At 43.5% G+C, this 72,089-nt stretch overlaps 1 protein-coding gene across 1 annotated transcript; it reads right to left on the minus strand.

The window, feature by feature from the left end:
- Nucleotides 1-26,712: 26,712 nt before the first annotated feature.
- Nucleotides 26,713-43,845, minus strand: c8h1orf53 (chromosome 8 C1orf53 homolog). The gene is made up of 3 exons (XM_068037698.1): nucleotides 43,006-43,845; nucleotides 27,812-27,913; nucleotides 26,713-27,009 (listed from the first exon to the last, which is right to left on the minus strand). The coding sequence occupies exons 1-3, from the start codon at nucleotides 43,315-43,317 to the stop codon at nucleotides 26,938-26,940; spliced, it is 486 nt and encodes a 161-aa protein (XP_067893799.1). The 5' UTR covers nucleotides 43,318-43,845; the 3' UTR covers nucleotides 26,713-26,937.
- Between the last annotated feature and the right edge of the window lie 28,244 nt (nucleotides 43,846-72,089).

Genomic DNA, 72,089 nt, shown 5'->3' on the forward strand with positions numbered 1-72,089 from the left:
AACTGATAAGCAACTGGGATTTTGAGGATGTAATTGGTAAATCATCACTTCTCATGTTATGGAGTTGATTGTAAATATACAATTTTGTGCTTTAAATTTAACCAAGTTAGGGTTATAGCATTTCGGAAAAAGCACATCAGGTCAAATAAACATATGCATTTTGGAAGTTCTGCAGTTCAGAGGTTTTTTTTCTTATTACCTATTATAAGCATATAGCAAGACAGCTGATTGCTACTTAATGTTTCAACATCCACTTGACAACAAAAGCAGATTGTAAAACCTGTCTCCTTCTAATCAGTCACCCAGTAAATTGAAGAGGGAGAACAGACCATAGCACAGGATTCACTGGACTGGACTTTATAACTGACCGTGCTTATCAAATTATTGAACAACTGGAGAAGGCTCAGTCTCCTCAGTCCAAGTTTAATGATTTGTCCCTACCTATGGAAAACTAAGTCAGTACATCTAACCTCTTTGTTCTGTTGTAAATGTAGCCATTACAGACATTCACAGAAGGAGAAGGAATAATTATGGCCAGTCAATGGTATCAAAGCACCAGCTTCAGTTTCTCATGCAATTTGAAAAATTGGTTGAATCACCAAGGTGACACAGTAATTGGTTCAATGAAATATATATTTCAATATTTCAAAACAACTGACAGCTATAAAATAAACATTCACTACAAATGTCATATGATCAAGCCACCAATTGTCCAAGTTACAGAAATGGTTAAGATTAGAGCAATCCCCATTGGTTTTGACTACAGGCATTATAACAAACTTCTGGTCACTTGAAGTATTATTGTTTAGAATTCTAATGGTTATATGCAGTTAATGTGATACATATAAAACATTTTATTTAAAACCAGATAGCACCTCTACAATTGGGCTTATATCGTAAACAAACACTTACTTTGTAGACTCTAAAACTTGCTGTTCTATTGGCTACAGATGCTAGCATAATAATTATTCCGCTGTGTTCTGTTTTCTCAAAAGAACTATAGAAAAACAACAGCACAGAAGGAGGCCATTCAGCCCATCGTGTCTGCGCCAGCCGAAAAAACTAGCCGCCCAATCTAATTCCACCTTCCAGCACCTGGCCCATCGCCTTGCAGGTTACAGCACTGCAGGTGCATGTCCAGGTACCTTTTAAAATAATTTAGGGTTTCTGCCGCCACCACCATTTCTGGCAGTGAATTCCAGACACCTATCACCCTCTGATGAAAAAGTTTCTCCTCCTGTCCCCTCTAATCCTTCTACCAATCACCTTAAATCTGTAGTCCCTGGTAACTGACTTCTGCACTAGGGGAAACAGGTCCTTCCTGTCTACTCTATCTAGGCCCCTCATAATTTTGTACACCTCTATTAAGTCACCCCTCAGCCTCCTCTGTTCTAAGGAAAACAACCTGAACCTGTCCAATCTTTCCTCATGGCTGCAACTTTCAAGCCCTGGCAACGTTCTTGTAAGTCTCCTCCACACTCTCTCCAGAGCAACTATGTCCTTCCTGTAATGTGGCGACCAGAACTGTAAGCAATACTCCAACTGTGGCCTAACCAGTGTTTTATACAGTTCCAGCATTACATCCCTGCTTTCAATATATGGTAATAATAGACAATACCTCAGTAGTTTCTGAAATAATTGGATGCATTATAATATTCCTTTTTTCTTTGATTTTTGATGCAAAATATTTAATGTGTTGATTAGAACCACGCACAGTTTATTCACTCTAAATAATGCTGAACAGTTTGATAAAATCCTTAACCTCTGAGAAAAATAATTTCCCATAGGAGATATTCATCGTTTTCACAGCCTTCTTTATCCAGAAGACTAAATGATCCATTCTGTAAATTATGGCTACCAAGAACAAAATATCAACCAAAGATCTGACTGCAATGCAGCGAGACAGCCATGCCAGTAAATTCTTGTCCTCAAAATGGAATGTCCTGTGATTATGTGACACTTAAGCGAATGGGTTGGACCAGACCAATGCAACTCGTTGTGTCAGCTACCTTGGGAATCAGCCATTTCGTAACCTTTATGAATATGTCACACAAGTGAAGGTAATGAAGTTAAATATGAATATATTACACAGAAATCTTATTTTTATTGAACTAAGTAGTGGCATAAATGAAATGCAATGGCTTTTTAAAAATTTCTATTCATTCATGGGATGTGGGCGTCGCTGGCTAGGCCAGGATTTATTGCCCATCCCTAATTACCCTTGAGAAGGTGGTGGTGAGCTGCCTTCTTGAACCGCTGCAGTCCATTTGGGGTAGGTACACCCACAGTGCTGTTAGGAAGGGAGTTCCAGGATTTTGACCCAGCGACAGTGAAGGAACAGCGATATAGTTCCAAGCCAGGATGGTGTGTGACTTGCAGGGGAACTTGCAGGTGGTGGTGTTCCCATGCATTTGCTGCCCTTGTCCTTCTAGTTGTTAGAGGTCGCGGGTTTGGAAGGCGTGTCTAAGGAGCCTCAGTGTGTTGCTGCAGTGCATCAGTGGTGGAGGGAGTGAATGTTTGTAGATGGGGTTCCAATCAAGCGGGCTGCCTTGTCCTGGATGGTGTCAAGCTTCTTGAGTGTTGTTGGGGCTGCACCCATCCAGGAAAGTGGAAAGTATTCCATCACACTCCTGACTTGTGCCTTGTAAACAGTGGACAGGCTTTGGGGAGTCAGGAGATGAGTTACTCGCTGCAGGAATCCTAGCCTCTGACCTGCTCTTGTAGCCACAGTATTTATATGGCTACTCCAGTTCAGTTTCTGGTCAATGGTAGCCCCTAGGATGTTGCTAGTGCGGGATTCAGCGATGGTAAGGCCATTGAATGTCAAGGGGAGATGGTTAGATTCTTGTTGGAGATGGTCATTGCCTGGCACTTGTGTGGCACGAATGTTACTTGTCACTTATCAGCCCAAACCTGGATATTGTCCGGGTCTTGCTGCATTTCGACACGGACTGCTTCAGTATCTTAGGAGTTGCGAATGGTACTGAACATGGTGCAATCATCAGCGAACATCCCCACATCTGACCTTATGATTGAAGGAAGGTCATTGATGAAGCAGCTGAAGAAGATTGGGCCTAAGACAGTACCCTGAGGAACTCCTGCAGTGATGTCCTGGAGCTTAAATGATTGACCTCCAACAACCACAACCATCTTCCTTTGCACTAGGTACGATTCCAACCAGCAGAGAGTTTTCCTCCTGATTCACATTGACTTCAGTTTTGCTAGGGCTCCTTGATGCCATACTCGGTCAAATGCTGCCTTGATGTCAAGGGCAGTCACTCTCACCTCACCTCTTGAGTTCAGCTCTTTTCTTTATGTTTGAACCAAGGCTGTAATGAGGTCAGGAGCTGAGTGGCCATGGCAGAACCCAAACTGAGTTTTACTGAGCAAGTTATTGCTAAGCGAGTGCCGCTTGATGGCACTGTTGATGACACCTTCCATCACTTGAAGATTGAGAGTAGACTGATGGGTTGGTAATTGGCTAGGGGTGCGGCAAGTTCTGGAGCACAGGTCTTCAGTACTATTGCCAGAATATTGTCAGGGCCCATAGCCTTTGCAGTATCCAGTGCCTTCAGTCATTTCTTGATATCTCGTGGAGTGAATCGAATCGGCTGAAGTCTGGCATCTGCAATGCTGGGGACTTCAGGAGGAGACCGAGATGGATGATCAACAATATAATCCCTTGTTTGTTTGGGTTTATATTGACACTAATGGAGCCATCATCTCACCTCTACTTCAGTGCATACATTTCTTACCATGCAAGCAAGATGCTCAATTGCATGCCAAGATGCCAGTCACATGACGTTGTATCATTTTTGCAATATTTATTGGCAAAACACAGCTAATGCACACAAACACAGAGCTCTGGAACTGGTTTGTAAACAACTAATTTAATAGAAGGAGTTTAAGGCTGTCGCACAATATTATCAGATACACACGTTCATTCATCAACTTTTGGAAAGTGTTCTTATCTTGTCAAAATTGAGATACTCAAATTAAAAAGAATACACTTCATCTCTTCAAAACACTTTTTAAGTGACACTTTGTACGTGGCATAAAGTATTCAGGTCCACTTAAAATCAACAATCTTTTCTGCCCAAGACATTAACAATGCACTGCTAAAATAACTTTGTAATGCCCTTTAGTAAAATGATCTTTACATTATGCATTCATGGATGTCACAAATACTTACAGTTCTCATTCAATAATGTCATACAGCAGATTGTATACATCAAGGAACAATAAACCCACAGAGTTCACAAGGTATTGACACAGAGATTTGTAATCTGCCATGAAAGCATAATGACAGTTGATTACATAAAGTAATTCTGTTTTTGACTGTAGCCTTGATAATACAAATTTATAGCTCAGGTGATGTTTATATCCATTTGTTCAAGGCATCTGTTAGGGAATAGAATAGTTCTCTACTATTTGACATCAAGTGTCAGCACCAAATAGTTCCAGGTTAGGTAATGCATGGGCAAGATGCAGAGTGAATTTTCTTCTATTGGGAATTGGGTGAGAATACTGAAAGAAAAGAAGAGACAATTAAATTTATATAGTGCCTTTCATAACCTCAGATGTCCCAAAGCACGTTACAGCCAATGAAGTACTTTTGAAGTAAAAACAAGAAATGCTGGAAATACTCAGCAGGTCTGGCCGCATCTGTGGAGAGAGAAGCAGAGTTAACGTTTCAGGTCAGTGACCCATCATAGAACTTTTGAAGTGTAGTCACTGTTATAATGTTGGAAACACAGCAGCCAATTTGCGCATAGCAAAGTCCCACAAACAGTAATGAGCTATTGACCTGTTTTAAAGATGTTGGTTGAGGGATAAATATTGGACAAGGCACTAAGGAGAAATCAACTACTCTTCAAATAATGCCAGGGACACCTTAAAAGGCAGACAGGGCCTCAGTTTAATGTCTCATCCAAAAGATGGCACCTCCAACAGTTCATCATTCCCTCAGTACTCCACTGAGAATGTGATTTTTTCACCTCGATCAAAACTTCACTCAGAATGAGCAGATGAAGATCTTTTCTGAATTTGGGTAAATTCTTGGTGGACATGAATAAACAGCATAAACTACCAAAATTCAGTACAAGATGGCACTAAGTTACTAATGTAATTGGTGGATGTCATAAATTTGAAATTTCACATTGGTGCTTTTCTTGATTCTGATATGGCATATTGGAAGAGAATAGAAGAAAATTCACTCTGCATCTTGCCCATGCATTACCTAACCTGGAACTATTTGGTGCTGACACTTGATGTCAAATAGTAGAGAACTATTCTATTCCCTAACATTGCCATTCTTCACTTGAGCTTCACTGATTGATTTCTTTCATTCGAACCTGTCAGTTGCAGGATTACTTTGTTTCAATCTACTAGTTATTCATTCTTACACAAGGTAGCATACTGCAAAAGTGTCTCTTAAACACTGCCCTTTCCAATTATAAATGCTGTCAATGTGGTATTTTTGAGCATTCACAATTCTTGTTATTGTCCTCCTTCTACACATACAACTTGAAATATCACAATGTGGGATATCGATAGACAAAGAAAGGAAACAGTATGTCAGCAATATATTACGCTATAAATGACCGCATATGCATGACAACAAACTGTAGTTTAGTCTCTAGGTTTGCATGAATGATATTGATAAAGTGCAAAAACTTGGTTTGTATTCCCTTTAGTTTTGAAAGTTGAGGGGTGGTCTAATCAAGACATTTAAATGAATAAGGAATATGATAGCTTAAATACAGAGAAATAATTTTCTCTGGTGAGAGAATCCAAAACATAATCTTAAAATTAGAGCTAGGCTATTTAGGAATGAAATCAGGAAGCACTTTTTCAGACAAATGGTCGTGAAAGTCCAGATCTCTGTCCCCGAAAGGCTGTGGAGGCTAGGCCAGTTGAAATTTACAGGAATCTTGTTCGGTAAGGATATGAAGGGATATGGATCAAAAGCAGGTAAATGCAATTGAGGTAGAGATCGTCCTGATCTAACTGAATAGGCTCAAGGGGTTGACTGGCCTATGGCCCAAAGTTGATGGCTCATGGCTTTCATCATAACTTGCATTTATATAGCAGCTTTAATGTACAAAAACATCCCAAGGTGCTTTACGGAAACATAATCAGAATAAAGATTGACACTGACTCCAAGGAGATATCAGGATGGGTGACTAAAACCTTGGTCAACAAGGTAGGTTCAGAACATGAGAAATATAAGAAATAGGAGCAGGCATTGGCCATCTAAAGGAGGATCTTAAAGTACAAGATGGAAGTGGAGAGGCAGAAAGGTTTAGGGAAGGAATCCCAAAGTGCAAGGCCCAGACAGCTGAAGGCACAGCCACCAAAAGTGAGTAAAGGGAGTGGGGGATGTGAAAGAAGCCAATGCTGAAGGAATGCAAAGTCCTTAGAAGGCTGTAGGGCTAGAGTAAGTTACAGGGATGAGACCATGAAGTGAAACCCATGAAGCCTTGTAGGGAACTGCAGACAATTTAAATCAACAAGCACAGTGGTAATGTGAGATCAGATGTTGTTGTAAATTAGAATATGGCAGCAGAATTTTGGATGTATGTTAACATTTATGGAAGGTGATGGTGGGATGCCGATGAGGAGAGCAATGGATATAGTCGAAACTGGAGTGGCCAAATGACTAGATGAGAGTTTTGGAACTAGTTGGGTTGAGGCTGGAATGGAGATGTGTGGTGTTATGGAGATAGAAATAGAACATCTTTGTCCTGGAGAGCATATGGGGTCAGAAGCTCAACTGTGGGTCAAATAAAATGCATGGTCCATTTCAGTCTGAGGCAGTGGCTGGGGAAGGGAATAGAATTGGTGGCAAGTGAAACAGAGTTTGAAGAGGTTTTTTTGATTCATTCCTGGGATGTGGGCATTGCTGGCTAGGCCAGCATTTATTGCCCATCTCTAATTGCCCTTGAGAACATGGTGGTGAGCTGCCTTCTTGAACTGCTGCAGTCCATGTGGGGTAGATACAGCTACAGTGCTGTTAAGAAGGGAATTCCAGGATTTTGACCCAGCAACAGTGAAGGAACAGCGATATAGTTCCAAGTCAGGATGGTGTGTGGCTTGGAGGGGAATGTGAAGGTGGCGGTGTTCCCATGCATCTTCTGCCCTTGTACTTCTAGCTGGTAGAGGGTGCAGGTTTGGAAGGTGCTGTCTCAGGAGCCTTGATGCGTTGTTGCAGTGCATCTTGTAGATGGTACACACTGCTGACACTGTGCATTGGTGGTAGAGGGAGTGAATGTTTGTGGATGGGGTGTCAATCAAACAGGCTGCCTTGTCCTGGATGGTGTTGAGCTTCTTGATTGTTGTTGGAGCGGCACCCATCCAGGCAAGTGGAGAGTATTCCATCACACTCCTGGCTTGTGCCTTGTAGATGGTGGACAGGCTTTGGGGAGTCAGGAGGTGAGCTACTCGCTGCAGGATTCCTAGCCTCTGACCTGCTCTTGTAGCCACGGTATTTATATGGCTACTCCAGTTCAGTTTCTGGTCAATGGTAACCCCTAGGCTGCTAATAGTGGGGGATTCAGTGATCATAAATCCATTGAATGTCAAGGGGAGATGGTTAGATTCTCTCTTGTTGGAGATGATCATTGCCTGGCACTTGTGCAGCGCTAATGTTACTTGCCACTTATTAGCCCAAGCCTGGATATTATCCAGGTCTTGCTGCATTTCTACACGCACTGCTTCAGTATCTGAGGAGACGCGAAGGGTGCTGAACATTGTGCAATCATCAACGAACATCCCCACTTCTGACCTTATGATTGAAGGAAGGTCATTGATGAAGCAGCTGAAGATGGTTGGGCCAGGACACTACCCTGAGGAACTCCTGCAGTGATGTCCTGAAGCTAAGATGATTAACCTCCAACAACCACAACCATCTTCCTTTGCACTAGGTACGACTCCAACCAGCAGAGAGTTTTCCTCCTGATTCACATTGACCAGTTTTGCTAGGGCTCCTTGATGCCATACTCAGTCAAATGCTGCCTTGATGTCAAGAACAGTCACTCTCACCTCACCTCTTGAGTTCAGCTCTTTTGTCCATGTTTGAACCAAGGCTGTAATGAGGTCTGGAGCAGGGTGACCCTGGCGGAACCCAAACTGAGCATCAGTGAGCAGGTTATTGCTAAGCAAGTGCCGCTTGATAGCACTGTTGATGACACATTCCATCACTTTACTGATGATCGAGAGTAGACTGATGGGCGGTAATTGGTTGGGTTGGATTTGTCCTGCTTTTTGTGAACAAGACATACCTGGGCAATTTTTCACATTGCCGGGTAGATGCCAGTGTTGTAACTGTACTGGAATAGCTCGGCTAGGGGTGTGGCAAGTTCTGGAGCACAGGTCGTCAGTACTAATGCCGGTATGTTGTCAGGGCCCATGGTCTTTGCGGTATCCAGTGTCTTCAGTCGTTTCGTGATATTACACAGAGTGAATCGAATTGGCTGAAGACTGGCATCTGTGATGCTGGGGACTTCAGGAGGAGACTGAGATGGATCATCAACTCGGCACTTCTGGCTGAAGATTCTTACAAATGCTTCAGCCTTATCTTTTGCACTGATGTGCTGGGCTCCCCCATCATTGAAGATGGAGATATTTGGGGAGCCACCTCCTCCTGTTTGTTGTTTAATTGTCTATCACCATTCACGACTGGATGTGGCAGGACTGCAGAGCTTAGATCTGATCAGTTGGTTGTGGGCATCGCTTAGCTCTGTCTAGCGCATGTTGCTTACGCTTTTTGGCATGCAACAAGTCCAGGGTTATAGCTTCACCAGGTTGACACCTCATTTTGAGGTATGTCAGGAGCTGGTCCTGTCACGTCCTCCTGCACTCTTCATTGAACCAGGGTTGATCCCCCGCCTTGATGGTAAAGGTAGAGTGGGGGATATGCCAGGCCATGAGGTTACAGATTGTGGTTGAATACAATTCTGCTGCTGTGAATATTCAGATTGCAGATATGCATGCTGTTGAGTAGCTCTGTTGCTAAAATCCTTTAATATGCAGGTATGAAAGAAAATCAGAATTGCACGCATTAACAATCTGAAGTTTGCATGCACCTCCAGTCAACCTATTCCATTATAAATTCCGATGTGCACGCTTATCGTACAATTTGTCCATGTCAACTTGTCCTGATGTAATTACACCCTCCTGCCAGTGGAAGTACTGCAGCACCACCACTGGCGGAATGTTGTAATTACAGCATGACGTTTCTGTTGACAGTTGCCATCATGTGAATGTAGTCATTTATGTTTGAAATATGGACCAAATGTATGAGTTTAAAATGGGTTCTGAATTACGTCTATGCACTCCGGTTCAATTATCCTCTGCTCTCAAGCCCCTCATCAACTGAAGACTATATTTGATTTTGACTTCCTGTGTGTATTATCCTTGTGTATTTGTAAGTTAAATATATTCTCAGATTCGCAGCAAGAAAAATTTGAAATATTGGAGATTCAATATTTCTCAGACTTTACCTCACAGATACAACTTACCCTGAAATCATACAATACAGGATTCAGACATCTTCAAGTCTGTGTCATACACGTCTTCAGCAACAGAAATGTATCATCACCATTATTTATTCATTCATTCTTGGGATGCATGTGTCACTGGCAAGGCCAGCATTTATTGCCTATCGCTAGTTGCCTTTGAGAGGGAGGTGTTGCACCTACTTATTGAACCGTTGCAGTCCGTGTGGTGAAGGTACTCGCACCATGTTATTAGGTAAAGAGTTCCAGGATTTTGACCCAACAATAATGGAGAAATGGTGATATATGTCCAAGCTGACTGATAGGATGGGAATGGCCTGTAATCTACTGTAAGGAACATCTTGCAAATAGTGACTATAGTATGATTGAATTTGATACTAGATTTGAGAGGGAGAAGAAAGTCACAAACCAATGCTTTAAATTTAAGGAAGGCAAATTTTGAAAGGATGAGAAAAAATTTGACAACAGTAAACTGGAAAAGCTATAAATGGGTAAACTTGTGGAGAAAAACAGGAACGATTTGCTGTAAGATAAACCCAGCACCTGCCCCTAAAAGACAAAAGCTCCACTTGTGCCTTTAAGCAACCTTGGTCAACAAACAAGTTAAGAAACTGAATTAAGATAAAAGAAAAGGCTTCCGCAAACGCAAGGAAAAGTGGAAACCCAGCAGTCTGGGATAGCTATAAAAAAGGATTCCAGGAAAGAAAGAAAAGATTTGAAAAGGGAGTATTAACAAAAACTTGCAAGATACATCAAAACCAACAGTAAAAGTGTTTATAAATATAGACATAAAAAGAGAGTAATAAGGAAAAATGTGGGGCAATTAAGGACACATGCCAATGGCACAATAATGGATAATGAGGAAATGGAGATTTATTCAATGAATACTTGGAATCCGTGCTCGCAACACAGGAAGGTAACAAAAAACCAAGGAGCTAGAAAATACGCCAAGATAGGAACTTTTTTTTATTCATTCATGGGATGTGGGCATCGCTGGCCAGGCCAGCATTTATTGCCCATCCTTAATTGCCCTTGAGAAGGCAGTGGTGAGCTGCCTTATTGGATTCAATATAAATTAATAAATATTAATGGAGAAAATATTAGATTTGAGGTAGACAAATCTCCAAGACTGACGTTTTACCCCCTAGGGTATTAAAAGTAACAGGTGGGGAAATTGCAGGTGCATTTGTAATAATTTTCCAAATTTTGAGAATTTGCCCTTATATTGGAAAATTTCAAATGTCACCAGAGAAATCAGGAAACTATAGATCTGTCCATTTTATGATAATTGTGGCCAAGTTATTAAAATTTATCATGCGGGACCGTGTGACTGCATTTGAACAAGTGTGAACTGATCAATGAGAATCAGCATGGATTTATAAAAAAGTTCTGCCTAATCTAGTTTCATTTTCTCGAGGAGCTCACTAACAAGGTGGGCAGGGGAATGTCTATGGATGCTCTCTATGTGGGCTTCAGAAGGCATTTGATAAGGTTCTGAATAAGCGATTATCAGCACAAATGAGAGAGTGTGGAATTGGAGGCAACTTTGGGACACAGGTTGATAATTCTTTGCGGGTTAGGAGACAAAGAGGAGGGAATCAAGGGTGTGTACTTTGATTGGATGAATATGACAAGTGGTGTTCCCCAGGGATCTGTTTGGGGTATTAACTCTTCACCTTACATAACAATGACGTTGATGATGAAATATACATTTCAGATGTCACTAAGTTGGGAAGAGCAGTAAATTGTGTAGATGGAAGCAGGAAATTACAAAGGGACCTGGACAGATCCGGAAGCACTTTTTCCACGCAAAGATTAGTGGAAATGTGGAATTCGCTCCCCCAAAGGCTGTGGATGCTGGGTTAATTGAACTGTTCAAGACTCTGAGTGGCAGATTTTTATTATGCAAGACTATCAAGGGATATAGATCAAAGGCGGGTAAATGGTGTTAAGGTACAGATCAGCCAAGATCCAACTGAATGGTGAAATAGGGTTGAGGGGCTGAATTATCTAAGTTTTCAAGTATTTAGCCTGTGCTTTCCAAGGTTTTAACATATAAATCAGAAGTTCAAACATTATTTTAGTGGAATATATACCCTTAAGGCAAGTGTTTAACTTTTTCATACCCAAAATCCTGTTTTATCTGTTAAAATTGATATAAATACACATCATTGTCTGTTTTAATTTTTCTAAATTATCTAGTTTACACAAATATGGCCTCTTCTTAAAGCACCATTCAGGTATTTCAATGTCCATATACCTGGAACCTTCAGTAGCAAAAAACAAGGTTTAAATACTGGCATTTAAATAATTAAGAATATAAATAATAGACTACAGTGTTAACTCATTATTTTGTTCCTTTTCTGTCCATTTATGCCCTTGATTCTTCCTTTACCATAGCTTTAATTCCAATTCTCCCTTCTTCACTTGTTCCAATTCCTCCTTCATTGATGAATCCTCCCTCCTTATACAAACAATAATGGACAGGTAAAGACCCTCTGGTTCATCTAGCCTGTCACACACAATTGTGATACATTGTGATTTTTAAAAATCATTCATGGGATGTGGGTGTCGCTGGCTAGACCAGCATTTATTGCCCATCCCTAATTGCCCTTGAGAAGGTGGTGGTTAGTTGCCTTCTTCAACCGCTGCAGTCCATGGGAGGTAGGTATACCCACACTGCTATTAGGAAGGGAGTTCCAGGATTTTGACCCAGCGACAGTGATGGAATGGCAATATAGTTCCAAGTCAGGATGGTGTGTGACTTGGAGGGGAACTTGCAGGTGGTGGTGTTCCCATGCATTTGCTGCCCTTGGCCTTCTAGTTGGTAGAGGTCGTGGGTTTGGAAGGTGCTGTCTAAGGAGACTTGCATCACAATATACACACTGTTATGATCCCCGTGGAGACCAGCAACAAATCAAAATAATTGAATCCACCGACTGACCCCAATTTAGGATACAAAAACCAAACAGACAAGATTTCACTTTGCTAAATTTTACTTTACACTCAAACCAATACCAACATAAATTAAACATGAACAGTTAAATCACGATCGATGCATGCATATCTTAAAGGTTCCACGTTAATTAGCAGATGCAACAAAAATAGTCCTTACTAATCCTCTGAATCGGCTTTTGAGCAAGATGGTGCTGAACAGTTCCAAAGTACAACAAAATCAGGAACTTCCTCAAATGGGTTTCCAAGTCCTGTCCTCCAAGATGCATATACGGAAATAATGAGGTCATGTTGATAGCAAGTGATGCAATCTTCCCTTTAATGGTTCAGTCTTGTTGCCTCTTGAACCACCTCAGCCTCAACCACAACCGTTCTGATGGCATGGTTCTGCTGATAACTTTTAAAATCACCGAAGACAACTGCCATAAGTCATTCACCAATGGTCAGTCCTCAGTCCAGGCTCCTCTGCCCGCACTCAACACAACTATTCCAGCCTGCTGCCTTTTAGTCTGTTTCAATTTGAAGCAGCTTCTCTAGAAGCACAACAATCTGCAGCTCTCAGCTTGTCTCTTTAAACACTAAATGGCTGTTTTTCCTTCCTTCCCCTGCAGAGCTCTTCTAAAACCTGAAACCTGAGCTCCAGTCACATGTCTCTAGTTAAAAAAAAACGATTTTTATAACCTGGTTCTGACCTTCCAGAACATTGAAGCTTTTAGTTTCATTTTCAAATCAGGGTCTGTCTAAAAAAAAACACACTTTGAATCCAAAGTCATAACACTTAACAGTCCATTTACCAGGCCAGCTGTACAGAACACAGTCTGCATATGAGGACTCAATCACACACACTCTACCCCCCAAAAAGCTATGTGATCAGCTGGGAGAAGTGAAAAAACAGATAAAAACCGAGGCCAATTTGGGGCGGGGTGGGGGGGTGGTGGTTTGGGGGTGGGGACTGGGAAATTCCTCTCTGACCCCTGTAGGTGATTGAAATTCGTCCAGGAGATCATTCTAATGCTGAATTCCCTGAAGTACCTACCTTTCTAAAAGGTGATGTCCTCCCCAACCAGCAACAGGTCCAGTTCTTGCTTGAAGGAATTGCATGAATTGGCGATGGCAGCCAATTTCAGAGATCCACTATTCTCTGCCGAGGAGTATATGCATCCACTAGCATCAAGCTCTCTCAAAGTAGACAGAGGTTCACTGAATAAACTAAATAGAAGATATCTTAAAGATATGGTAAATTCGATTATTGCCAGTTTATGAAGGTCATTGTTATTAATATATCATAATCTACATTACAACAGATCCTCTGCACCAGCTCTCCCAACCCCCCACTGCATCCCCAAAGTCACATATTTCCACTGGTAACAATGGGAGTGAATCAGGTCAATAATACATATCTTGCTCTTGACACGATTAACTTTTTCATGTATTCATCAGCATAAAACAATAACCATTCATTTCGATAGGGCAGCTTTTTGACCAAGTTCTTCTAATTGTTACAGGGGTCAAATTTATATATTTTCACCATTTTATCCCTCTCACTTACATTGGGAGAAAGTAGTAGTGATGGGTATAACAAATATAGGAATTTCTGTCTAGTTTTAAACAGAGTAACTCCATATTAACTGGTAACTGTCATCTGTGTCTCTGGGCAATGTTTATGAAATTTCCTTTGGCCTGTGGCAAAGTTAATGACTGCAATACAAATAGCTTTCATTTCCATCAAGCTGACCAAGAACACTCTGTGTTAAATGCCTGAGTGATCTACGTTTTCTATTCATTTCATGGGATGTGGGCGTTGCTCGCAAGGCCAGCATTTGTTGGCCATCCCTAATTGTCAACTTGTCAACTGAATTCATCAGATTGTTACTTTGTCAACTTACTCAATGTGGATGCTTGCCCAAAATATTTTTGTTGTTGTTCCATATCTGTGTTTGTTGCTCAAAAGATAGTCCATTTTTTCCATGAGCTGCTCTCTATAGAGCTACTTTACATGATGTCATTCTGGTAACTGCAGTTCCAAATTGTAATCTCCAATTGTTGTTATATGCTGAAAGCAGCCTAGTTAAACTTGTGAATGACACTGAGAAGATACACAACACCCAGGCCATCATCCCATCTTTTACTGAGATGTTAGTCCGCTCAGATTCTGTTTGTTGAAGACAATTTTCAAAGAAGCCGCTTCTGCACCAAAGAGATTTATAAATGTCAGATCTTTTAACCTTCATCACTTTCTATTCTTTGTGCCATTGCTGATAGGGTTAGACAGAGCTCTGTCAACATTGTATACATCAGAGATAATGTCTTATCAAAAGTTTGCTAAGGAACTGGAAGAGCTGTGAATGCTAACGTTAATCCACTTTGTATGCAGCGTACGTGGCTGGTTATGTTTTATAGTATGCTGCCTCTGTCTTTGCATCCGTAAAATCATTTTTATTTGTTAGCAAATCTTGGTGTAGTCTGTATACTGTTGTCCAAAATTGTGATATTTCCAACATCCAAATTGTTTTTTCATTAAGCTATCTACCATGATAAAGCTTAATGATTAAATTGGAGCTATGCTAACTTAATGTGACAGAGAATAAAGACATGGGCAGGATTTTTAAAACAGATCTGCATTGGAGGTAGGAGGGCACACAATTTGACCATTTTGAATGAGGGCGGCTTCGTGTCAGATTGGCTTCTCACCAGGAAGTGGCGAGCAGCCAATTGAGGCCAATTATTGTTAATTTCCATGCCAACTAGAATTTCCAGCTGGCAACGTGGGCAGCCCAAGTTGATTTGGACCATGTCCAGACTAACTTGGTAGGCTCAGGGCAGGAGGTGGGGGGAGGTGGGGTGGGATGGTGAGGAATGGATCATGCAAGCGACCCGCCCCCAGATCCATAATGGCCACTGTGCCACAGTTGCGGCCGCTGGCCTTCCTCAGGAGAGGATCATGGCCAGGCAGCTTAAGCTTTTTAAAACTTGAAAATAAACTTACCTTCATTTGTCCCTCACAGTCTGCATCTTCAGTTCGTCACCTCCCACCTTGACCAGTGACGATGCATATCACTCAAGGCAGGAAGGTCTCCCATTGGCCCTCCAGTGTCAGGAGCCTGCCCCCCATCCCTGATTGGATGGCAAGCCAATCCCTGCCCGTTAATTGGCTGAAGATGATCAGCCCAGGGTTTGTAATGGGTAGGGTCTGCTCCCAGAAATGAGGAAAAAGAATCACCTGCGATGCATTTCTCTTCCTGCTGCCAGACCACTACCTCTGGAGCCCCCGGGGATCGAATCTTGGCCCCATACCAATTCTTATCTACATGCTCCTCGGCGACATCATCCAAAAACATGTCAGACTCCATATGTAAACTGATGATACTCAGTTCTACCTTACCACCACCTCCATTGTCTCTGATTTGTCAGACTGCTTGTGTGACATCCAGTACTGGATGAACAGAAATTTCCTCCAACAAAATATGGGAAGACTGAGGCCATTGCCTTTGGTCCCCACTATAAATTCCATTCCCTAGCCATCGACTCCATCCCTCTTCCTGGCAACTGTCTGAAGCCAAACCACACCATTCATAACCTCGTGTTGTATTTGACTACGAGATGAGCTTTGACCACATATCTGCTCCATCACTAAAACCTCCATAACATTGCCTGACACTGCCTCTGCCTCAGTTTATCTGCTGCTGAAACCCTCAACCATGCCTTTGTCACCTCGAGGCTTGACTATGCCAATGCTCTTCTGGTTGAGATCCCATCTTGCACCCTACGTAATTTTGAGCTCTCCAAAATTTTGCGGCCTGTATCCTAACTCACACTAGCTCCCATTCATCCAACACCCCTGTGCTCACTGACCAACATTACCTCACGGCCTCAATTTTAAAATTCTTATCCTTGTTTTCAAATCCTTCCATGGTCTCTCCCATTTTCTCTCTCTCACCTCCTTCAGCCCTACAACCCTCTGAGATCTTTGCATTCCTTCAATCTGGCCTCTTGAGCATCCTCGACTTTAATCACTCCACCATTGGCAGCCGTGCCTTCAGCTTCCTAGGTTCTATGCTCTGAAATTCACTCCCTAAACCTCCCCACCTCTCTAATTCACTCTCCTCCTTTAAGATGCTCCTTGAAACCTACTTCTTTGACCAGGCTTTTGGTCATCTGTCCTAAATCTCCTTATGTAGCTCTTTGTCAAATTTTATTTCATAACACTCCTGTGAAGTGCCTTGGAATGTTCTACCACTTTAAAGGTGCTATATAAATGCAATTTGTTGTTGTGTTGGAGCACACCCAACTGTAACAATGCACTTAATCATCAGCTAGGTGATAATTAATTTTGTTCCCAAAATACACTGGGGAGAATTTTTTTTCTACATAGATTATGTCATTTTAGGATTAACAGTGATACCCGGAGCAACATGTAGAAAATTCTTGCTGTGTTTGTTCCTTATTACCTTAATCCCAAACCTACACTTCAATCAAACTAAGATCATCCCTTTTATTAAAGTAGATGATATCTTAGTAACAACATTCTTTATAAATTGGCTGCAGTGCTTCCTATAGACATCTCTTAAGGTTCCATAGAAAGATTTATGAGACATTGTCAGTTGGTGTGAGTGAGTTGGTGAGCATTGGGAAGATCTCAGTGGATTAGAAACAGGTCAATGTGGTGTCCATTTTAACAAGGTTGACAAAGCAGATGAAGGGAACTACAGACCCATTAGTCTTCCATGTTGTGCAAAATACTGGAATTAATTACAAACAGTAAACTTGAGGACTGCATGCATGACAATAATCTAGTAAACAGCAGACAACATGGATTTTTAAATATGATTTATTTTCATTTTTGGGATGTGTGATAAGGCTGCATTTATTGCCCATTTCTTTGTTACAACTGAATGGTATGGAGGCCCTTTCAGAGGGCAGTTCAGAGTCCACCATATTTTGAAGGAGAGGATGCTTCTCAGCCAATCTCCTTGATCTTTTTTATGAAGTGACATTCAAAGAGAACTGTGGAAGGCTCTATGTTATGGTACACATCGATCTCCAAAATGTAAGTTATTTCTGAAAGGTAACTAGCTAAGCTCCAAGCTGGCGGAGATTCAGAATAAAACTTGGCAGTGGATGCGAAATTGGCTGAAGAGTAGAAAATTAAGTAGACACTTGTTACAAGTTCTGCCAAGGTAGGGGAAGTGATGCGTTAAGAGCAGGCATTAAGATGAAGCAGCTTAACACTCTAATTTAAAGGACAGAAGAAATCAGTTTTTAAATGTAATTTAAATAGTCTTTAATTTTGATCTGACATGTAGTGTAATCATTTGTTTTATTGTAGCTTACTGCTAATGTTAATTGTGTTCATTTATTTGTTCCCAGATAATGTTCTATGCGTTTTCCACATCACAGCATGGTAAGAATATATATTTAAGAAAACAAGCAACATATTTATTGCTATAGGATACAGAGGGGTGTATACTAGGGCACACTAAACATACTTATTTACATTATTGGAAGAAAAGGTTTGAAAAAGGATTAAATAGTGTGCGATGCTTAGTCTTCATACAGTGAATTAAGTTGAAATGCAGTCACTGGTTTGTAAATGAATGCAACAGGTGCAAACAGAAAAGACTTGCATTTATATAGCGCTTTTCATGATCATCAGACATCTCAAAGTGCTTTACAGCCAATTAAGTACTTCTGAAGCGTAGTCATCATTGTAATGTAGGAAACAGAAATAAGATGGGCTGAATTCTATTGGGTGCCGCGCTCAGCGGCAGCGCCCTTTGAACTTGGCGGCGCACCTGCATTCGCTGGCCACCGCCAAGCCTCCGCGATATTAATCTTGGGGACTCATTTCCATAGAGACCGCGCGCCACCACCCCCACCCACCCAAATATTACCCATATTACATGGGGAGAGGCGGGACATTCGGCACAGTGAGAGAGGTTTTGACAGTTGTGCAGTAGGTGCTGGGGCCCTATTTTAAGCGCCCCAGCACCTGCTTCCTGACAGCTGTCAAAGAAATACTTACCTGACTGCTGAAGAGTGGGGCTGCTGTCAATCTGGCAGCAAAGCAGAAAGTGCTGCAGAAATCCAGCAGGTCAGGCAGCATTTGTAGAGAGAGAGGCAGAGTTAACTTGTCCAAGTTGACAGACCTGAAAGTTAACTCTGATTCTCTCTCCACAGATGCTGCCTGACCTGCTGAGTGAGCCCAGCACTTTCCGCTTTGCCGCCACATACTTACCCTCCTAGGTCCCAGTGTCCTGTGAAGTTGTGATCCTCTTCTCCCACTCAAGTGTAACATTCCTTCTTGTAGGTGTGCCGCACTTGGGTGAATAATCGTACATTTGCACATTCCAGGATGTGAGACTTAAATAGACTATAAAAGGTATTACAGAGGTTTACAGAGAACACACTGACACTAATGGGAATGCACGGGTGTCACAGCAATGTAAATACGTCCTTTACTAAATGTTCCTCACCAACATGTGTGTCCTTTTCTCTGTGTGAATGATGTGTGCCAGCATGTAGTGCCAATGTCACATCCCTTTGCACCATTGGCCCTTCAGGAGAGCCAACATATACAATAACATCATTGCCATGCCACCATTACTCATGAGCGTCTCCACGGATGCAGTGACATGGACATTGACTCAGTCAGCTGCTGCCTCTAATGGTTTACACAGGGATGCTGCAGATGTGGACTGGTGCACAGCAGGTGAGCGAGGGTGATGTGCAGCTTGCAGAGCTCATGTCAGTTCCTGTGGAGTAGACAGCCTTTGTCTGATAAGCCACTTCCTTTCATCCCTAGCTCACTGCTAGCCCTGTGTGCAGAGCTTGGGTGTCATCTGCCCTCCCATGCGTCTTTCATGTTGTAGGTCCTCAGTGTCCTCATAGTCCGAGGAGGAATCCTGTTGATGTCTCTCCTCATCGTGCCAGGCTTGGTCCCTTTTGGATGCGTAGTTGTGCAGAGCAGCAAAGAAAGGAGCTGGCCTTTTTGGCCTGTGGTACAGGGCATCACCCTATTCATACAGGCATTGGAGGCACTCTTTCACCATGCCAATATCCTGCTCAATGGTGGCTCTGTGGTTGGCGTTGTATCTCTCCTCTGCAGCAGTGGTGGGGTCTCTCACTGGTGCCGGGAGCCATGTCTGCAAAGGATAGCCCTTATCTCCAAGAAGCCACCCCCCCATCTGAGCCAGTTCAGTGAACTGCGGTGGCAGCCGGGACTGGCACAAGACCCAGGTGTCATGGCAGCTGTCTGAGAAGTGGTCACACATTCGCTGCAAGCATCTGCAATGTTCACATACCAGCTTCACCTAGATTGAGAGGGCTTCTTTAATGTGACGTCTGCAGGTGGTAGCCTGGCGGGAGGCCTGATGGCCACATGAGTGCAGTCTATGAACATTACAACCTATAGTTCTCCGGCAATGGTGCCAGAACCAATGGCCCTCTGGGCCTGGCTGTGAGAGTCCGTCCTGAAGTGGACAGACTCACTGGCATTCTGGTGCAGGGCATTGGTGACCTTCCTGATGCAGCGGTGCACTGCTGACTGTGTGACCCCACAAAGATCTCTGGTGGACCCCTGAAAGGCTGCAGAGGTGTCAGGCTTGAGAACCGCTGACACTATGAGGAACAAAGGCATGGGGTGTCCACCGGAGCCCATAGGTTGCAGGTCATCCTTGAACAGGGCACAGAGATGTGTCACCACCCTCTCTACATGTGCAATCGCCTCTGACACTGGTGCTCTGACATCCGATGGCATGTCATGTGGGCCTGTAGATGAAAGGCGACCGTAATGGCGGGCTCCCCTTGGGGGCTGCTGCTCATGACCGGGGGCCTCTATGTGGATCGCACCTGCCTGTTGGTATTGCCTCTGGCGCATACGGATCCTCACATGCAGAGGATCACACAATGTAGGATGAGCCATACCTATTTCCATGTGATAAATAAAGTTGAACCCTGCATGTATTCGAAGGTTCCTAACAGGGCATGGATTGGTGTTGACGGGTACATCAGCTGCTTTCCTGGATCAACAATGTGGTGTGCCATGGCATTGCCCATCTTCGCTAACATTCAGAGTGGCACAGCATCACTACATCAAGATCCTACCAGCTGAATCGATTGCCCCCACCATCCATTAAACCTTAATGCACCTAGCCTTTATGGCACCCTCCCCGCACACAGGGTGCCTAGTGTGCCATTGCTCCCTCACAAACAAAACAAACAGAGTGTACACTGTTAACGGAGGGATGGTACACGGTACCTCCCTACATGCCAGTAAAGCTTTCCCACCAGTAATCCCAGACCCCCTCCCTTTAAGAGTGCAGAGTGAGACCCCTGTAATGCTCCCCCTCCTCCCTTTAAGAATGCAGAGTGAGACCCCTGTAATGTCCCCTCCCTCCTCCCTTTGAGAATGCAGAGTGAGACCCCTGTAATGCCCCCACCCTCCTCCCTTTAAGAATGCAGAGTGAGACCCCTGTAATGCCCCCTCCCTCCTCCCTTTAAGAATGCAGAGTGAGACCCCTGTAATGTCCCCTCCCTCCTCCCTTTGAGAATGCAGAGTGAGACCCCTGTAATGCCCCCACCCTCCTCCCTTTAAGAATGCAGAGTGAGACCCCTGTAATGCCCCCTCCCTCCTCCCTTTAAGAATGCAGAGTGACCCCTGTAATGCCCCCTCCCTCCTCCCTTTAAGAATGCAGAGTGAGACCCCTGTAATGCTCCCTCCCTCCTCCCTTTAAGAATGCAGAGTGACCCCTGTAATGCCCCCTCCCTCCTCCCTTTAAGAATGCAGAGTGAGACCCCTGTAATGCTCCCTCCCTCCTCCCTTTAAGAATGCAGAGTGAGACCCCTGTAATGCTCCCTCCCTCCTCCCTTTAAGAATGCAGAGTGAGACCCCTGTAATGCCCCCTCCCTCTTCCCTTCCAGTATGCAGAGTGAGACCCCTGTAATGCCCCCTCCCTCCTCCCTTTAAGAATGCAGAGTGAGACCCCTGTAATGCTCTCTCCCTCCTCCCTTTAAGAATGCAGAGTGAGACCCCTGTAATGATCCCTCCCTCCTCCCTTTAAGAATGCAGAGTGAGACCCCTGTAATGCTCCCTCCCTCCTCCTTTTAAGAATGCAGAGTGAGACCCCTGTAATGCTCTCTCCCTCCTCCCTTTAAGAGTGCAGAGTGAGACCCCTGTAATGCCCCCTCCCTCCTCCCTTTAAGAATGCAGAGTGAGACCCCTGTAATGCCCCCCTCCTCCCTTTAAGAATGCAGAGTGAAACCCCTGTAATGCCCCCTCCCTCCCTCCTCCCTTTAAGAATGCAGAGTGAGACCCCTGTAATGCCCCCACCCTCCTCCCTTTAAGAATTCAGAGTGACCCCTGTAATGCCCCCTCCCTCCTCCCTTTAAGAATGCAGAGTGAGACCCCTGTAATGCTCCCTCCCTCTTCCCTTTAAGAATGCAGAGTGAGACCCCTGTAATGCCCCCTCCCTCCTCCCTTTAAGAATGCAGAGTGAGACTCCTGTAATGCTCCCCCCCTCCTCCCTTTAAGAATGCAGAGTGAGACCCCTGTAATGCCCCCTCCCTCCTCCCTTTAAGAATGCAGAGTGAGACCCCTGTAATGCTCCCTCCCTCTTCCCTTTAAGAATGCAGAGTGAGACCCCTGTAATGCTCCCTCCCTCCTCCCTTTAAGAATGCAGAGTGAGACCCCTGTAATGCTCCCTCCCTCCTCCCTTTAAGAATGCAGAGTGAGACCCCTGTAATGCTCCCTCCCTCCTCCCTTTAAGAATGCAGAGTGAGACCCCTGTAATGCTCCCTCCCTCCTCCCTTTAGGTATGTAGAGTGAGACCCCTGTAATGCTCCCTCCCTCCTCCCTTTAAGAATGCAGAGTGAGACCCCTGTAATGCTCCCTCCCTCCTCCCTTTAGGTATGTAGAGTGAGACCCCTGAAACGTACCTTCTGCCATGAAACCTTCTGCCTCTGTGGACCCGCCAGCTTTTCCAATTGTGAATGGGACCATATGCTAATTGTGGTGTCGCTGCCATGCGGCAGGAGGGGGGAGGGGCGGCCGCACCGAGGTCGCTCCGCCACCGGTAATATGCAGCAGGCCCTTCTCGACATCGTGGATCGAGGCGGGCCTCTCCCCGCAGCATTTTGTAAAATTCAGCCCAATGACTGTACAATTCATGTATTTTGGTGAGATTGGCTGTGGGAGAGCAAAAGGAGAACATATTAATCTTCTTTAAAGAGTGACATGGAATCTTGATCCTCCTCGCCCTGAACCACCAGAATGGACAGATACCTCATCCAAAAGATGACAGCTCCAACAAAGCAGCATTCATCTCAATACTGCACTGTAGAGTCAGTCTTGTGCTCATGTCCTGGACTGGGTCACAATCTTCTAATTCAAGTGCAAGAGTGCCCCTACCTGAGCCAAGGTGAAATTCAGAATGATCAAAATGCCTATTAAATTATGAAACACGATCATTCCAACATAAAAAAATAAGTGGAAGTTTACATAAAACACCACAGAATAAAATAACACAGCCACTCAGATATCTATCCTTCACCGAATTCCTGATACTAACTTCTGATACCCTTCCAAAATATCATGTATAAACATGCGGTATCCCATATTCTTGAATTCAGTTTTATCAACTGGCATTAAGTAGTCATTGCAAATACAGAATACAAGATGAGTCCTGATGTAGTGAGATACAATAGCCGAAGTCATTCTGCCACATTCATGCCAGTGTAAAGTGTCTTTGAATGTGTTCTAACATGAGCCACAGTATGACTTGGGAATAAGTTATGATCTGATCTGTGATTCCTTTGAAACTAGAAGCTATGCAACCAACTTTTGCAGGTCATCTGATGATGTTTGGACTTCACACTGGCTGTAGTTCAACTGTAGACTGTTGTGGAGCCATATTTCAATGTGTCCAAGTGGACAGGCAGTCCACTTTCTTAATTTAATATGGAATATTTTTATTATGAGAGAGGGGTACACTTTGGTCACTGTATTAAAAATCCATTCCTAGACCTACATAGTAATTGAACTCAATATCAGGTGCAGCTGTGTTGAGTCTATAGTACGGCTCCGAACCGAAGTGAGACTCCACAGGGGACTCTCACGCCCTACAGCTGGTAGTCTAACTCTGCCAGCTTTATGTTAAAACAGTGACTCCACTTCAAAAGTAGCTTATTGGCTGTAAAGCGCTTTGAGACGTCTGGTGGTCGTAAAAGTTGTTATATAAATGCAAGTCTTTTTTTTCCTTTATATACTCCTTTGGCCTTGAACAATTTATGTACCCACTGGACATAACACACATACCATTAATCACTCACATGTCACTGCGAGATCCACTCATCTTTTTGATATGATGACAGAACAGAACAAATATATATATTATTCATTGTAAGAAAATACTATAAGAAATAAAGGTCTGAATGTAACCAAGGTAATTAATAAAATGTCACCTTGGCTCCCTCAAATGGGAATTCTCTGCCAGATCCTCGCATGCTAATGAATATATTTCCCAAGAATGTGAGATAATCTGGGTAATTTCTTCCAGTTTACCACTGTTTCCAATTTTGAGAAAGGCTTGGGGTGGGAGAGAGTTATTTCATCAACTGGGGAAGGTCAGCAGCCTACTCCTCATTCTGCACCTGTGCCTACTTGGTAGTTGGCGGGCAGTGCCAAAAGAGCAGCCCACAGCCCCAGTGGGAATACCAGCCCCATTTGCACAGCCCGCATGTGGACACAGGCCCCGCAGCCCACGTATGGATACCAGCACCGCAGCACATGTGTGAATACCAGCCCCACTCCTGCAGCCACATGCGGATATCAACCCCACACCTGCAGCTCAAGTGGACACCAGCCCTGCTCCAGCGGCTCATGTTGACACCAGTCCCGCTCCAGCAGATCATGTGGACACCAGCCCCGCTCCAGCAGATCATGTGGACACCAGCCCCACTCCAGCAGATCATGTGGACACCAGCCCCGCTCCAGCAGATCATGTGGACACCAGCCCCGCGCCAGCGGCTCATGTGGACACCAGCCCCGATCCAGCAGATCATGTGGACACAGGCCCTGCTCCAGCAGATCATGTGGACACCAGCCCCACTCCAGCAGATCATGTGGACACCAGCCCCGCTCCAGCAGATCATGTGGACACCAGCCCCGCTCCCGCAGATCATGTGGACACCAGCCCTGCTCCAGCAGATCATGTGGACACCAGCCCCGCTCCAGCAGATCATGTGGACACCAGCCCTGCTCCAGCAGATCATGTGGACACCAGCCCCGCTCCAGCAGATCATGTGGACACCAGCCCTGCTCCAGCAGATCATGTGGACACCAGCCCCGCTCCAGCAGATCATGTGGACACCAGCCCTGCTCCAGCAGATCATGTGGACACCAGCCCTGTTCCAGCAGATCATGTGGACACCAGCCCCGCTCCAGCGGCTCATGTGGACACCAGCCCTGCTCCAGCAGATCATGTGGACACCAGCCCCGCTCCAGCAGATCATGTGGACACCAGCCCCGCTCCAGCGGCTCATGTGGACACCAGCCCCGCTCCAGCAGATCATGCGGACACCAGCCCCGCTCCAGCAGATCATGTGGACACCAGCCCCGCAGCAGCAGATCATGTGGACACCAGCCCCGCAGCAGCATATCATGTGGACACCAGCCCTGCTCCAGCGGCTCATGTGGACACCAGCCCTGCTCCAGCGGCTCATGTGGACACCAGCCCTGCTCCAGCGGCTCATGTGGACACCAGCCCCGCAGCAGCAGCTCAAGTGGTCACCAGCCCCTCGTGTGGACACCTGCCCCACTCCAGCAGCTCCTGTGGACACCAGCCCTGCTCCCGCAGATCGTGTGGACACCAGCCCTGCTCCCACAACCACATGTGGATATCAACCCTGCTCCTGCAGCTCATGTGGACAACAGCCCCATTCCTACAGCTCGCGTGCGGATAACAGCCCCACTCCCGTGTCCGGATACCAGCCCCACTCCCGTGTCCGGATACCAGCCCCACTCCCGTGTGCAGTTACTAACCTCACTCCTGTGTGCGGATACCAGCCCCACTCCCGCGTGGATAATAATCCTGCAACTGTGTGCGGATACCAGCCTCACTCCCATGTGCGGATACCATCCCTGCACCCCTGTGCAGATACCAGCCCTGCTCCCATGCATGGATATCATCCATGCTCCCGTGCGCAGATACCAGTACTGCTCCTGCAGCACAAGTGCGGATACCAGCTCCACCCAATAAATCAACAATGACAATTGTCAGGCAATGTCCATCTCCAACAAGAGAGAATCTAACCACCTCCCTTTGGCGTTCATTGGCATTACCATCACTGAGTCCCTCACTATCATCATCCTGGGATTACCATTGACCAGAAACTGAACCGGACTAGCCACGTAAATACTGTGGCTACAAGAGCAGGTCAGAGGCTGAGCATTTGGCGGCGCGTAACTCACCTCCTGACTCCCCAAAGCCTCTCCATCATCTATAAGGCACAAGTCAGGAGTGTGATGGAATACTCTCCACTTGCCTGGATGGGTGCAGCTCCAACAACACTCAAGAAGCTCAACACCATCCAGGACAAAGCAGTCCACTTGATTGGTACCGTATCCACCACCTTCAACATTCACTCCCTCCACCACTGATGCACAGTGGCAGCAGTGTGTACCATCTACAAGATGCACTGCTGCAACGCACCAAGGCTCCTTAGACAGCACCTTCCAAACCCACGATATCTCTACTTTCTGGAAGGACAAGGGCAGCAGATGCATGGGAACACCACCACCTGCAAGTACCCCTCCAAGCCACACACCATCCTGACTTGGAACTATATCCCCGTTCCTTCACTGTCACTGGGTCAAAATCCTGGAATTCCCTTCCTAACAGCACTGTCGGTGTACCCACACCTCAAGGACTGCAGTGGTTCAAGAAGGTAGCTCACCACCATCTTCTCAAGGGCAATTAGTGATGGGCAATAAATGCTGGCCTACTCAGCCACACCCACATCCCCTGAACGAATAAAAAAACTTCAGTACTTTTTGGAAAACTACTTTTCTGTGTTGACTATTTCTCCATTTTCGTGTTCCTACCTTGAATAACCAAGTTGTCCATTTTCATGATCATTGAAAATAATTTTCAGCCAGTTTACTTAACGCTTCAAAACAGTACTTCTTTGAAATATGTTTAACAGCAAAGCTATGATGGGAAAAAAATGCCTGAAGTGTCAACAATTGCATTGCACCATCTTTTATTATGGAAAAGTTCATTAACCAATGCACTGGCACTCAGACAGAAACGTGTAGAAGGAAAACATCAGGGGCATTTTGCTTCAAACAATATTTCTTCTGGGGTTTGGGACAAGTCAGCATCAATGATCCAATCCTGTCTTCTTTTTCATGAGCAAAACTGTTTTGACTGGATCCAATCCGTTGACATGCCTCGATTTGTCACCAAATTCAGACATAAAACTTGGAATTGAAGCGTTTCCTTTTAGACGGGTCTTTAACGTTGACTTGGTTGTAAGGGCACTGCGAAGAGAATTTTAAAACATGGAATGATTCTTTTCTGCCCTGGCTATGAATGTAACGGGCACCTAATAGTTGAAGATTCTTCACACATATAAATTAACGTGGGATAAAAGTCAGTTTTCTTGGCAAGCTGCCTCCAGGCTTAAGAATGTAAGTGAAAGACGAGGTTTCAACAAGTGGTATTGATTACTGTTCAGGAAACCGCACTTCCTAAACATGTCTCAAGTGCTGAGCTTGGTTATGTCGAAAGTGATCGAGCCTATTAGTGGAATTTAATGATTTATGTTGGGTTTTCTCAGTTTGAAGAAAGCAAAATCCCAATTTAATTTGAAGTCACTAATAAAACTAAATGTGTCCCGACCAGTTGGAAAGATGCGTGCCAAGATAACAAGGCTTAGAAAATCTAAACTAAAGCCTTAGGATTACTTCCCACATTCTTAAGCAATCGCCTTCAATATTTACTTTTTAATCAATCATTTTAAACAGTAAAAAGGGGAAAGATGAGGTTTTAAATGTTCTCCTTTGATGCATTATTAAAAATTCTCCTTGCATAAACTCAATAATAACATTCTTACAATCCCTCAGAATTGGTCCAAATGTTTATTTTAGTCTACGGATTTGTAACTATCTGTAACACAAAAATACAATAATAACTTGAGAACTGCCCTCGCAAACCTAAAGGGTCAGACATCTCAGATAGGATTTATTTTGGAGTTTGAGTCTGGATTTACTAGATCAGGAAAGAGGAAATTCCTGTTGGAAATCGGAGGCGGATGTAAACAAAAGAAAGTCTGTTACTCACGTGTCTGCAAGCGGAGCCGCAGCATTTCCCCCGCTGCAGGTGGGCCAGACGAGTAAATACCAGGTAACCGCTTTCTGGGTCCACGTAGGTCTGTTGGGCGGCCTTTAACAACACAAAGGGGACAGCTAATATTGTGGCCATACATTGTAAAACAAGAATGGTAAAAGGTGAATGTTGATGTTCTAATCTCCACCGACTGCAGACAGTGCGCGGATCTCCAGCTGGGAGCTAAAAGCTGCTGGAAAAAGGGGAGCCTTTTGCCCAAAGGGATTAGAATCGGCGCTGCATTAGGTTTCCAAACTGAGTTTGCAGGAATAACTTGTAAACATTTGGGAGATGAGCGGGATGTTTATTTGTGCTTTTCCCGTGTTGTCATTTCAGTGCAGCAGAGTCACCCGCCCCGCCCCCCAGCTCAGGGAAACATCCTTTACAGATGACACTTGTCGATATGATGGAGGCGGTGGGGGTGAACTAGGGGGACTGGGTGGGGTGTATGCGAGGCATAGGTTTTTACACCCCAATTTCCAATGACCACAGTGAGAACGAGTAAGCCACTCCACTCATTCACAACAACATGCATTTCTATTGCACCTTGCCATAGTAAAAACACCACAAGGCACTTCACAGGAGCATTATCAGACACAATGTGACACTGAGCCACATAAGGAGACCCAAATGCTTGGTCAAAGAGATAGATTTTAAGATGTGTCTCAAAGGAGGAGAGTTTTATGGGCATAATTTCAGAGTTCTTGGTCGTGGCAGCTCAAGACACGGGCACGAACAGCGGAGCCCTGAACATTTATGGGTATGATTTACTGTGGATTGGTTTTGTGAAGAAATCTAATGCAGACCACTTGCAGAAGTTTTAATGAATTGTTCCCACTGGGTCAATAGATGTATCTATAGACTTCCAATTGGTATTACGCACACATATTTATATGAGCCATGATTTTATTCACAATGCGTTGACTATTATTATCCTCATAAACCTAGCAAAATGTCACTTCCAAAAATAAAATTATAATACAGCACACAATGGATTCATCATTTTCCTTTGGGAGTGTTCATGATGTATAGAATAAGGATATACTGATTACTGATTTGCGGCAGTTCTATAATGTCTCATTTTCCAATAAATATGGCTAAATTGGAATATAATGTTCATCAACAACTTTAACTCAATCTAGACCAACAAGTGTATAAAAATACTACATGATTTATTACATTACATTGAAATTCATGCACTTGAATCCAAAAATGCAGTTACAGTGCACAAAGTGAACCGAGAGCAAGTCACTCTTGAAATCACTGCAATTTGAAGAGCCAAATTACACCTTTTCACAGAGCAGTAGCAAGTATGAGCTGTGACAAATTAAGAGGTGTAGGGAATGTTAAAATGATATCCTCGTGCTTTGAACAGCACTGTAAGAGCTAGCATGTAAAGCCCCAGCAATAAAGCAATTCACTAAACAGCAAGTTGAAATTATACAGATCCTTGTTTGATTATATTTAATTTTGTTGCTGCTGATCTATCATAATTATAATCTATGTTTAAATTTATTTTGTGCAATACATGTTTCTTTCTGTGAGCTGGGAATGACAGTCCTGATGCCATTACACTTTTCATTCCAAGTTTACATGTTGTAATTGCTTTTGATAGCAATGGATTTATTTAATTTTGTGCTGTTGGTGAGATGGATTGGAAAGCTCTCCTGATTCAATCAATCTGGAAAGGACAATTTGGGAAGGTGCTGGAGGTTGGCTGGGGGATGGAGGAAGAGGATTTGATAAGAGGACTTTAAACATCATAGAGCCACAACACTGCACATGGGAGGAAATTGGAAATGGAAATCTGAACTGCCCAAGATCCCATTTTCACTGAGGGAGGGATGTGTGCTATGGTGTGAAACCACCAGCTGCTGGGGTTTTAGTTTCAGGTCCCGAGTGTGTTGAGTTAGATCACTGATCTGACTCTGCAATTAACACAAGTTTAGCTTTGTAGTGAACTAGAAACAGCTTGGTTTCGACACTGAAGTTGGAGTGTAGACACATGCTTAAGGAATGTGCTTTTTAGAGATGTCAGGTCTGATTTTAGTCCAATACCTTAAAAGCAATATCGTTCGATTGTTGTTCGAAACTGCAATGTTTCCATAAATTAAATTTATCTGGGAGTGAAATGCCTGATGCCAATTCTTTATTTTTTGAATCTTAATATTTCACAGGATAGAAGGGTTTTTTGAGACTTGAGGAGGTGGTCATCCCTGCCCTTTTGCAAGTTGCCCCAGGCTCAGGGTTACGAGCCACGGCCAATGACAGAACCAGTGAATTTGCGGTGGTGATAGCGAAAGAGCTAGAACCTCGAGGGACAACAGCTGCTTACGGTTGGAGGATCCTTTGGGAAGAGAACTTGTGATTCCTTTAAATCACACGGGGAAGGCAATGGGAAACCACCTCATGTACATTTTCCCCAGTCGTATTGCTCATTTCTCATGGAAGTTCAAAAATGGAAGGCTCTTAAAAGCAACTGAAGAGGAAACTGCAGGAACATGAGGTGTGGAAAACTGAGCAGAGGATCTGCTATTGGACAGATTACTACCACTATTTCACAGGAATAGTAGCTGAAATTATATTATGCTTTGCCCAAATCAATGTACCTGAATTAGCTGATTATCCAGGAAACAGTCGTTACACTTACTATTTCATGGCATTATCACTTTATTTATTTTTGAATTATTGGATTAGACCACAGTGGGCTGCTTTTATTAGATATCAGACTTTTTGGCTTCTATTTTTTGTACCACACATGTCGTGAATCTGCTCCAATCCATTATATTACCCTTATCACATTTCTGCACAAATCATTTCTAAAAGGCGCCTTTATGTTATTTTTCATCGGGGTCCAAAAATGTATTTCCCACTTCAGCTGTGTTTGGTGCAGTTTTGGTTCATCAATTATGACCATTTTGTTAACCATTAGTGAACACAATACACTGCTGTAAAACAGACAGGAACTGTTATCAGAAAATGTTATGGAATAATCATAATGTCTGCAACTTAATCCTACTGACAAACTGTTTTGCACTTGCAAACTCACATTAATACACAGAACAAACAACAGATACTAAACAAACCCTATAGCAGTTCGAATGAAAGGTCACAGACCTGAAATATTAACACTGCTTCTCTCTCCACAGACACTGCCAGACCTGCTGAGTATTTCCAGCACTTCCTGTTTTTATTTATCCCACAGAAGTTTGGGTGTATTTTCCAATCTTCCAAAGTCAATGCTTAAAACTTTTTTCTTTTTAAGTAGAGATCCAATTCCCCTTTGAAAGCTCATATTCTATCTGTGTCCACTCCTCTTTCAGGCAGTGCATTCCAGATCATCATAACTCGTGGAGTGAAAAACATTCTCCTTATCAGCCCCTGGCAATTTTGTCAGTTATCTTAAATCTCTGTCCTCTGGTTACCAACCCGCCTGAAAGTGAAAACAGTTTCTCCCTATTTACTCTATTAAAAATCCCTCATAATTTTGAATACCTCTATTAACTCTCCCCTTAGCCTACTCCGCTTGAAGAGAAGCAATCTCAGCTTCTCCAGTCTGTCCAGATAACTGAAACCCCTCATTCCTGATACCATTCCAGCAAATCTCTGCACCCTCTCAAAGGCCTTTATGTCCTTTCTAAAGTGTGTTGCTCAGAATTGAACACAATACCCTAGCTAAGGTAGAACCAGTGATTTATAAAGATTTACCATTAACTTCCTTGCTTTTGTATACAATGGGCTGGATTTTAAAGCCACTCTGCCGTCGGGAACGTTGGTGGGGGGGCAATGAAGATCGGTGCGGCAGAGGCCCGCCACTGACCCCGACCCTGACAGGCCCCATGCCGATTTCGGCGGCGGCAAGGCCGCGTGGTGGGCACCCCGCCGCTCGGTGACAGGACACCCACTTAAATATGTAAACTAATTTACAAACCTCATTTAATGAGGGTCCCGTTGCCTCTTTAATCGCCGCACCGATCTTCATTCAGGCGGCCGACAATGCCACACCTTCGAATCCCCTTTCGGGGAAACGTGACACAACATCTGTGGGGATGGGGGAGGAGGATTTTTTTTCTCTGTGCGGGAGTGGGTGAGTGGGTTAAGATGCTGCGGACTGGTCGGGGGAGGGGGGGTTGACGTGAAGGGGGTAAAAGGAAAAGGTACAAAACTTTGGAAGGGGGGGGTGCAGGAAGGTCAAATTTTAAATATCTGTATTCTGGGAGGGAAAAGGGCAGGAATGTTGTGATTTACCATTGGGGTGGGAGAGTACATGGTACATTTATTTTATTTAGTTTTAGGAAACTTAAATTTACCTGTCCCTTTCAATTTTAAATGTGCATTGAGGGCTGTAAGCCCTTTAAAAATGCCGCCAGCACATTGGCACCATTACCTGCAGTGGCTCACCCGCCCCCCTCCACATCATCGCAGGGGGCAGGCTGCTGCGGCCATGCAAATGAGTCACCGGAGCAGTACCCCAGATTTTAAGGAGTTAGTTTATTAAGGACATGAGAAATAGGAACGGGTTTACATCAACACTGCTCCACCATTCAATGAGATCGTGGCTGAATTTTTACATTAACTCCACTTTCCCACCTTACTCCCATATTCCTTGATTTCCTTAGTGCCTAAACATCTACCAATCTCAGTCTTGAGAGTACTCATTGAATCACAGAAAGTTTATAGCTCAGAAAGAGACCACTTGGCCCACTGTGTCTGCGCCAGCCGAAAAGCAAAATAGCCACACAGGCTAATCCTACTTTCCAGCATTTGGTCCGTAGCCTTGCAGGTCACAGGACTTTAGGTGCACATCCAGGCACGTCTTAAGTGAGTTGAGGATTTTTGCCTCTACTACCCTTTCAGGTAGTGAGTTCCAGACCCCCAACACCCTCTGTGTGAAAAATATTTTCCTCATCTCCACTCTAATCCTTCTACTAATCACTTTAAATCTATACCCCCTAGTCACTGACCTCTCTGCTAAGGTAAATAGGCCCTTCCCATCCACCCTATCCAGGCTCCTCACAATTTTGTACATTCCAATCAAATTTCCACTCAGCCTCCTCTGTTCCAAGGATAGCAACCCCAGCCCATCCAATCTTTACTCATAGCTGCAATTTTCCAGTCCTGGCAACATCCTTGTAAATCTCCTCTGTACCCTCTTTAGTGCAATTATATCCTTTCTGTAATTAGGTGACCAGAACTGCACACAGTACTCAGGTTGTGGCCTAAATAATGTTTTATATAGTTCCAGCATAACCTCACTACTCTTATATTGTATGCCTCGACTAATTAAGGAAAGGATTCCATATGCCTTCTTAACCACCTTATCGACCTGTCCTGCTATTCAGGGATCTGTGGACACACATACCAAGGTCCCTCACTTCCTCTACACCTCTCAGTATCCTCCCATTTATTGTGTATTCCTTTATCTTGTTTGACCTCCCCAAATGCATCACCTCACACTTCTCTGGGTTAAATTCCATTTGCCACTTTTCTGCGCACTTGGTCAGTGCATTGATATCTTCCTGCAGTCTACAGCTATCCTCCTCGCTATCAACCACACAGCCAATTTTTGTGTCGTCTGCAAACTTCTTGATCATTCCTCTTACATTTACATCCAAATCATTAATATATACCACAAAAAGCAGGAGACCTAGTACTGCACCCTGCGGGACCCCACTGGTAACAGCCCTCTAGTCACAAGAACACCCCTCAACCATTACCCTTTCTTTCCTGTCACTAAGCCAATTTTGTATCCAGCTTGCTACATTCCCCTGGATCCCATGGGCTTTTATTTTTTTAACCAGTCTGCCACGTGGGCCCTTGTCAAAAGCCTTGCTAAAAATCCATGTAAACCACATCCGCATCACTACGCTCATCAATCCACCTTGTTACTTCCTCAAAAAATTCAATTAAGTTAGTCAGGCACGATATTCCCTTAACAAATCCATGCTGACTATCCTTGATTAATCCGTGCCAAAGTGACAGTTTATCCTGTCTCTCAGAATTGATTCTGATAATTTGCCCACTACCAAGGTTAGATTGACTGGCCTGTAATTATTCAGTCTATCCCTTGCTCTCTCTTTAAACAAAGGGTCAATGTTAGCAGACCTCTAAACCTCTGGCACCACACCTGTATCCAGTGAGGATTGGAAAATGATGGTCAGACCTTCCACTATTTCCTCCCTGGTTTCTTTTAACACCCTGGGATACATTTCATTCGGTCCTGGTGATTTATCCACTTTCAAGCATGCTAATCCCCTTAATATTTCCTCTCTCCCTATGTTTATCACATTCAATACATCATACTTCTCCTCCTTAACTACAATGTCTGCATCTTCCCCCTCTTTTTTGAAGATACACGCAAAGTATTTATTGAGAACCAGACCCACATCTTACACCTCCACACACAGGTTATCTTTTTGGTCTTTCCCTAGTTATCCTCTTACTCTTAATGTATTGATACAACATTTTTGGGTTCTCCTTGATTTTACTTGCCAATATTCTTTCATGCCCTCTCTTTGCTTTCCTAATTTCCTTTTCAATTTCACCCCTCCACTTTCTATACTTCTCTCAGCTTTCTGTAGTATTGAGTTTGCAGTGTCTGACCTAAGCTTTCCTTTTCTGCCTTATTATACCCTGTAAGTTCCTTGACATCCAGGGGGGCTCTAGATTTGGCCATCTCTCCCTTTTCCTTTGTGGCAACATGTTTACTATGAACCCCCGAATCTCCCCTTTGAATTTCCATTAGATTGGAAAATCGCGAATGTAACTCCTTTATTCAAAAAGAGAGGGAGACAGAAATCAGGAATCACCAGGCCAGTTAGCTTTACAGCTGTATTAGGGAAAATGTTAGAAGCTATCATTAAAGATGTTATAGCAGGGCACTTAGAAAAATTCAAGGTAATCAGGCAGAGTCAACATGGTTTTGTGAAAGGGACATCATGTTTAACCAATCTATTGGATTTCTTTGAGGGAGTTACATGTGCTGTGGATAAAGGGGAACCAGTGGATGTATTGTAGTTAGATTTCCAGAAGGCATTTGATCAGATGCCACATCAAAGGGTATTGCAGAAAATAAAAGCTCATGGTGTAGGGGGTAACATATTGGCATGGATAGAAGATTGGTCAGCTAACAGGAAACAGAGAGTAGGCATAAATGGGTCATTTTCTGGTTGGCAAGATGTAACGAGTGATCTGCCACAGGGATCTGTGCTGGGGCCTCAACTTTTTACAATTTATATAAATTGAACACAAAAGTAGGGAGGTAATGCTTCAGTTATACAAGGCATTGGTGAGACCACATCTGGAGTACTGTGTACAGTATTAGTTTCCTTATTTAAGGAAAGATGTAAATGTGTTGGAAGCAGTTCATAGACTTAGATGAAGGGACCGAAGGTATGGTTGCTAAATTTGCTGATGACACAAAGATATGTAGGAAAGTAACTTGTGAAGAGGACATAAGGAGGCTACAAAGGGATATCGATAGGTTAAGTGAGTGGGCAAGGACCTGGCAAATGGAGTATAATATTGAAAAATGTGAAATTGTCCACTTTGGCAGGAAGAATAAAAAAGCATATTATCTAAATGGTGAGATTGCAGAGCTCTGAAATGCAGAGGGATCTGGGTGTCCTAGTGCATGAATCGCAAAAGGGTTAGTATGCAGGTGCAGCACGTAATTAGGAAAGTTAATGGAATGTTATCTTTTGTTGTGAGGGGAATTGAATACCACATGTTTCAGCTACACAGGGCATTGGTGAGACCACATCTGGAGTGCTGTGTACAGTACTGGTCTCCTTATTTAAGGAAGGATGTAAACGTGTTGGAGGCAGTAGAGAGAAGGTTTACTAGACTAATACCTGGAATGGGTGGCCTGTCTTACAAGGAAAGACTGTACAGGCTTTAGAAGAGTAAGAGGCGACTTGATTGAAACATATAAGATCCTGAGGGGTCTTGACAGGGTGGATGTGGAAAGGATGTTTCCCCTTGTGGGAGAATCTGGAACTAGGGGTCACTGTTTAAAAATGAGGGGTCGCCCATTTAAGACAGAGTTGAGGAGAATTTTTTTCTCTCAGAGGGTCGTGAGTCTTTGGAATTCTCTTCCTCAAAAGGCAGTGGAAGTAGAGTCTTTGAATATTTTTAAGGCAGAGGTAGATAGATTCTTGATAAGCAAGGGGGTGGAAGGTTATTGGGGGTAGGTGGAAATGTGGAGTAATCAGTTCAGCCATGATCTTATTGAATGGCGGAGCAGGCCCGAGGGGCCAAGTGGCCTACTCCTGCTCCTAATTCGTATGTTCGTAATGTTATCATTTAGTGCGAGGGGAATTGAACACAAAAGTAGGGAGGTAATGCTTCAGTTATACAAGGCATTGGTGAGACCACATCTGGAGTACTGTGTACAGTATTAGTTTCCTTATTTAAGGAAGGATGTAAATGTGTTGGAAGCAGTTCATAGAAGGTTTACTCGACTAATAACTGGAATGGGCGGGTTGGCTAATGAGGAAAGGTTAGACAGGCTGGGCTTGTATCCGCTGGAGTTTAGAAGAGTAAGAGGCGACTTGATTGAAACATATAAGGTCCTCAGGGGTCTTGACAGGGTGGATGTGGAAAAGATGTTTCCCCTTGTGGCAGAATCTAGAACTAGGGGTCACTGTTTAAAAATAAGGGGTCGCCCATTAAGACAGAGATGAGCAGACATTTTTTTTCTCTCAAGAGGGTTGTGAGTCTTTGGAACTCTCTTCCTCAAAAGGCGGTGGAAACAGAGTCTTTGAATATGTTTAAGGCGGAGGTCAATAGATTCTTGATAAGTAAGTGAAAGGTTATCAGCGGTAGGCAGGAAAATGGAATCGAGGTTACAATCAAATCAGCCATGATCTTGTTGAATGGCAGAGCAGGCTTGAGGGGCCCACTCCTACTTCGTATGTTCGTATGTATGTAATGCCTCCCATTACTCTGACACTGATTTACCTTCAAATAGCTGTTTCCAGTCCACTTTTGCTAAATTACCTCTCAGCTTGGTAAAACTGGCCTTAACCCAATTTATAACTTTAATTCCTGTTCTGTCTCTGTCCTTTTCCATAATTATGTTAAAACTAACTGAATTATAATCACTACCACCAAAATGCTCTCCCACTGCCACTCCCTCCACCTGCCCAGCTTCACGACCTAAAACCAAGTCCAGAACCTTGCCCTCTCTTTTTGGACTTGTTACATACTGGCCAAAAAGTTCTCCTGAATGTACCTTAAGAATTCTGTTCCCTGCATTCCTTTCATACTAAAACTATCCCAGTTAATATTGGGATTGTTAAAATCCCCTACTATTACTGTCCTATTGTTTTTGTACTTCTCAAGAGATTTGCCTACATATTTACTCTTCTATCTCCTTTCTGATTGGGGTTCTATAGTACACTGCCCCTCTATTGTTCCTAAGTTCAATCCATATGGCCTCAATTAATGATCCTTCTAACATATCATCCCTCCTCACAGCTGTAATTATTTCGCTAACCAAAATTGCCACCCCCATCCCTTTTTAGCCTCCTATCTCATCTGAAAACCCTGTGACCAGGAATGTTGAGCTATCATTCCTGTCTCTCTTTTAAACCATATTTCTGTAATAGCTATGATATCATGCCATGTCTTTTTCTGTGCCCTCAGCTCGTCTGCTTTATCTGCGATACTTCTTGCATTGAAGTAGATATCCTTGAGCACTGCCAAACTCTTTTTTTAATTTTCTAAGCTTTGTTTCCTCTGCCTTCCATTTCCATTTCTGATTATGCCCCATCTGAGTCTACCCTCAGGTTGCCATCCCCTGCCAAACTAGTTTAAACCCTACCAAGCAGCACTAGAAAACCTCCAGGCAAAGATACTGGTCCCGGCCCTACTGAGGTGCAAACCATCCAGCTTATACAGGTCCCACCTCCCCCAGAACTGGTTCCAATGCCCAGGAATCTAAAGACCTCCCCCTCCAGCACCATCTCTCCAGTCACCATTCCTCATCTCTAACCTCATTTTCTATGCTCACTAGAACGTGGCACTGGGATTACTACCTGTGAGGTCCTACTTTTTAGTGTCTTACCGAGCTCCCTAAAATCTGCTTTCAAGACCTCATCCCTCTTGCTACCTATGTCATTGGTACCAATGTGAACCACAACCTCTGGCTGTTCGCCCTCCCCCTTAAGAATGTCCTTCAGCCACACTGTGACATCCTTGACCCTGGCATCAGGGAAGCAACATACCATCCTGGAGTCATGTCTACAGGCGCAGAAATACCTGTCTGTTCCCCAACTATCGAATCCCCTACAACTACCTCTTCCACTCTTCTTCCTTCCCGCCCTTGCAGCTGAGCCACCCGTGGTGCCCAGAACTTGGCTCCTGCTACACACCTCTGAGGAACCATTGCCCTCACCAGTGTCTAAAATGGAAAATCGGTTTATGAGCGAGATAGGCTCAGAGGACTCCTGCACTACTGCCTGGTCCTCCTAGACCTTTAGGTGGTCACCATTCCCTCCCTGCCTGCACACTCCTAACCTGCAGTGTGACCAGCTCCCTAAATGTACTATCCATGTAGTAGCCCAGTGGTTGCACCACAGTGACTCCAGCCCCCGCTCGAGTTCCGAAACCCGGAGCTCAAGTTTCTGCAGCTGATGACACTTCCCGCAGATGTGTTCACCAAGGCCACTTGCCCACAACTTCCCACATACCACAGGAGGCACATTCCACTCGATTGAGCTGCCTTGCCATATCTTAACCTTACTTTTGAACTAGTTGCTAGAAGAATGTAGAATTACAGACCCTCGCTCACTAATCACCTTCTCCTGTAGGTAATTAAAGGTTATTTAAAACTTTTACGTTTTCTATTATGCAGCTATTTACACACAGTCCCTTACAGTGGATACTCACTGACCAATTGGCTTATAAGTTAAGTTGCACTCCCCTCGCTTGGAGACAAAGGAAGAAAAAAATCACCAACTACTGGAGGCTGAAAAAGGTAGAAGGAGCACCTCCTTCCCCTCTTCACCTTACTAGTAGTAATAAACCTCGTTTAAAAAAAAAGATAAGACACACCTGTTTATTCCCTAGTTTAGATAAGACAAATAGGAAATACTCACCAGCCAATCACCTAACTGATGTCACACCTCGATTTTTCTTTCCGAACTCGGGCTCTGAACCTACAGACTGGTGGCGGTGGCTGTTGCAACGGCTAGTCCCGCTCAGCTCTCATTGTTTCCTACAGCTCCTGTCTGAACCTATGGACTGGTGGCGGTGGCTGCTGTAGCTCGTTACGCTCGGCTCTCACTGGTTCCCACAGCTCCTGCAGTCTAGACTGTGCACCCAGAGTCCACTAGGGTTGAGAATTCCAAAGAATCACAACCCCTTGAATGAAGAAATGTCTCCTCATTTCAGTCCTAAATAGCTGACCACTTATCCTGAGACATTGAACTTTAGTTCTAGACTCTTCAACCGGGAGAATCAACCTCTCAGCATCTACCCTCTCAAGCTATCTGAGAATTTTATATGTTTCAATGAGATCACCTGTCCTTCTTTTAAATTCCAGAGCACATGGGCCCATTCAACTCAACCTCTCCTCACAGGAGAGACCTCTCATTCTGGGAATCAATCTAATGAACCTTTGTCACACCTCTAAGGCAATTATATCCTTCCTTAGGTAAGAGGACCAAAACTGTATACAGTACTGCAGATGTAGCCTCACCAAAGCCCTATATAATTACAGCAAGACGTCCTTATTCTTATACTCCAATCCCTTTGCAATAAAGGCTAACACACCATTTGCTTTCCTAACTGCATGGCAACTTTCAGTGATTCGTGTACAAGGACTCCCAAATCCCTCTGAATACCAACATTTACCAGTCTCTCACCTTTTAAAAAATATTTTGCTTTTTCATTCTTTCTGCTAATGTGTATAATTTCAAACTTCCCCATATTATATTCCATCTGCTACCTCTTGTCCAATCTATATAATTTGTAACCTCTTTACATCCTCCTCAAAGCTTTGCATCGTCAGCAAACTTGGTTATATTCCACACGGGCCCTATATCTAAGTCATTGATGCAGATTGTAGGCAGCTTAAGGCTCAAACACAAATCCTTGCTGCACTCCACTTGTTACAGCCTACCATCCCAAATATGACCCGTTTATTCTTACACACAGTTTTCTGTCCATTAACTAATTCTCAATTCTTATTACCCGGAACCCCATGAGCCGTAATCTTGTGGAACAATCTCTTGTGTGACACCTTATTGAATGCCTACTGAAAATCCAAATATACTAAATTCACTGGTTCCTCTTTGTCTACCCAGCTGTTATTTATAAAATCTAAAAGATTAGTCAAACACTATTTCCCTTTCATAAAACCATGTTGACTTTACCTAATCTTATTGTATTTTTCCAAGTGCTGTTATCATGTACTTAACAATAGATTTTAGCAATTTTCCTACTACTGCTGTCAGGCTAAGTGCCTACAGTTTCCTGTTTACTCTCTCCCTCCTTTCTTGAATAGTGGGGTTACATTTGCTACTTTCCAATCCATGGGGATGTTCTAGAGTTTAGGGAATTCTGGAAGATCAATGTATCCACTATTTCTGCAGCCAACTCTTTTAAAGCCCTATGGTGAGAGCCATCAGGTCCAGGTGATTTGTCAGTTTGCAGTCCCATTAATTTCTCCAGTACATTTTATTTGCTAATATTAATTATTTTAAGTTTCTAATTCTCAATACACACTCGGTTCCTCACAAATTCCAGTATGTCCATTGTGTCTTCTCCTGTGAAGACCAACACAAAATATTTGTTTTTAACTTCAGCCATTTCCTTATTCACCATTATAATTTCTCCTATCTCTGCCTCTAAGGGATTCACATTTACTTTTGCTAATCTCTTTTTACATACCTGTAAAAGCTCTACAATTTTTTAAAAAATATTTCTCGTTAGTTTACCCTTATTCTATTTTCTTCATCTTAATCAATTTCGTGGCTATGCTTTATTGATTTTTAAAATCCTCCCAATCTTCAGACCAACTACTCTTCTTGGCAACATTGTAAGCTTTTTTTTTATCTAATGCTATCCTTAATTTCTCTAGTTAGCCATGACTGTACCATTTTTCCAGTGAAGTTTTTATTTCCTATTACCATTGTTAAATTCTGTGCCCCTTTTTGACACAATCTGCTTGATTTTACCCAAATCTCTACTCTACTCCATAGCCTTGACTTTTCTTTTCAGACTTATAAATTTATCCTTATCTGAGCCCTCTCTTTCCCCTTATTAGTGTAAAGCCCTATCTATTTCCCTAGTTTTTTAATTTGCCAACACACTGGTTCCAGCCCAGTTTAAGTGGAGCCCGTCCGAATGGAACAGCTCCCTCTTTCCCCAGTACTGGTGCCAGTGGCCCATGAATTGAAACCTCGGCCTCCCACACCACTGTTTCAGCCATGCACTTAAACCTTTAATCTATTTGCCCCTATGATAACTTGTGCATGGCTCAAGTAGTAGAGATTATTACCTCTGATGTTCCGCTTTTTAATTTGTACTTTAGCTCCTCAAACTTCTTCGCAGAACCTAATTCCTAGTTCTACCTATGTTGTTGGCCCTTATGTGGACAACAGCTGGATCCTCTCCCTCCTTCTCCAGTCATGAGGAGATGTCCTTAACCCTGGCATTGGGCAGGCTTTGGAACTCCCGGTCATAGCTGCAGAGATAAGTATCTATCCCCCGAACATCCTATCCTCTATCACTGTTACATTCCTTTACACTCCCCTGACATGAATATCTTCCTGTACTACTGTGTCGTAAATTTTCCCATCCTTCCTGCAGTCTTTGTTCTCATCCACCCTGGTAGCAAGCACCATGTACGTGCTGGACACTGGCAAAGGCTGAGGGTCCTCCATCACAGCATCTGGGGGTCTCCTTACCTGCTTTAATGGCTCTAACACACTCCTGTCTCTGACCACAGACTAGATCTAAACCACAACCGAACCAAAAGACTGTGACTGCCTCCTGGGTCATAATGCCCAGGCAACCCTCGCCGTCCCTGATGCATCTCAATGACTACACCTTAGACTCCAGCTCAATAACCCTGAGTCGAAGTTCCTCGAATTGCAAACACTTATTATAGACTGTGATTTACTTTCTCTTGTATTTGTTGCAAATGAGTGCTAATGGGCCAGACTTTGCTGTAGCCCTTGCACCAACAAATGGTGCCTGCATTAGTTAGACTTGAGCCTGCACCCTTCAACTCAAAACATTTTTGTCCACTCAGATGCTTAAAGTACGAGGTGATAATTGTGCAACGAGGGTAACAGGGCAAGAACTGTGCAACTCCTTAACCAATCAGATTGAAAGATTGGGGAACAGTGCAAGGACTGAGAAAGAAGTGTAAATTAGAGTGGGTGAATTCAATGACAAATCAGTTACAGAAAGAGAGAAGGAAAGAAAATTTGAATTAAGAGAGATAAAAGAGACAGACATGAATTATTTTTAATTTAAATTTTTACGTTCAAAATCTCTAACAACAATTAAAACCTGAAGGAATGAGGCTCCTCACTTGTAATCGTTAATTTTCAGTGCCAGGAGTTAATTGGAATAACTAACAATTATCATCATTAAAAGGGTACTTAAACTTGAAATGACAACGTGACCAGTTGAGTTCATATCTAACACGCAAATACACATCGTTTAATACGAACAAGAAGTCATTTCCCCAAAGCTGACGGCAGAGCGACGCATCACGACAGCAACCTTGGCAGGTTAGCATTAACTGTTCGCCTGTCCCTCGCTTGAAGATGTGGTACTTTCCGCAAAAATAACAGCGAGCGCCGTTAACCTCACCCTTAATTTGACAGCAAATTCTGCGTCAAATAATATTCCAAATGCAAAGCAATGAGTTAAGAGAATGGCGTAATGTCGTTTGAGTATTTTAAAGGCACCTTTTCCCTTTCCTTTTTTTCAAAAAACACAACACAGCTGGAAATATTTCAGCCCACAGGAAATTGCAATCTTGATCAATGAAAGGTGTAATATAGTGAGCAGCACTCACTGGTCTGAAAGGGCTGGAACGAAAGTTTGGCCTGGCAGCACTTACTTTGCTGGTAACAAGGATCGTTTCCGCTTGAAAAGTGCGGTGGCAGTTGTTGGCAATGACTCACCTCGCAGGCCTGGCGATGAGAGGCGGCGATCTCCTTTTCGAGTGCTGTTAACGCCGCAACTTCCCGGGGCTCGGCTTCAGGCGCCCCGTCCCCTGTACTGACAGCCGAATGGGGTTCCTCGCCCGGGCTGCCCCGACCCTCGCTGCCGCCGGAGCCCGGGCTGCCCTGTCCCTCATTGCCGCTCACACTGGAGCTGGAGTTCGGGCTGACCTTGCAGCCAAGAGTCGAGGTCACACAAAGACTTTTGCACACACTTCTTCCAATATTATAAGCAACGCTTGGCCACTTCAAAGTGTTTGGATGTAACAACATTGGGATGAATGTGTTGAACTGCACCGGGAGGATAAACACTGCAAAGATTTAGGGTTTAAAAACATTGTCGGCATTTCACAGCACCGGGCCATTGGGAAGGTTACACTGCACCGAAACAATCATACGCTGAAAATTCCCTAAACGTACATGAAATAGTCGGATATTTTAATTAAACAAAGGATATCGCGTTTGTTGGAGAAACTTGACTGATTTTAGTGGAAAGTGCTTCCTGCTCACACTGGTAAATGTTTGTCGCCTTCCGGATGCTGGAGCAGTGGCGCAGCTTTTGCACTGGTTGTTGTCAGAGTAAAAAAGGAAATCGGTGGTTTCTCTTCACCCGGGAAACGATGCACAGGAATAATACAGTTCAACTTGGGAGCTGACACGAACGGACCAGTGTGAAGGAATTATTATGCTGTAGATTTAGAATTAAATTAATGCCCCCAAATTGTAGAATGACACATCTCCAGTTTAAATATTTAGTCTCTTCCATGTAGTGTATCAAAATGACACAAGCCTTAATGTGTATACATTGACATCAGAGGTCACATGTGTATGGCAAGCCAGAGTGTACAAAGGTATTTAGCCAAACAGCCTCCTTTTCAGAAAAAATATGCAAAATTGTTTGCAAATTAATCCACATACATGAGAGTTACTTTGTCTGAAAGTTAAATTTTGCAATGTCCTGCATTCCAGAATATCATCAATATAATTTTTTGGCAATAAAACGGTCCTCAATCTCATTGTTCATGTTTGGTCAGCAGAGTACTTGCCTTGCCTTCCTCAGACTCTACTCGATTGCTTGCATGGACACATTTCAGTATCTTTTCTCATCACTTTAGGAATAATGATCTACCCCCTTTTGTACAAGATGCCATCTTAGGCAGTCACTTCATCTCTATATGTCCAGTACTCTTACAGTAACAGGTGTGTCCTTGATGGTTTCAGGCCATCCTTACATCACAATTTCCTGGAGCATTTGAAGAGTTGCATCTTGTCGCATAATTTGCTTGATCTCAGCAAGGCACTTGTCCGTCAGAGTCACTATCTCTGCTGTGTTGATGACTTCCAGAGCTTATTGTGCTGTTGCTTCTTGTTGAATCAGGAAGATTTTGCATTCTGTACTCTCATCATAAACTTCCTTCAAAGGGAGTGCAGCTCTTGACCGTATGTTGGCGATGTATCTCTGCTTCCCTTGCTTGTCCTGCACTGCCAAGTGATATCTCTGCAAACAAAGTAACATCCTTTGCAAATGCTTGGGAGCAGATAGAAATGGTTTGAGAAAGATGCTTTGAAGTGGCTTGTGGTCAGACTCTACCATCACTTTCTCTCACAATCCGGTACTGGTTGAAATGTTCACAAACAAAGACAATAGCCAGACACTCTCAATCTGTGCATAGCGCGTTTAGTTTGCATTAAAGCTCTGGATGTAAATGCAACTGGTTGTCCTTGCCGCATGACAGTTGCTCCAAGTCCTGTTCTTCACACTGCTGGGTGACTTAATTGTTAACATCATCGAACCTCAGCAGTGGCGTTATCATCACTAGTTGTTTGATGTGAGTGAAATCTGCTTTTCTGTGCCCCAATACCTCTGAACATCCGTGCAGTGAACTTGCATAGTGATTCACACTCTGATGACAGATTGGGCAAGAACTTGCTTGGGAGGTTCACAAATTCAACTAATTGTTGCACTGCCTTCACATCTGTTGGTTGCTGAATCTTTGCTACAACTGCACTTAATCATGATCAGAGGGAAGTTCTTTAGCCCTCAGTACGTGACCTATGTACTTGACTTCAGTCATCATCTTCAGCTGCAACATTTACTTGTTCAGATTCAAGTTCAGCTGACACTCTCTAGCAGTTTCACTCATTTCCAATCGTCGTCTGTGATGACGTCTTCCATTGTATCTCCACATTCATAGACTAGAAGATCATTCATGATTGCTTCCAATCCTGGTAGTCCATTGACTATATCATGTGATCAGCGTTTGTACTCTTCCAGAGCAGTAAAAATGCCAAACGACATGTGTAACCATCTGTGCTTCCCAAGTGGCATCCAGAAAGTAGTTAGAAAGCTGCTGCTTTCACTTGTCAGTATCCATCCTTGGCATCTAGGGAAGTAAAGAACTTTGCCTTGGCAAGCTGAGGCAGAATCTCTTCAATGGTTGATATAGGATCATGAGATCTCTTCAAAGCTTTATTGAGGTCCTTTAGATCTTTACACCCTCAACTTTCCTGGTTTTTTCACTGCTACTATGTTTCTAATCCAGTCTGTAGGAGTTGTCACTTTCTTGATTACTCCCATCTTTTCAATCTTCTCTATCTTGTTTTTCAGGCTGGATTTGATGGCAGCTGGAACTTTCCTCGGAAGGTGTTGAGTTGGTCTCACACCCTCATCTGTTCCGAGATGGTATTCACCAGAAAGGCATCCAAGAGCTGTGAAAACATCTTTGTAACCTGTCAGGATTTGTTCAGCAGTCAGTAGCTCGGTGTTATGTGAAACACTGTAAATCTGTTCTGGTATGTGGAGGGTTACCAGTCCAAACCTTTGACTTGTTTCAGCCGAGATGAGGGGAGTTTGCTTAGTGTCCACAATCTGGAACTGTAATTCTTCTTTCTACCCATTGCATTGGACTCGCAGCTTAGTTTGGCCTCTTAGGGTGGACATTGTTCCATCATAAAGCCTCAACTTTACCTTCAACAGCTTCATATTCAGATCACCATCTTGAGCAATTTCACACAAGTCCATGAAGCTCATGATGTTGCACGTAGAACCAGTATCTATCTGACAGCTCACATCAGCTTGATGCTCTCCTTCTGCAGTCATCATTCCAACAGTCATAAACCACTTTCTGCCTCGAGACCTGACGGCACCAACATGTTCCAATGTGTAGAGTGATTTGTTAGAATCATCATCCAACATTGCCCCTTCTTTACAGGCTTGCTTTTCTTCTTTTTAGCAAAACACTTATGTGCAAAGTGGTTCAGCTTCTTGCAGTTAGAGCACTGCTTTCCCCAGGCTGGACATACTTCCTGTTCCTTCTTGTGATGTTTTTACAGTATTTATAATCCAGTACTCTGGCCTTGATCTTTCTGCTGGCCCTTCTGAAAGTTGTCCTTTCTTTTCCTCATTGATTTGTGCTTGGAAGACTTGGACTGCTTCTCAGTATAGTGCACAGCTTTGTCTGTGGTCCCATCAATACTCGTCAGCTGTTGATTAGCCACCTCAGAGCTTCTGCACATTTTAATAGATTTCTTGAGAGTAAGCTTCTCTTCTTTCAGCAGATGTGCTCTCACAGCAGGATCTCTTGTTCCTAAGAACAGTTCTGTCTCTGATGCAATCATCCTTCAGTTGCCCAAACTCTCAAGACTCAGCTAGATGTCTCAATACAGTCACATACTGATCAATATTTTCCCCCTTTCCATTAATAGAGGGATCAAAGTGAGTCTTCAAAGCCTCCAAACTCTCTCAAGTCTCACTTTTCTTCTCAGTGAGATCTAGGGTGAAATACCGCTTGTAACACACCTTTCCCCATCAATGATAATAGTTGCAACTCTTATCTGTCTGGGTTTCTTGTCCAATTCTGTGGCAATCTCATCATTCTGCTGTTGAGACTGGGAGAATTGCCAATTCCCTCTCAAATATCCCTTCATGTCCATAGGAGGAGGTACTAGAAAATTTGAATCCACAATGACTTATTCAGCTGTCAATGTCCTGTGCAAAGTTGCAGACAGAATTTTTATGACCTGGCTCCCATCCAAAATGCACACAACACTCTGAGAAGGCTTCTGTGGCTTCTTAACAGGTCAAACTTCTGCTCAAAATTACACTAAAACTCTCCCTGCTGGAATTCCGCAGGGAATAATTATCCTCCAATATTTTGCACATCTGCTGGTTGTCTTACAGCTGACATGCCTCAATCCAAAGGCTATCGAAATCTTCCCAAATCCCAGTGATTCATTTCTGACACCATGTTCAATGAGGTGCATCAAAATGGCAAAAGCCTTTACTTGGATAGCATCAACATCAGAGGCCACATGTGTATGACAAGCCAGAGTGTACAAAGGTATTTATCCAAATATAGTCCATCCAACCTCAGTTTAAATGTTTAGTCCATCTAGCCTTAAGTTAAATGTTTAGACCATCTAAAGTTGATTTAGTTTTTTAAAACTGCACCTTTCTCAGCATTTACTGTTGGTGGAGAGATCTGCCCAAACTTGTGACCAGAAGGATGTACAGCTCTTTTTCACAGTGCCAGTCAGGCAATATGAACAGGGTTCTCTCTGACTGGAATTTCAACTACAACATCTGGTCTTTGACTAGTCATTCCGATGTAAATGTACCCTAAATAGATTGACGTTTAGCGATGTGAGGCTTTTTTGTGCAGGTAGCTGTACGCCTTGGACTTTGTATTAAATAATATAATTCTAGCCTCGTGTAAAATCATTATTCATAAACATGCAGGTCCCAGGAGAGCCAGTTGTGATTCGACAATAGAAACTTAAAGCTGGTCATGCAAACTGCATGTCCTTTTTAAGCTTTAAGAAGTTGGCTTTTCATCAGCTGCACTGATAACTAACCCTGTGAAGTCTAAGTAGTATGACCTGACCTTTTCCAAGTGTTTTCACACAACAGGCAAAACATCAAACTAGTGCTGGTCTCTCTTGTACTACAGATACAGCTATCCATTTTATTAAAGATCTGGCAAACTGGAGTTACACTGCTAGCTAGTCCTCACATTGATCTAAGAGAGGGAAAAGCTTTTATCATGCCTGCATATGCAGAGCTCTGTTCCTAGATGGCAGGAGGTATGTTGCTTCTTTCATAACTTAAAAAAAAATTACTAAGTTTTGAACGTTCACCAACAGATTGTTTGAGTACTTTTAAAATTTGCTTTTATTTCAGGCTGAACCTTCTATACTGAATGTGAAACCCCCAAATAGTTAGAAACTGCATACTAGAAGTGGTCACACACCTTCTGGATTCTGCACTTGGGAGTCAAATCGTCACTTGACTCCCAAGTAATATTGCTGCTCTTGCTGATGTACAGTGGGAGCCACTGTGCATCAATGTGAAAATGTATGAAAATGCTACCTTTCATGTACAACCTTGCTAAGAAAGGAAGACTTCCATTAATATAAAGCCATGCATGTCACTCATAATCATAAGTAATGCAGGGTTTGCTTACAGGAGTCATTGAAAGAAAGACTGGCATTTAGATAGCAGCTTTCACAACCTCAGGATGTCCCAAAGCGCTTTACAGAAAATTAAGTGTCTTTGAAGTGTACTCACTGTGGGAAAAGTGACAGCCAATTTGTGCACAGCAAGCTCCCACAAACAGCAATGTGATAATGACTATATAATCTGTTTTTGTGATGTTGTTTGAGGGGTAAATACTGACCAGGACACCATGGGTAACTCCCCATGTTCTTGTTTGAAATAGTGCCATGGGATCTTTTACGTCCTCCTGAGAGGGCAAGTGGAGCCTCAGTTTATCATTTCATCCGACAGACCTCCAGTAGTGCAGAATTCCTTCAGTACTGCACTGGAGTGACAGCCTTGATTTTTGCACTCAAGTCCTGATGTGGTACTTGAACCCACAACCCTCTGAAACAGAGAGCTACTGACTGAGCTATGGCTGATAAAATCAAAGTTGTAACTCAAAGTGAAAATCTGGTTTACAGATGTAGACATTCAGAATAGGATCACTTAATTTGTAGAACTAAGATTGTGTTTTCTTGATGTAGTACAAAGACTACATAATTGATGGCTGTTTTCTTAATAAGAGCAAGTGGATGATGAATAAGATGCCACATATGGAAAACAGGCAGAAGTTCAAGCACCCAAGGAAAACCCTATGGACTGTATTATGAGAGATTAGTGAAGAGAAAGAAGAAAACCGCAATGAACCCTGTCAACACCTTAGATGAGAATAAAGCCAAGCAGGAGTCATATTTTGCTAAAATCATCAGTTATGCTGCTATAACGAACACAATATCCTTTGATACATTAAATACCCCCATGGGAAGCTTGTAGAGAAATTGGACTTCACCATTCTTCATTTACAGTTGGTACAACTATTCATAAATTAATTGTAAGTTCTGTTTCTGTAGTAAAGTGAGGCTGAGTAATCATTTTGAAGTCTGTGGGGATTATATTCAGTGAAACAGAAAAGCTAAGTCCTATTACTCACTGGTGGAATATACGAATATGTGTTGTGCATTTTTCCCAATGCCTGTGGCAAGGTGAACAAAAAACTTGTCTGATCTTTTTGAAGAATCTTTGGAATATGCAAGTTTTTGACAACATTCAGAAGGCGCCCATGAATCTTTGAATACAAAGGCTATGCCAGAGGCTGAGTTAGAAGGAACTTCCTGGGAGGATGAGACTTATGTGGTAAAGGAGAGAACAAGATCATTTGATCTTGGCCAATCCATCCCTTGGTTCCCAAATGGCTTTATGAACAGGAAGGCAATATTGGTTTGTGTTGACTTGAGGGTAAAATTCTGAAACACAAAAGAAATTTGAAAATGAGGATTTTTGTCAAGAAGATAACCACATCTATATAATCAAATTGTTGGTTCACAATAACAAGTAAAATCAGAAATGTTGTCCAAATCTTCTTATCACAATCAGAATTAGATTTTTCAAAAATAGGGGCACGGACCTTGTTCAGAAAGTATTGCATTGAACCTCTTTGCAATCATGAGTGTTAAAGAATAACTGTGGACATTATAAGCTTGGTGGCTTTCTATTGTAGAAAAAAACAATATTAATCCTGTTAAGTGGATGCTTCACAAGTAGTACATTTACATGGATACCTTACCAATGAAGCAAAACTCTGCATGACCAGTATGAACTAATCAGAATAGGTTGAGTCTGCAAAGATAAGAAAAGTATCTTTATGAAAGAAGATATCTTAAGAAGTGAAACTGGACAACAGAATCACTTGACATTGTGCTGGATCAGAAGGTTTTGTTGCAGTTGAAAGCACACATGTTTAAATCAGGGTATATCCAAATATTTATATTTCATTTTTATCTGAATAAGTGTAAAGAAAAGTTGAGAAATTGATAAGTTTGCTCATCTTACTTTCTAGATAATAGAAAGCACAAAACCATAGGTTATGGCAAAGAAGGAGGCCATTCAGCCCATCGTGTCTGCGCCGGCAAAAAAAACCTAACTACCCAATCTAATCCCACCTTCCAGCATCTGGTCTGTAGCCTTGCAGGTTACAGCACTTCTGGTGCATGTCCAGGTACCTTTTTAAAAGAGTTGAGGGTTTCTGCCTCCACCACCATTCCTGGCAGTGAATTCCAGGCACCCACCACCCACTGGGTGAAAACGTTATTCCTTATGCCCCCTCTAATCCTTCTACCAATCACCTTAAATCTGCCCCCTGATAATTGACCGCTCCGCTAGGGGAAAACAGATCCTTCCTGTCTACTCTATAGAGGCCCCTCATAATTTTGTACACCTCAATTAAGTCACCCCTCAGCCTCCTCTGTTCCAAGGAAAACAATTCCAGCCAATCCAATCCTTTCCTCATAGCTGCAACTTTCAAGCCCTGACAACATTCTCGTAAATCTCTTCTACTTTCTCCAGAACAATTATGTCCTTTCTATAATGTGGTGACCAGACATGTACGCAATACTCCAACTGTGGCCTAACCAGTGTTTTATACAGTTCAGCATTATATTCCTGCTTTTGTATTCTTTACCTTGGCCAATAAAGGAAAGCATTCCATATGCCTTCTTCACCACTTTATCTACCTGTCTTGCTACCTTCAGGAACCTATGGACATGCACTCCAAGGTCCCTCACTTCTTCTACCCCTCTCAATATCCTCCCGTTTATTGTGTATTCCCTTGCTTTGTTTGCCTTCCCCAAATGCATTACTTCACACTTCTCTGGATTGAATTCCATTTGCCACTTTTCTGTCCACTCAACCAAACCATTGATATAATTGACTTACTCATAAATCATTTAAGTCCTCATTATTATCAGTCTTAATTTGACTAATTCAAAATTATGATACAAGTCAATGGCTATTTAGTATATTGGCAATAATACCCTTGCTTATTAGTGGTTGACCCAATGAGACTCTAACAATGTTGCATAAACACTAGCCTCAAATTACCAAAATCAAATTACCTGTTCTTTTGTTACAGTTTTATCATGAATATATTTAGATAAACTAGCTAATTTTGGATCATAGAATCCTGTTGTCATTTTGGGTATGAGACATGTGCACAGCTTTAAACCACCAATTACGTGCTCGTGAGTACACTATTGAGCAATATATCAGAATAATTTTTGCAACATAAATATTAATGTTCTTGCTGTTTATTGCTTACATAAGCAAGGTTTTCACTCAAAACCAAGTATATCAACCATATGTGAATGGGTGTATCTACTGGAAGATCTAAGGATAGAAAGCAAACCTATTTGATTCATGTGTAATAATGGCAAATGTGCAGTGTTTCAAATGCAAAAGTAATGATTACAGTAAAATTGCATTATAACAGAACTGTTATAAATATGCAATTGGCTACTATTCTCACCCCAACGTCAGATGTTCTGGACGCAACTTTTAATGCACTAATCAACTGAGATTGTCCAGTCCCTGCTGGAAATCTTAAAAAAAAACTCATTAGCTCTCACGTACATCGTAAACAAGATCAGTTGGCTACGAACAATCTTATAATTTGTCATACCTTTCCAATTTATCTGTTTCAGACACTTTTGTGTATTAGAGACATTTTGAAATAAAATTGAGCAATCTTATTTCAATAATGAAGCAAAATAAATCTTTACTGAGTTGTGGAACATCAGCATTTCAATTAACATTCTGTTTCATCTTGTATGAGATTTTGCTTGAGTTTAAAACCATTTCTTATGCATTTGTGCACAAATTGCATCTTTGAGTTGAAAAATAGGGAATATGAAGAACGAATCCGAGGAAGCTCTGAACTGCACAATGTAGAACCTATGGTAACAGCTTTGGAGATGTCCTGTGATAACCCTTGAATTAGAGGACAAAACTGACAGTGCATCATGACTTTCACATCTTTTCAAAGTTGCTGCACGACCTCTAGGTCCAGTTCTTGTTACAACAAATATAACAGAAGAAAACAAAATTACTGACTGAAATTCTCTTGAGGGTTTATAGAATACAAATATGCCAGCTAAAGCAACATAATAGATTAATCGAAGAAGGTTTGTGTAGGTTTGATGCCCAGGCCCCTTGCACATAAGGAATTTGAGAATTTCTGTTGATTTTTAAAATTAAATTCAGAAAATAAAGTGAAAAAATACCATAGTCTTAACCTCTTCTTTTGGGCCTCCTTATCTCGAGAGACAATGGATACGCGCCTGGAGGTGGTCAGTGGTTTGTGAAGCAGCGCCTGGAGTGGCTATAAAGGCCAATTCTGGAGTGACAGGCTCTTCCACAGGTGCTGCAGAGAAATTTGTTTGTCAGGGCTGTTGCACAGTTGGCTCTCCCCTTGCGCCTCTGTCTTTTTTCCTGCCAACTACTAAGTCTCTTCGACTCGCCACAATTTAGCCCTGTCTTTATGGCTGCCCGCCAGTCTTAACCATGAAACATAAATAAGAAAGTAAAAATTTTACCACTGTACTATAAAGATAACTATTCAACATGGTAAGATATATAAAATAGCATGCAGGATCTTAACTGGTTGATTAATGTAGTACTATAATACAGTCCAAAGGAATCATGATCAAACTGTTGTACTCTGGTTAGATCACACTTTCAGTCCTGTGTCCCCATCTGGTCATTGGGGAACAAGGGGCAAAAGTTTTACAGGCAAGGGGAGGCGGGTTTGGGTGCATGCAGGGAGTTAAATCCTCTTAAAGTGACATTGTGTCAGGATCCCAATATCATCCCACCTCTTCAGGGTTTCCCCGGGCAGATTTGAAGGCAAGCGGGGAACCCATGCAGATTTTCATTAAGGAATTTAAATATTCAAAAGTCAGTAAGTTTTGTTTCAATTAAAAAGATTCTGGCTTTAACAGACAGCGCACCTATTTCCTGAGCTGTCAGCAACTTGCCAGGGTCACTGCGCGTACACATTGAGGAGTGCTTCTTCACTGAAACTGACAGACTGGGAAGCCTTTGATCAGTGAAGCTGAAGAACTGTAGCCACAGCAAGGTGAGAGGTTGCTGCTTAGAGTGCTCCTTCTCAGAGAGTGCTTGACAGCTGATTGCCAACTTCTTGGAAGTCATTTACACCTGTTTTGCAATTCATTCATTTTCGTGTGGGGGCTCATTTAAACGGAGGGCGTAGAACGGCCACCCCCAATGATGTTGCGGGGGGTGTCTGGCACCACCATGCAGGCGCCGGCACCATTTTTAAAGGGCTTCAAGCCCTTAGAAGAAATTTGAATTTTTAAAGTAACATTATTTTACATTGTGTTCAAAAAATTAAATAAAAACTGGAGGCCCTTTCCCACAACGCCCAATGTTTGTTTTTGGGCCTATCGAACCAAAGTTAACTTTATTCCCAACCTGAACTTTCCACCTTCCCCACCCCAACCTCATTACCTTTGCCCTTCAGGCCCTTCCCACCATCCCCTCAGCCAATACAAAGTGATTTCCCTGCTCACCGCCCCCCACGCCCCACCCCCGGCCCTGAAAATTAAACTGCTCCCCCCTCCACACCAGTATCTTGCCTCGGTTCCTCAAATGATCGCCTGGTCCAGGTAAGTTAATTAATGTGCATTTGAATTAATTTTAATATGCAAATGAAGGCTCCGCCACCATGCAGCGGGTTGCCGCATCGAGGCCTCGCTGCCGCCGGAAATATGCAGTGGGGCCCTTTTCGGCGCAGGGGTTCAGGCGGGCCTCTTCTGGAAGAATTTTCCAGGCTCCCCCAGCCACAACCCCTGACGTCGGAGGGCTAGTAAAATTCAGCCCAAGGTGTCTCGACATCTGTCAGCAAGAGTGCCTCAGGACACTCAGGTTTTCACAGCAGGTCATTGCTGACATCTGCAGCCTCCTAGAACAAGATCTCCTTCCCAGCCAGCCAGGATGGCACACAGTGCCTGTGGTCATCAAGATTAGGACGTGGAATGCCCTATCATGAACAGTAGTGGAAGCAGAATCCATAATAATTGCTTTTAAAAAGCAAGTGGAAGTGGTAAACATTTTAAACATTATGAGCAGAGGGCAGGGAAATAGGGTGCAGTGGGCCAAATGGCCACCTTCTATGCTGAAAACTCTATAGTCCTATCAGATAGTAAATGGTATTCAGAATGTAAATGCAGAAAATTACTTTACATTAAATTGGGAGTAGAACAAGAGGTTACAGGTTCAAACTAAGAAAAGGTAACTTTAGAACTAATATCATGAACTTTTTCTTCACACAGTAATCAATATATGGAATGAACCTCCAATATAGTGAATTTAAAAATCCTGGAACCATTTAGGAACCAATTGGAAATCACTACAGCATCCAATTGGTGCTTTAATGATGAGATGGATTGGCTAAGATAGGCTAAATAGCCCCTCTCATCCAAGTTATGTCATGATCTTATGATGTAAATTGAATTATGCAGTGAAATGCAAGTTGAACAAATGGATAGACAGAACAATAGAGGTCTCACTAGCTCAGGCAACTACTCCAATAAGTGAATAAAGTAGTAAGATGCACTATGTTCTCAGAGGAGGTAGTCTTTATCATGTTTATCTAGTTAACTGGTTGAAAGTGATAAAAATTCATGACTTAATTGGCAGCTAAGGCATCAAATCTGTAACATGTAAGCCAAGTATTTTACTAATCTATTAATTGACTTTGATTTTATGGGGTAAAATTTGCAGTTAGTCTGCAGAATGCAATAAATGAAGATTAAAATGCTCTAAATAACTTATTTACAGAAAAGCTGCCTTGTATTTAACACTTTGTGAGATTGGAAGCATTACCACGAATGTTTAACTGAAGATCAAAACATACATGGAATAATATTTCTGAGCCACTTATTTTTCTACTTACCATGCACCTGATGAGCTCAAATTGCAAAAGTTGGCTAATCTAGTATGCAAGCCTCTGGCACCTATTGTTCTGACTGGTTATGGGAGAAACATCGATTTAACTTGACGATCCCACATTAACACAAGCTCACAATTACAATCACTCTGCTGTTTGTATACAAAAAATTGTAAGAGTAAAACTATTGGTAGGAATGTTCCTTGCTATCCTTTTCATGCAACTTATCAATTTCAACTGTAAAAATGCATTACTCGTGGAACAGATTGCTCATTTCGCAAAATCCTATAACATACCTTACTAAGAAGTATATGCTAGCACTGTAGCATTTTACACTGTCAACCACATGATCTGCAGTTAAGTAGTGAGATTTTTTTATGCTTGGGTGCATAATCATAATTTATTTTCACTAATAAAAAAATGACAAAGCACATAAATATTACTGCACTTGCAGCACCAGTAACCAACTCCTGTGCTCAGTTCAAAAAACCTTTTTGACACATCACAACCTACATGTACATCTGATGCTCAGCCATCCTTTATATATCACATTTATCATACTTATTTTCTATGGAAAAGTTTAATTCAATCTATGTGATTCAAATATCAGCTTAAATTTAAGCTGGTGTGGTAAATCTCAGTCGTCCAGCTAGCAATATGGTGATACTGTACACGCATTAACCAATAGGTGGTAGTACTCTCACCTTTGAGTCAGAATGCTTTGGGTTCAAGCCCCACTCCAAAAACTTGGGCATGTAATCTGGACTGATACTTTCGTGCAGTACTGAAGGAATGCTGCACTTTTGGAGATATTGGGCTGAATCTTCTGCTGTTAGACTATGAGTGTGAGTCAGGACCAATTTGGGTCCCGACCCAGCTCTGATTGTCAGGGTGCCTACCTGGGAGATCTTCCCAGAGACGGCCAATTAAGAGGCCGCCTCTGGGTCCGCCATCTTTAAGTGGGTCCCTGAGGCTCAGGCCCAATTAGATGATCTGCTGCCTTGGAAGGACAGGAGCTGCGCTACCACTGTCGGGGGGGAACGTGAGGGCTGCTCCATCTTGAGTTTTTTTTCCCAAAATATACTTTATTCATAAAAATCTATTAAAAAAAAAATACATTACAATGTTGCCGAGTAAAAATGCATTTTGAGTTGCCCTCTGAAGAGATATTAACTTTGATGAAATAAGCGGTGGCTAAAACTGCAAGGCCACCCTGTGGAGGGAAAACCCTTCCACAGGATGTCTGGCAGCAGCAGATGTGGCTCACTGTGGGTGTGCACTGGTGGTGGGGAGGTTAAAATAGGAGACCTCGCTGGCAGTAGAGGGCCCATCTCATCATGCCCAATCAGCCCACAAGTGGGCATTTAATTATGCCCGACTGCCAGATGGGTCATCTCTGCCAGTGCTGAGTGACCTTCAGGGAGATTGCCCAGAGGCGGGAACACATTGGACCGCTGACCTAATGCGTATTTCGCTTAAATTCCTCCTGGTCCCGCTTTGAAGCCCGGCCCTGCGGGACTGGGAAGATTCTGCCCGTTGTCTTTCAGGTGAGATGATTAACTGAGGCCCTGTATGTCATCTCAAGTCGATGTAAAAGCCTTCAAAAAGTAATTAATTGGTTGTGAAGTGCTATGGGACATCCTATGCATATGACAGGCATGGTATAAGTGCAACTTCTTTCTTTCAACACAATGCATACATGTTAACAAAATCCAGCAGCACTATTGTTCAGCTTTGACTTCTATGGCAGTTATTCAACAGCACAGAAATAGAATCAAATGCCTTCACAGCAATGGTAACACATCCCCTGGGAACTCCTAATCCTTTTAGGTTTCTCCTTGCCTCTCTATGCATTTGTCTCAGTTTGCCAAAGACTACTTTTGTCTGTTTCATCGTATTTTGCATACCTTCCCTTTCCTTCCAGTGTTCTGCATACACCAACTCTGCATATCCATGATATACCTTAAAGTCAAGACTTCAGAATGTAAAATGAATCCTTTCAACTGCTTCTGAACAATTAAAAAAAAAGAAATGTCAGGTCTATGTGTTAGTTTGCAGAACACCTGTTTGCTCACATCATCAATCTTACATGAGAGGCAGAAAGGAGCAAACAATGGATATTTAGCGCATTAAATTTTAAACTCAGAACATTTTGTCCCCCAGTGCCTTGTGGTATAAATTAGAAGATTGAAATACTGTTCTTTCAGTTACATAGGGTGCATAGGCTGGGAAAATATAATATGCAGAAAATATATCTTAAGATAACAAAAAATCCCAACTGCCTAGGCACATTTTATCCCTCGGAACTCTCAAATCAAGTGCAACAGGGAGGTAATATTTGATGGAAAGCAAAAATATGTACTTCTTGCTTTTGGACTCGGAGGTCTTGCAGATAAATGATGAGGGAAACCTACTCTGATGCAGCCTACTCTCTGCAAAATTGCAAGGATGTGGCAATGTGATCAGTGCTCTACAAGGTTATGACTGGAGCGAGATTACAAGAGCTGTCCATGTACAAGCCAGACCTGTGCGCTTATGCCAAGAACTTAAGAACTGCTGCAACTTGCACTTCAATGTACTAAGAATCCAAAAACCTGCTCAGAATACTGTGAGACAGTTTCAGAAAAATATAGTACTACAATAGAAATTTTGTGTAATTCATGGTGGTACTTTTTACATGATGGGGCGCAGCATCAATATGTATATGATTTACCAATTATCACCTTTTACAGAAAAGATTGACCGACAATGACATTGATGTATTATATTTGTCATGTTACTAATTATAAAAACTTGTGTAATCAATGCTCACAAAGTGTTCTCCAACTCTACGACTGTAATCTCCTCAACCATTCACTACTTGTTACTTGTTACACAGTATTAATCTGGTATCACCCCTCTCTGTGTGAGTTCCTGAAGCAAAATCTCACTCCTTTTAGTCCCAGGATAGATCTTTCAATTTATCCCTAGTAAATTAAAGATGCACAACAATCACATTTGATCCCTTCACTTGAGATTTTGAAGTTCCAGTTTCTGACCAGGTGGCCTCTTCCATTAGTTAACATTTTTTTTCTTTATGTCACTAGCATAAATTCACAATGTGCTCAATTTCTCAGCACCCTATCTAGATTTCTCTGGCTCTGCTAACACCATGTCTATTTATTCAGCAAAAAAAACTCCCCCCGCCCGTTTGTTTATTCTATATAAAACCATACAAGTCTTCAGCACAGAAGAAGGCGATTTGGTCCATTATGTCTGTGCTGGTTCTTTGCTACAGAAATCCAAGATAATTGCCATTGCTCTGCTGTATCTCCATATCTCCCTCTGGTTTAAATATTTATCAACTTTTCCCTTAAAATTGCAATGGACTTTGCCTCACACATTCCCAGTCATACAGAATTCCGTGCTCCAACAACCTTCTGTACAAGGGCATTTCTTCTTATCTCTCTTCTCATTATCTTTGTGATCATTTAATTTAATGATCTCTCATCAATGATTCCCCAACTGGAGGAAAAGGTCATTCCCTATTAACCTTATGAAAACTGTTCATAATTTTGACAATATTTATTGAATCTCCTTTAACCTTCTCTGCTACAATGGAAATAGTTCCAGAATCTTAAATTTATTCTGCCTGGCATTACCTTGTGAACCTAAGCTGTGCAGTCTCTTTTTGGTTCCATTGGCTTGCTATAATGAGGCACCCAAAACTGGACATCATATTCTACCATCATTGCAGAAATTTCACGTTACCAGCCCTAACATTTTCTCCTATCTTTAGTTGGGAACTAGTGGGCAAGGAATTCAGGCCGTTGCATTTATTTCAGTACTGAATCTATCGGCGAAGACTGTTACAATGCACCCAATGAAGGAGCTGTGCGTCTCTGATAGCAACTGTTAGATTTCTGCATTTAACTGCATATGCGCAGACACAAGAAATTGCTACCCCTTTTGTTAACTGTATACTAATTGTGCTTAATTGTATGCAGGTGGCTGGCATTAACTAGGGATTCACTTGAGTTACTACAAATAGACACAGACAAAAACTATGGTCTTTGGGTTAGGGAGTGTATGCTTGTAATATGTAATTCTGTAAATAAATATTAAAGTGTGTAAAGATTGGCTCCAGATCTATCCTTCACCAATTGGCTTCTTAGAATACAACATGTAGCAGAGAATGTTTGCTTAAAGGTGAAGGATAGAAGCTAAAAGCAAGACAGAAACTACAATCCTAGTAGCCATGGTGAAAATGGGAGAAAGTGTAAATTCTCAGGAGGTATGACTACCCTCTTATGTTCCTGGAGTCAGTACCATATGACCATTGGAAGAATAAAGTGTATTTGTGGACATGGGTTACATCTCTACCAAAGAGGAAACAAGGTATGGCCTTAAGTAAAATCAGAATTGAAGTATTTTGGACCTTCTATTCAAGTTTTTGGATGAAATTTACAACAAAAAAGATTTGTTAAATGCCTATGAGGCATGGTCAGCCTTTGACAGATTTTGGAAAACAGATGGTCATGGAGGAATCTGTTATGGACTTTTAATAGGTTGTATAAAGATTGAAAAAATTCAATTTGGGATCCCTCAATTGGTACGAGCATTTAAATTACTGGATTGTGTTAAGGTGACTAATATGGACAGGCTCCTGGTTCTAATTGGTGTTCAATTCTTGGAAAGGAAGAGTCTGTTGGATCAGATGTCTGCTGCCTTGAAACAGTTCCTGGGGAAACAGTCATTTTTCTTTAGCCTTCGTGGAGCAAGTGGGATATTCTGCGGTGACACAAAGAATGTAGAACTCAATGATTCCCAGATATTACATACGAACATAAGAACATACAAACATATGAATTGGGAGCAGGAGTAGGCCACTCAAGCCTGCTCCGCCATTCAACAAGATGATGGCTGATCGGATTGTAACATCAACTCCACATTCTCACCTACCCCCAATAACCTTTCACCCCCTTGCTTATCAAGAATCTATCTACCTCTGCCTTAAAAATATTCAAAGACTCTGCTTCCACTGCCTTTTGAGGAAGAGCATTCCAAAGACTCTCAACCCTCTGTAAGAAAGCATTTCTCCTCATCTCTGTCTTAAATGTGTGGCCCCTTATTTTTAAACAGCGACCCCTCGTTTTAGATTCTCCCACAAGAGGAAACATCTTTTCCAAACCTACCCTGTCAAGACCCCGCAGGATCTTATATTTTAATCAAGTTGCCTCTTACTCTTCGAAGCTCCAGTGGATATAAGCCTAGCCTGTCCAACCTTTCCTCATAAGACAACCCACACATTCCAGGTATCAGTCTTGTAAACCTTCTCTGAACTGCTTCCAACGCATTTCCATCCATCCTTAAATAAGGAGACCAATGCAGTACACAGTACTCCAGATGTGATCTCACCAATGCCCTGCAACTGAAGCATAACCTCCCTACTTTTGTATTCAATTCCCCTTGCAATAAACGATAACATTCTATTAGCTTTCCTAATTACTTGCTGTACCTGCACACTAACCTTTTGTGATCCATGCATTCGGACACTCAGATCCCTTTGCATCTCAGAGCTTTGCAATCTCTCACCATTTAGATAATATGTTTTCTTTTTATTCTTCCTGACAAAATGGACAATTTCACATTTTCCCACATTATACTCCATTTGCCAGATCTTTGTCCACTCACTTAACCTATCTATATCCGTTTGTAGCCTCCTTATGTCCTCTTCACAACTTACTTTCCTACCTATCTTTGTGTCATCAGCAGATTTAGCAACCATACCTTCAGTGCCTTCATCTATGTCATTAATATAAATTATAAAAGTTGAGGTCCCAGCACTGATCCCTGTTGCACACCACTCATTACATCTTGCAAACCAGAAAATGACCCATTTATGCTTACTCTCTCTTTCCTGTTAGCTAGCCAATCTTCTATCCATGCCAATATGTTACCCCCTACACCATGAGCTTTTATTTTCCGCAATAACCTTTGATGTTGCACCTTATCAAATGCCTTCTGGAAATCTAAGTCCAGTACATCCACTGATTCCTCTTTATCCACAGCACATGTTACTTCTTGAAAGAACTCCAATAAATTGGTTAAACATGATTTCCCTTTCACAAAACTATGTTGACTCTGCCTGATTACCTTGAATGTTTCTAAGTGCCCTGCTATAACATCTTTAATAATAGCTTCTAACATTTTCCCTAAGACAGATGTTGAGCTAACTGGCCTGTAGTTTCCTGCTTTCTATTTCCTTCCTTTTTGAATAAAGGAGTTACATTCACTATTTTCCAATCTAATGGAACCTTCCCCGAATCTAGGAAATTTTGGAAAATTACAAAAAACGCATCAACTATCTCATTAGCTACTTCTTTTAACACCCTAGGATCAAGTCCATCAGGACCTGAGGACTTGTCAGCCTGCAGCTCCAACAATTTGCTCAGTACTACTTCGCTGGTGATTGTAATTTTCTTGAGTTGCTCCCTCCCTTCCTTCCAATTCCTGATTTACAGCTATTTCTGGGATGTTACTTGTACCCTCTATGGTGAAAATGATGCAAAATACCTGTTCAATTCATCTGCCATCTCCTTATTTTCCCTTATTAATTTCACAGACTCACTTTCCATAGGACCAACACTCACTTTGTTAACTCTTTTTTAAATACTTATAGAAACTCTTACTATCTGTTTTTATATTTCTAGCCAGCTTTCTCTCGTACTCTAATTTTTCCCTCCTTCGTAATCTTTTAGTTGTTCTTTGCTGCTTTTTATAATCTGCCCAATCTTCTGACCTACCACCCATCTTTGTGCGATTATATGCTTTTTCTTTAGGTTTGACACTAGCTTTAACCTTTTTAGTTAACCACGGATGGTGGGTCCCCCCCTTGGAATTTTTCTTTCTCATTGAAATGTATCTATTCTGTATATTCTGAAATATCCCCTTAAATGTCTGCTGCTGTATCTCTACTGACCTATCCCTTAACATACTTTGCCAGTTCACTTTTGCTACATTTCAATAAAATAATTTTAAGTACAGCTAATTAAATGGCATAAATAATTTGAAGCTAAAGTAAAGAGTGTATTTAATTTAGAAAGTTAAATTCAAAAATGTCACTTCAGAGGCACGTTTGCCTGCAATATTGAAATGGTCCAGATGCTGGTCGCAGGCATCAACAGAATGGATGAGGTATGCAGATTGAGGATGAAAGCGCCCTGGCAGATCTGGCTATTACAGCAGAAGACAGAATTGGAACTTGAGGTGCGTCAGGTTTGGTTTGATGTTTGTGATGAACTGCACAAAGCGGAGAGGCAGGGTCCTCAAAATGACACATGATGCAGAGAATTTTGAGGAAGAGGATGAAGATAATGATGAATCCAAACAAATTATACTGGTCACAAAGAGTTTTAGTCCTTTGATCAATATGTAAGTCATGGACTCCTTTAACTGTGCGATACTAGATTGTCCTTGCTCTTCAACAGTATGTGGAACAAATTGGTTACAATGTTACCTTGATTCACTAAGTAGCAAAGATGAACACAAGATTAAGGAATATAAAAGTACTATTTGCTTTAGGTTTGGTGATGGCAACACACTAAGGTCACTAAAGAGAGTTGTAATTCCATGTAAAATAGCTGAAATAAGACATTTTATGAGTACTGATGTAATCTGTAGTGAGCTATCTATGCTCTTGAGTAAACCTTCTATGAAAAAGGCTCAAATGAAACCTGACATGGAGCATGATAAGGTAATTATTTTTGGAAAGTCAGTGGATCTGCAGCTTACCCAATCAGGACATTATTGTATCCCATTAACAAAACCTGATGTTTTTCACCAGAGTGTTAGACAAGTATTAATAACATCGGATGAAAAGAATCAGAGAAAAAAAAAGCAAATTATCTTAAAGTTACATGGACAATTTGCTCACCCTAGTTGTCAAAGGTTAAAAAAAAATCCTGCTAAAGGATGCAGGTGTGGTTGATGAAGAGTATACGAGACTAATCGAAGAGAATTGCGAAATCTGTAGGATGCTGTCATGTCCTAGTGTAAGCCTTCCATTGGTATGCGACATTAATGAGGTGGTTGCCATTGTCTAAAGGTATGGAACAAAGGCAAAAAATTTTCATCCTTCATTTTGTAGACCTGGCGACCAGATTTAGTCTTTCTACAATAATACCTAATACAGACAAAAGGGTGATTATAGACAAAATCATGGGGAAATGGATAGAAACTGGACTTGGGACACTAGCAAAGTTTCTGGCTGATAATGTAGGGGAATTTGCCAATGACGGGTTCAGAGACATTTGTGATTATATGAACTTCATGGTCATGAATACCACAGCTGAAAGTCTGTTTAGCAATGGACTCTGTGAGACGATCGTAGTGATCGATGAAATGCGGCATAAAATTTTAGCTGATCAACAAGACTGCAAGTTGGCAACTGCCCTGGCATGGGTGGTTCCTGCAAAGAATTCACTCCAGATGGTTGGAGGGCATAGTCCCTATCAATTAGTTTATGGGCGGAATCCCAAATTGCCTTCTGTACTGTGCTCTAAAAGTGGTAGTACTACAATTAGTTCCATTTTTTTCTGCACATTTGAATGCTTTACATGCAGGGAGATGGGCTTTCATCAAGGCTGATGTCTCGAAGAAAATTTGGAGAGCTCTGAGGCATCATATAAGGCCATCTGAGACAGAATTTAATTCAGGATATTTGGTGTATTATAAAAGAGACGGTTATCGGGAATGAAATGGTCTGGTAAGGTAATATGTTGTGGTGGTAAGACAGTACTTATCAAAGATGGCAATCAAACTGTTAAAGTTCATTCCTCATGACTAATTGGAATTAATCAGAAAATATTGGATTCTGTGCAGCTGATAAATGTAAACGAGGCACCTTATACCTCAAGTGCTCACATGTTTTGTGATGAAGGTCCTGAGGAACAGGATGCAGTAGATCAAGGGGTACATCGTGGTAATATGAGTGATCATGACAGACAGGAGAGAGCTATTGCATCCAAAGGCCAATTGCCCAGAGTCGGTACTTGGGTGGCATCTCTTCCAGAGGGATCCAATGAATGGAGGGATGTGACAATTGTGGGATGTGCAGTAAAAGCTCCTGGCAAGTTTAAAATTGGTTGAATGTTTAGAACGATGGCCAAGAAGTGAGGACCATGGACTGGAAGAATGGAGTGAAACAGTGGAGAGTAAGAAAGTACACTGCAAGTTCTAACGGGTCTGGAAGCGAACCGTGCATCAGAAAATGCTTACGACCCAGGGAAAGACCCTTCGATATTGCAAAAAGGTGATCAGGCAGTAGTTCTGACAGGTATAAAAGTGCAAGTAGAGGCTGGAGCTTGAACAAATTTGCTGGATATTCTAATGCAGATGGTTTCATAATATTTCTGATGGGTGAACAGGGGAAATGTTGTCCTTCAGTTTGGGAAACTAAGAAAGTGAAAAGGGTTGTTACAAGTAGATCAGCTGCTGAAACACTAGCTCTTGTGGAGATGGGATTCTGTACAAGGGTATCTTCTGTACTGAAGATAGTATACCTATTGAATGTCATGTGGATAATTGTTCATCGTGGGATAATGCATACTCTATGGGCTAGATCTTGTGAAGTTGGCGAGGCTTCGAGCACCAGGCTGAAAAGGTGGGGGGGGGAGGCCTGCCTCAGCTTTTTCACGCTCCCTGGCGTGACCCTCTGTCGATCTGGAGGCAACGTTTCTGGCACTGGGATCTTGGTCCCTTTTAAAGATTGGGATCCCGCCTCCATGGGTTGCCAGTCAATCAGAGAGCTGGCAGCTCAGCAGTATCAGCAGCGCCACTGGGAGCAGTGGCTACTGCCTGTTTTGCAGTGGCCTTGGACTCAGGCCCAGCGCTGGAACCCTGGACCTCAGGTAAGTGATGCGGGATCACTGGGGGCCATCAGGAAGGCCTGGCAAGGGGGGTTGTGGGGGTGGTCATAAGGCCGGGGGGAGGGGGGTCCAGGAGGTACACTGATTCCTGGCCCACAGATTGCCCACGGAGGAGGGAATAACCCCACACCCCCCCCAAGCCCGCAGTGAGAGCGTCTCATTTTACAAGGTGCGCTCCCCGTATGGCGGAAGCCCCCCCCCCACCACTGCTGTTGATTAAATACCAGTGGCGGGGGGAAGAAGCCGTTATGTCGCAGTTTATAGGCCACTTAAGGGCCTCAATTGGCCTCTAGGCGGGAAAGCCGTCGTCCGCCTATCCCGCCCTCGGGAAAATTGCTTGGCGACAGGCCCTCTGCCCCCCTGCTTCCCCCACCACCCGTTGCGATTCTGCGGCCCCCCCCCCCCCCCCCCCGCACCCCACCTTTGATCCCGCATCAGGGACCCCCATAGCATTCAGCCCTTCTAAATGATTGAGTAAAGGTTACGGATTGACCTTGCTAACTTGAAACAAATGCTGGAAAGGAAATCTCTAAAATTAAATGCACGGTTGAAAGTCATTAACTGTCTGGTTGTTTTTCAAAAAGCGATGCATGTATGAAGAAATTGTTTGGGATCTTAGAGGAGGGGCGTCCCACAATGTAATGCTGTGTACAGAAAATGGAGGTTTGATCTAATTTGTTTCGAAATTTTGGTTATACATATTAACTCTAATTTTTATTTAGTGAGAAGAGAATCTGTTAATTTTATATTAATTGTGTTTAATTGTATGCAGGTGGTCATTAACTGGGCATTCACTTGTGCTCTGATAAATAGACACAGATTGAAACTGTGGTTGTTGAGTTTTAGGAGATGTACATTTCTCATGTGCAATTCTGCTCAAGAAATACAAAATTGTGTGAAGCTTGGCGACACTTCTGCCTTACACCAGATGGCTTTTTGGAGTAAGACCAGTCATTGTTTACTTCTTTGCTGGTTGGTTGGTGAGGAGGTGGGCTGTTGCTGCTGTTCCTGTTGCTGCAGCCTGAAGCCTAGAGAGGAGAGAGTGGAGAGGCCTGCGGTGGTTTGCAGGGTGGGCAGTGGGGAGGGGAAGGTACTGCTGCTGCCTGGAGCATGAGGCCTGGAGATAAGAGAGAGAAAGTGGTGAGGCCTAGGGAAGGAGCTACTGAGGCCTGGAGCCTGAAGCCTGAGGCCTGGAGAGAGGAGAGTGGAGAGGCCTGAGAGGAGGGAGCTGCTGCTGCTTTGCTGTTGGCTTCCCATATTTGGAAGGGGAATGAGAGGAGAAGATATTAGTTGAATTGACAACACTGCTTCAGAGGAGGGAGAAGGGGAGAGACCAACAACTATAGCAAGAGGTGGGTGCTTGGTGCACTTTCTCTTTATGAAAGACAGGTAGGGGGAGGAAAGAAGAGGAGGAAGAAAGCAGCCAGAAGAGCATGAGGGTCTGAGGTCAATTCATCCTGCTTTGCCTGTCCCAGGATAGCTGGAGTTGCCTGGGTGAAGTTTTTTTTCTTTATTTTCCATCAATAAAACCTGGTGGAGGACAATGCCTGGGCAGTTCCAGCTGTCCTGGGTGAAGACATGACCTTCCCCTACAGGAAAATCAACACCAAAGACTTTTTAAGTGCACACCTGCAGCACCCACCCACTCACCGAGACTGACCTTTTGGGTGATGACCTCTTTCTCTTCCCCCCCCCCCCTCTCTGTCTCCCCCCCCCTCTGTGTCTCCCCCCCCCCTCTCTGTCCCCCTCCCCTCTCTGTCCCCCTCCCCTCTCTGTCCCCCTCCCCTCTCTGTCCCCCTCCCCTCTCTGTCTCCCCCCCCTCTGTCTCCCCCCCCCTCTGTCTCCCCCCCCCTCTGTCTCCCCCCCCCTCTGTCTCCCCCCCCTCTGTCTCCCCCCCCCTCTGTCTCCCCCCCCTCTGTCTCCCCCCCTCTGTCTCCCCCCCCTCTGTCTCCCCCCCCTCTGTCTCCCCCCCCTCTGTCTCCCCCCCTCTGTCTCCCTCCCACTCTGTCTCCCCCCCCTCTGTCTCCCCCCCACTGTCTGCCCCCCCTCTGACTCCCCCCCACTCTGTCTCCCCCACCCCCACTCTGTCTCCCCCCCCCACTCTGTCTCCCCCCCCCACTCTGTCTCCCCCCCCTCTGTCTCCCCCCCACTCTGTCTCCCCCCCCCCTCTGTCTCCCCCCCCCTCTGTCTCCCCCCCCCCTCTGTCTCCCCCCCCCCCTCTGTCTCCCCCCCCCCTCTGTCTCCCCCCCCCCCTCTGTCTCCCCCCCCCCCTCTGTCTCCCCCCCCACTCTGTCTCCCCCCCCCTCTGAACCCAGGTCGCTGGAGCTGTGAGGCTGCAGTGGTAACCATTGCGCCACTGTGCCGCCCAGTATGTGAGGGGGTTGACCAGGTCGAGAGGTTGGAACAGGAGATGCTTGACCCGGAATCCTGTCTCAGTTGCCAGTTGAAGACCCTGCCTTGGGGAAGGTGTACGACGAGATAAAGGACCTGCAGCTTGTAAGTTCCTGTGGAGAGTTTGTGAAGTCGTGGATCCGGTTCCTTCAGGAACTGGATTGAGGCTCCCCCTTCTTATACTCTCTGGGAAAAAAGGCAGGGGCTCCGTTAGCAGATCCTGGGGCTGCTGGCCAATGAAGGATCCAGAGAGCATCAGTGCTCAGGCCCAGGCCTATTATAATGCTCTGTTCTCTCCAAATCTGTCCAGCGAGGATGCTCGCAGAGTTTTGTGGGAGGATCTGCCAAAGGGCTCTATGCTCCGCTTAGTTTGGTGGTGCTGTCCATTGCCCTCCACCAGCTCTCGAGGGGCAAGACCTCGGGACTGGATGGGCTGACCGTGAAATTCCACAGGGCATTCTGGGATGTGCTGCAGGTGGGGTCAGGGTGGTGTGAGATGGTGGGGTGTTGGGTGACTACGTGCGGGTCTGGCGACCCGGGAGATGCCCCGCACTTGGCGCAGGGCCATCATTGTCCTGCTGCCCAAAAGGGGTGACTTGCGCCTGCTTAAAAAATGGCGCCTGGTGTCCCTTCTCAGCACTGACTACAAGATCGTTGCCTGCACCATGTCTGCTCATCTTGGCACCATGCTGGCCCACATGACCCACCCCGACCAGTCCTACACGGTCCTGGGCCAGACAATCCACGATGACATCCATCTCGTCTGGGACCTAATTCACCATTCCCAGAGGGCTACTCTGTCAGTTGCTTTCCTTTCCCTGGATCAGGAGAAGGTATTCAAGAGGTGGATCACAAATATTTGTTTGGGACAGTGTGGGCGTTCGGGTTCGGGACACATTTCATATTCCAGATCCGACTTCTGTATGCCAGTGCGAAGTGTTTGATTAAGGTTAACGGGTCTGTTATATGTTATTATTTGTAAAGAGCTAGGAACTAATTGTCTTGTGTAAATGTGTTCCAGGGGGCCACATTTCCCTGCTGCATTGCAGTCATGTGATGTGTAACACTACACCACTCTGAAGCAGTCCTTACCAGGCAGCATGGAAGCCAAATGAAATAAGCAAAGAGCTCCAGCCTTTCCAAGTCTAAAGTGTGATTATTTCTAACTTATGAGAATGAGGAGACATAACAGTGTCTTCAATGGCACCTCTTCGCTTTGGGAGAGGAGTATGTCAGGGGTCCTCCATGTCCGGCCAGTTATATGCCATCTGTGTAGAGCCTTCCCTGTGCCTCTTGTGGAGGAGGTTGACAGGACTGGCTCTGCACATGCCAGGCATGGAGATTGTCCTCTCGGCTTACACCAATGATGTGCTTCTCATGGTCATGGATGCTGGTGAGGATGCATGAGTGTCAGCAGGTCTACTCTGCGGAGTCCTCCACCAGGATCAACTGGGAGAAATATTCAATATTCTGGACTCACTGCTGGAGAAGCTCAGGCCTTTTGCCTGGACTGCCACCCACCTCCTCTACCTGGGAGTCTATCTCAGTCCTGCCGAGGATGCCTGGCCGGCAAACTGGCAAGAGCTGGAGGCCAAGGTCGACCATTTACCTAGGGTGCAGGACAGGGCTGTTCCAAGTGCTATCCTACAAGAGTTGAGTGCTGGTCATAAACCAACTGGTGGCCGCGATGCTCCGGTACTGGATGGTCACTTTGATCCCTTCCCCCAAATTTGTCACCAAGATACAGAAGAAACCAGTCGATTTCTTATAGGACAAAATGCAGTACTAGGTCTCTGCCTTGGTGCTGAGTCTCCCACTTAGGAAGGGCGGTCAGGTGCTGGAGTGCCTTCACACCCAGGTGGTGACTTTTCACCTTCATGCCCTGCAGAGATACCCGTACGTCAAGCCTCCTCCCAGATGGTGTGCACTAGTGACATATTTCTTCCGACAGCTGCACAGTGTCAACTACAACATGCAGCTCCTGTTTATAAACCTGGGGGGTCTCTGTGCCTCCCTGCAGGAGCTGCCTGTCTTTTACCAGGATCTAATCAGGGTCTGGAACATGGTCACCTCCAACTGGTGTCATCACCCGTCAGGAGTAGTGGCAATCCTCCAGGAGCCGCTGCTCAGGAACCCATACTTGCAGCAATATGGGTTCATGTGGCTGGCGGAGGAGAGGTCCCTGACTGCCAAGATGACCAGAGCCAGGGATGTTCTGGATGGCGGAGAAGTGGGCTGGCTGTTTCGGGAAGAGCTGGTGCGACTTTCATCCTTGGGGAGCATCCAGCTCGCAGCCAAAGCCATTGAGAATGTTGAAAATGTGGTACTGGACCCTGGCTGCACCTGTGGTGTTGACACGGCTCAGGCGTGTGGAGCACTTCCGTCAAAGTTGTCACTTGTTCGGCCGGGATTTCTCATCGGTGCAAAGCCTCGACACTCTATCTGGGAGTCCTCCCTGTGTTTATCGGGGATTTGGCCTGGAGGGCGTTGCATGTGGCAGTCCCATACAAGAGATTATTAAGTCTATTCCTGGACTCCCGGACTACTGTAATTTCTGTATCCTGGAGGAGTCTGTGTTTCATATTTATGTAGAATATGCAAGGTTTCATCCACTGTTTGAATATCTGAGGGGGGCTGTTCCTGATCTGGTTGCTCTTCAGTCCCATGCTCCTGATCTCCAGCCACCTGGTGCAGAGGAGAGCAGGCAGATCGGGGGGACCTCCTTTTGGGACTGCTCCTGGGCCTGGCCAAGGTGGCCGCTAGCAGGCCCAGGCAGCGGGCAGTCGAGGGGTTCATCTGGCCAGACTGTCTGCCTCTCTTCCATGGCTACATCCGCGCCTGGGTGTCCCTGGAGAGGAAGCATGCAGTGTCCACCGGTATGCTTGAGGCCTTCCGCGACCGGTGGGCAACAGAAGTACTGGAGTGCATCATCACCACTGGGAATGAGATTTTAGTTTAATCTAGTTAAGTTTCCTTTATAGTTTTTAACCGTATGGTACTGGTGCCCCTTCATTAGGGAGGTATAAATAGACAGACTGAAACTGTGTTTGTTGAGTTAGGAGGTGTATATTTGTAATATGTAACTCGTAGATAAATATAGAAGTGTAGTCTAAAGTGTATTGGCTCCAGTTCTATCCTTCACTAACTGGCTTTCTGGAAAAGAACAATAAAGACTCTCCTACTTACCGATGTCCCCCCTGCCATTGCTGCAATGTTCAGCCATTCTTGGCTTTGTAAACGGTGCACTACCGTTTCCCAGCATTGCAGTGTACTCCACTGATTTTACACAGGGATTTGTATTTTCATACTCTTCCCTTGGTGAGCAATGTATATTTTTCACATGCCCAAACTAGAAACTGCCAGGTCCACCACATCTTTTGTGGTCAACTTCATAGCATAGCAACCTTTTCACCTAGATTGGGTTTCCTCCTGGGGCCTTGCCAAATTTGGGAGGGATGGGGAGGGGGTTGGGGGGTACGGAGTGGGAGGAGACAACAGAGTATCTGGTGTGTTTGCAGCTTTTAAAGGTTGCAGCCAGGATTTAGACATTTACAGAGATTGGCCAGCTGGAGGAAAGTTGCTGCATGTGGTTCAGAATTTTTTGGTTGCTGATCCAGGGGATATGAGGGCCAGAAAATGTAGATTCCTGAGGATGACAAAATAAATGTGGAGATAGGAAACGAATCTGTCAGCAAGACATTGAATGTCGCAGTCCCTACATCACCTATTTGATGAAATATGATGGAGGTGCTGCTGCTTGAGATGTGTGTATGGAGCATTGTCTTGTTTGGCATTTAAAACCACTCCTTCCAGAGATTAGTAATGGTAATGTGGCAGAAGTAGTGGGTCAGGATCAATGCTTTGCACACAACCTGCAGTGCTTGGGTGCAAATGCAGAAAAAGGTGGCAGAACTTACAAAACTTAAGAAACTTGCTATGGAGCAGGTCATTGGCTTAGTGGTAGCATCCTGTCTCTGAATGAAAAAGGCCAAACCAGCCTTTCAATAAGAAACTGTTTCACTACAGTCTATCTGAAGTGCCCACTTCTCAACTTAATCTCATGTCCCCTCATTCTGCTATCTCATCCCAATACATATAGCCCAGAGGCCTCCACCACATTCAAGGCATACACACAACTGCATAAACACCATACTCAATATATTGCAATGTAACTCTTGTTTAAAGATGCGTTTTACAGCCAGAATTCCAATAGATGTTGGCCTGCTCTTCTCTTACTGTGAGCCTGCTATAGTTGCCTGCCAGTGCTATGAGAGGACTAAAACAAGACGGCCCATTCGAGTGACCCTGTGTCTTTCATAGAGGTTTGCAACACCAGCAAAGCAACACACATTCCTCAAAGGTACATTCAATGAAGCAGCACAAAATGAGCCACAGTGCACAGTTAAGAAGGAGAAAGTGATGATGTCCGAGGAAGAACAGAAACTACACATCAATGTTGTCGTTTATA

This window comes from Heterodontus francisci, chromosome 8, assembly GCF_036365525.1.
Source record: "Heterodontus francisci isolate sHetFra1 chromosome 8, sHetFra1.hap1, whole genome shotgun sequence".
NCBI classification, from domain to species: Eukaryota; Metazoa; Chordata; class Chondrichthyes; order Heterodontiformes; family Heterodontidae; genus Heterodontus; species Heterodontus francisci.

What these genes read in the sequence shown, in the direction of transcription:
- c8h1orf53 (XM_068037698.1), bottom strand. Translation starts at nt 43,317, where the DNA reads ATGTTGTTACATCCAAACACTTTGAAGTGGCCAAGCGTTGCTTATAAT. An exon ending in CTCATCGCCAGGCCTGCGAG is followed by an intron (nt 27,914 to 43,005) that starts GTGAGTCATTGC and finishes GTGTTGTTAAAG; the next exon opens with GCCGCCCAACAGACCTACGT. An exon ending in GCGGCTCCGCTTGCAGACAC is followed by an intron (nt 27,010 to 27,811) that starts GTGAGTAACAGA and finishes TTCTCTTCGCAG; the next exon opens with TGCCCTTACAACCAAGTCAA.